The 72,089-nt window shown below is 42.7% G+C and overlaps 2 pseudogenes; both read right to left on the bottom strand.

Moving 5' to 3' along the window:
* Nucleotides 1-44,188: 44,188 nt before the first annotated feature.
* LOC115172659 (cytochrome P450 1B1 pseudogene) lies at nt 44,189-47,027 on the bottom strand (annotated as a pseudogene).
* Nucleotides 47,028-48,928: 1,901 nt separating this feature from the next.
* On the bottom strand, nt 48,929-51,912 carry LOC115172658 (cytochrome P450 1B1 pseudogene; annotated as a pseudogene).
* Nucleotides 51,913-72,089: the final 20,177 nt, after the last annotated feature.

Here is a 72,089-nt window from a genome sequence, read left to right as displayed (position 1 = left end):
TATAAAGTGTGAATGTTTATCCTGTGTTACAATTTAGTTAGCTAGTAAATAAATTATTAAACAAATTTGTATAGTACTGAATCATAAGTAAGGCTTGGGTTTTTGCAGATGCAATGTTACGACTGTTCAGAATGATGATATGATACGAGGTTATGATTAATAATTTGACTGTTTATGGATGTGATTGGTAAAGACCGTTAGAGTTTAATTCGGGAGATGGTAACTCTTTAAAGAACCACTCCCGTGGTGCCCCAAATCCTAATGAGTTAATTGTTACATGATTCATTTAATCGGGTAATAATTACACATAGTTAGTTGATTAGATAAATAACAGTCATCAGATTAATGAAAGTAAAGTCACCAGGTATAGTTTGCTTCCTGTGAAACCACTGCACGTATTCCCCTGTCCGTCACATTTATATTGACCTCTCAAGGACAGTTTGGCCACACATTAACCTTGCTAGATCAGCCATAGCCCACAGTACTAAAGCCGATGACTTGTCATATATCATACAATGCTATATTACATACTTAAACACAGCCCCCAGAGGGTTGCGTGAGGAAGGTGTGATGTCAACTTAAGGCCATGCCAAACCAAAGGAGTGCTGAGGGATATGAGCTCTAGGGCTCCATCCATGTTTGGAAATGCTGCTCATCGGAGTTGGATGCGCATCGCGCAGTGGAGCGTCAGGAGTGTTTTCTCAGCTGTTTGAGTCAGGAGGAGGATGCCGCTAGCGCTCTCTGCACTCTGAGATCTGCACGTTCTCTATAATGGGTCAGGTTTCACATGAACGCCACCAAGCCTCTCCAAACAGACAGTACTGGCGGTATACACATAGCCTGCTACAGGCACACACACACGTCCATTCACACCAACACACGTACACACCTACACACACACTAGCTTACATGCAAGCGAATCCTCTAAACCAGATCGAAGCACGTACAGTGTGCTCTGTGTGCAAACACACTGTTCTAAGCACGCTCCTCATTTTCAGTGACTTGCACAAATCAGGCACATAGAGACAGTAAAGTAGTGAAGCATGGCTCTTCAACAGATTAGGAGGTAAATTGTCTGTATGCAACCAAACATCTTTCATAGGCCTTTTACAATGATGCAACTTCATATGCCAGATTTGTAAGTGGATTTTGCCCTTCTTAATAGTAAAGTTACTCAGTCGATATAAAAGTCTATAAAGTTTACAGCCCTTAAAAAGCCAAACATTATGTTGAAGTAATGATAGATCAGTGATTGAGCTCATGGTTAGAGTCTTAGTAATGCTGATAAACTGGTTGGGTAGCAGGATGCCAGATACCAAACAGTAACAGCCATCCATCCAAAAGCCATCATGTTACTATGAAAGCATGCCACAACGGTGTGTTGTGTTGGTGTGTGTATGTATATGGGGGGGGGGGGGGGGGCAAGGACACTCCAGAGCCCATTTAAATCCCAATTTCCAACAAAAGAACAATAAACGCAACAAGTGGTCTGCTCCAGTGTGTGCATAGTAACCTATCTTGGTGTGTACACATTTCCTCTAAAACTGGCATAAATGTTCTTGGGTAAAGTAAATCTTGACCTGAGAGGGGAAAAAAGGACATAACAGCGTGTAGCTGTTGGCAGTAGCCCCTGGCAGGCCGTGATGCAGGTCGGCTTTAGTAGAAGAGAGAGAGAGGGAAGGGGCTAGCTGGGTTTATTTATACTGGCATAGAGGAGAAGTTCTACCTTGGAGGTGGTGGGCTGCGGTGGCCTATACATCCTGGCAGCCAAGCTTGCGGGGGATGCAGTGCTGTGTAGGGGGAGACCGGTGAGAGAGGAGGGAGGTGTGGTGGAGTTAGTGGGGGGTATGCTGAAGGGAAAGGGGCCTACTCTGCTGGGGAGTCAGCCAAAGTGCAGGCCTCCCTTAATGGGTTCTCCACTGCTATGTGATCCCAGCTTGGAGAATTGGAGCAAACACCCTGACTCCTGTCTTCCCTGCTCTCTCTCTGGAGCGATGGTGTGTGTGAGAGGGGGCGGCAGTCATCCTTGGCTTCTGGTGCCTCCGACGTGAGGAAAGGTGATGGTGACTAAACCACAGCCACCAGTGGCTCTTCAGTGGGATTGAAGTCACACACTTAGTATAGCATACTCACAGAACAAGTAGGGAGGGCTACTTGATCATTGGAACAATCTTCTCAGTGAGAAAACTGACCTGTGAGTCACTTTAACTGGATTTGCACCTGAGCCAGAATTGTCCTGATAAAAGACAAGCACAGTCAGTATTGGGTTAATGCTCACCATCTCTCTCATCTTTAACTCGGTCAGAGAAAAGTACTGTAGTCCTGGTGCCATATTGCTCTGCCGTGTCAGAGAAAGAACTGTTCATGCTACTTCTGGAAGTGGAAATATGGTAAAATTGTTTTATCATAAATTCCCTTTAAATGGTTTCCACTCCGGGCTGACGAGGTTCTGGACCCCCCCAAGTCACTCTCTGGTTCAGACAGAGGTAGCAGACTGAAATGCAGACAGATAAGTTGTTAACCCCTTCTCTGCCTGTCTATCCTGAGTGATTACCTAATCAAGTAAAAGTGCTGCTGAAGAGCAATGTTGTTTCCATGAGATTTTCTTGCTTTGATGTGAAATGTTGGTGCTCTTCAGCCATCAAAATGTTGATTTGATTTTGTGTCAAACACGCACGCACGCACACGCACACACACACACACACACACACACACACACACAGTACAGTCATGGCCAAAAGGTTTGACACAAATATTAATTTCCAAAGTTTGCTGCTTCAGTGTCTTTAGATATTTTTGTCAGATGTTACTATGGAATACTGAAGTATAATTACAAGCATTTCATAAGTGTCAAAGGCTTTTATTGACAATTACATGAAGTTGATGCAAACAGTTAATATTTGCAGTGTTGACCCTTCCATTTCAAGATCTCTGCAATCTGCCCTGTCATGCTGTCAATTAACTTCTGGGCCACATTCTGACTGATGGCAGCCCATTCTTGCATAATCAATGCTTGGAGTTTGTCAGAATTTGTGGGTTTTTGTTTGTCCACCCACCTCTTGAGGATTGACCACAAGTTCTCAATGGGATTAAGGTCTGGGGAGTTTCCTGGCCAAAATATCGATGTTTTGTTCCTCAAGCCACTTAGTTATCACTTTTGCCTTATGGCAAGGTGCTTCATCATGCTGGAAAAGGCATTGTTCATCACCAAACTGTTCCTGGATGGTTGGGAGAAGTTGCTCTCGGAGGATGTGTTGGTACCATTCTTTATTCATGGCTGTGTTCTTAGGCATAATTGTGGCTGAGAAGCAACCCCACACATGAATGGTCTCAGGATGCTTTACTGTTGGCATGACACAGGACTGATGGTAGAGCTCACCTTGTCTTCTCCGGACAAGCTTTTTTCCGGATGCCCCAAACAATCGGAAAGGGGATTCATTCGAGAAAATGGCTTTACCCCAGTCCTCAGCAGCCCAATCCCTGTACCTTTTGCAGAATATCAGTCTGTCCCTGATGTTTTTCCTGGAGAGAAGTGGCTTCTTTGCTGCCCTTCTTGACACCAGGCCATCCTTCAAAAGTCTTCGCCTCACTGTGCGTGCAGATGCACTCACACCTGCCTGCTGCCATTCCTGAGCAAGCTCTGTACTGGTGGTGCCCCGATCCCGCAGCTGAATCAACTTTAGGAGATGGTCCTGGCGCTTGCTGGACTTTCTTGGGCGCCCAGAAGCCTTCTTCACAACAATTGAACCGCTCTCCTTGAAGTTCTTGATGATCTGATAAATGGTTGATTTAGGTGCAATCTTACTGGCAGCAATATCCTTGCCTGTGAAGCCCTTTTTGTGCAAAGCAATGATCACGGCACATGTTTCCTTGCCGGTTAACCATGGTTGACAGAGGAAGAACAATGATTCCAAGCACCACCCTCCTTTTGAAGCTTCCAGTCTGTTATTCAAACTTAATCAGCATAACAGAGTGATCTCCAGCCTTGTTCTCGTCAGCACTCACACCTGTGTTACCGAGAGAATCACTGACATGATGTCAGCTGGTCCTTTTGTGGCAAGGCTGAAATGCAGTGAAAATGTTTTTGGGGGATTCAGTTCAGTTGCATGGCAAAGAGGTACTTTGCAATTAATTGCTATTCATCTGATCACTCTTCATAACATTCTGGAGTATATGCAAATTGCCATCATACAAACTGAGGCAGCAGACTTTGTGGAAATTTATATTTGTGTCATTCTCAAAACTTTTGGCCACGACTGTACATACATACATACATACATACATACATACATACATACATACATACATACATACATACATACAGTTGAAGTCGGAAGTTTACATACACTTAGGTTGGAGTCATTATAACTCGTTTTTCAACCACTCCACAAATATTTTGTTAAGGTTCTAGATACTGTAGCACCTTTTTTTAAGAGTGTATATTTGTCTTCCAGACATTCATCCACAGACTTTCTGTACTGTACTTGCATGTTTTGGCAGTCCTCTGCTCAGGATAGCAGGTAATTGTCTCAGTAACAATGACCAGTCACGTGTCTGATTGTAACAAGAGGCCAACGGTTTCATCTCTCCCCTGCACTGCCCCATGAACTGCACCACCCTCCCCTCCCTCACCCCACCCTCCATCCCACTTCAAGACATTTATGTTCTTGGCAATGGTCAAATTTAGCAATACATTTGTGTTCGCAGGGATTTGTGTTCGCAGGGATTCATTTTCAGTTGTTTTTACATTCTCTGTTTGTAGGTGGGTCTGATTGCTCCTGTCAGGGACTGACTCCCACCTAGTTCTATTTAAACACAACTAACCCTAAGTCTTAGTCTCTTGAACTGATCACTAAACACTGAAAAATATTATTTTTTACATTCTATTTGGGGTTCTGAACATTCAAGTGTGTTGAGTGATTTTTTTTACAGACATATACTTGGTCCATAGTCACTCCATCCCTGCGCTGTTTGTTGTGTACAGAGTCAAGCAATCTGTTTCACAGAAGAACCCATGCTGTCAAACCTCTTTCTTCTTCAAGGTTCAGTCTAGGGTTTGTTTTGCAAACACAAACTCCCTGGTGAACATTGGCTACAGGTCTGATAAAAATTTCAGCAAGTCAACACTTTGTTAATTTGGCTGGGCCGGCAGCAGCAGATTAATATTTATGTCATGTCAGCCGAAGTCAGTGCAGTGTACAGTACCTGGTGTTGAGCTTCTTTTCAGGCAGCTCTGTCCCCATTTAGGGACACACTGTGCCCCATGTTTTATTCAACACTCATTAGCTTTATGACAGTACACTGTGTGCCAGCAGGGCCCCCCGCTTAGCCTGACAACCAGGTGACATGGAAGAGGTGGGTTCAACATCAACACAAGCTGTTTGTCAGTCAGTCAGTCTGCCAGTGGGTGAATGTATATTTATGAGTGTGTAGTTGCTTACATCTCTGCTTATACTAGTGTAGTGTCTCTTTATGAGTATGTGCTACATTAGCAAGCTAGTGTAGTGTAGTGTGTTTTAGTATAGTATAGTGTAGTGTAGCATAGCGTAGTGTAGTGTAGTATAGGACAGTGTGTTTGAGTGTAGTGTAGTATAGTGTACTGTAGTATAGTATAATGTAGTGTAATATTGTGTAGTGTAGTGTTTTAGTGTACAGTAAGTAAGGTAAGCCTACGTGTGGCGGACGTTGAGGGGTGCTGCTGTAATAAAGGGTCTGAGTGAATCCAGGGGTCGCCTGGGGAGAGAGAGGGGGGCCCTCGAAGGCAGGGTCACCTGGGGACAGAGAGGCGGGCCCCCGAAGACAGGCTGAGCCGTTGCGGAGGTGCAGATGGTAAAGAAGAACAGCGCGGGATGAAAGGTGCCTACGGGAACAGCCCTGGCTAACACAGGGTTCCGGAGACACCATTTACTCAGCTTGCCGGCCTTAGGGGCCTTGGACTGCAGTTTCTCTCAATGATAAATCTGTAGGAGTCACTGTGTCATACAGGGAATGAGTGGGATGCAGAGGAGTAGTGGAAGCTGATCTGACACAGGAATGTCACGGATCCCTCTGGAACTTTCATTGCGCACACCTGGGCCGTATTCCCACTAATTGTATTTGTATATATGTGCACTTTGTTCACCATGGTGCTGTCAATTATTGTTACAATGTCTGTTGGTGAGTGTGAGTACATGTGCTGTGTGTTTTGGCTTTTGTGCCATTGTGGATTGCGCAGATGATTACGGGTCTCGTCCCATGTGTTAATCATTGTGCGCTTGTGTTATTTATTCGAGGTACTCCTCACTCTTTTGTTTTGGTTTTCAACCCTGTGATTTTGTTACGTGTTTGTTTGGTCTTCATCCCCGTGCCTTTACACGGCACGCGTAATTTGGGCTAAATAAAAAAAATCCCGAAACCATTGTCCAAACATGACAGAATAATCGACCATTAAGGGAGACAGCGGGAATGACCCGTCCGACGACGCTGTGACTTGTCCGTCCGGCGCTGCCGCAACTTCGGCTGCTGCAACTGGGCCATCTGATGTCGCCACAACGGGTCTGTCCGACGACGCCACTTCAGCAGCCACAACTGGCCTGTCCGACGCCGCCACAACCAGTCCGTCCTACGTCACTGCTACTGGTCCCTCCGACGGCACCGCAACTTCGGCAACTGGCCTGTCTGACGACGACACTACTTCGGCAGCTGCACCGTGTCCTGATCAACCTGCATTGCGGTCCGGTGATCAGATGTGTCTGTGTGAGCAGATGTGGCAGTACCCCCCCCCCCCCTATGGGTGCCACCTGGCGCCCGACCAGGCTTATCTGGCTATGATATATAGAAATCCCGTAAGAGGCACATCAGAGCAGATCCCCACCAGCTGCAATCCGTTCCATAATCAGATGGTAACGGGATTTCTATATCTCACAGCCAGATAAGCCTGGTCGGGCGCCAGGTGGCACCCGTAGGGGGGGGGGGGGTACTGTCACATCTGTTCCTGCAACGACCTCTACTGCTCATCCTGTGTCTCTTTCACCTGCCGCTTCCCCCAGTGCTCTTTCCCTCGCTCTGTGTGTGTGATTGTGTGGGCGGAGACAGGTGTGCTGGAGTCAGAGCAGATCCCCACCAGCTGCAACCCATTCCATAATCAAGACCTCTACAAGTACTCAGTCCTGCCACTTCCACACTGCCAGATTGTAATCTCTGCTCAATCAGTCTACGCTTCTAGCTATTTGTTACTATTCAGATCCTGTTACCCTGCTGTGCCTGTTTCCCTGCCTGACGCTGTTTTCCTGTCTAGGCGGGATGGTCATCGATGAGCCGAGGGGGTGGAGGAGCTGCAGCAGGAGGAGACAGGGGACTGGAGCAGACAGGTTTAATTAGGGATACGTGGAAGGTAGGATGGATCCTGAGAGAGGTTGGGAGTTTCAGGCGCCCCGCCGAGGGGTTGATGACATGGTCAATTTTTAAGGGGCCATTGAATCGGGGGGAAAGTTTATTTGATGCCACCTTCAATGGCAGGTCCTTCGATGAGAGCCATACCTTTTGCCCCGGGGTGTAGACTGGGGCTGAGGCCCGGTGACGGTTGGCTTGTGACTGAGTCCTGTCGGAGGCACAAAGAAGGACAGCCCGGGCCTTCCTCCAGGTACGGTGACAACGGCGTAGATGGTCCTGGCTTGAGGGAACCGCAACCTCTTGGGTGGGGAACAAGGGGGGTTGGTAACCCAGAGCACACTCAAAGGGTGACATACCTGACGAGGCGTTGGGGAGGGTGTTGTGGGCATATTCAACCCAGGGTAGCTGAGTGCTCCAGGACGAAGGGTTGGCATAGGTCACGTAAGATAGGGCAGTCTCCAACTCTTGGTTGGCCCATTCGGTCTGGCCGTTGGTCTGGGGGTGATATCCAGAAGAAAGACTGACATTGATACTAAGAGCTGAACAGAAGGATTTCCATACCTGGGAGGCAAACTGGGGTCCTCTGTCGGAAACAATGTCAGGGGGGGATGCCATGCAGACAAAATACATGGGATAATGGGGCGGCAGGTATCCTAGTGGTTAGAGTGTTGGACTTGTAACTGAAAGGTTGCAAAATCGATTCCCCAAGCTGACAAGGTAAAATCTGTCGTTCTGCCCCTGAAAAAGGCAGGAAACCCACTGTTCCTAGGCCGTCATTGTAAATAAGAATTTGTTCTTAACTGACTTGCCTAGTTAACCTGTCTGGGATAGGGGGCAGTATTTTCACGGCCGGATAAAAAACGTACCCGATTTAAACTGGTTACTACTCTTGCCCAGAAACCAGAAAATGCATATTATTAGTAGATTTGGATAGAAAACACTCTAAAGTTTCTAAAACTGTTTCAATGGTGTCTGTGAGTATAACAGAACTCATATGGCAGGCAAAAACCTGAGATGATTCCAAGCAGGAAGTGGCCTGTCTGTCAATTTGTAGTCCTTCTGTTGCATCTCTATCGAAATTACAGTATCTGTGCTGTTACGTGACACTTTCTAAGGCTTCCATTGGCTCTCTAAAGCCTTCAGAAACCGGATTGACGCGTCTCCTGTCTCTGGGAAGATAACAGCAGCTCAGTTTGTCAGTTTGCCTGGTGACAGAGAGACTGGAGATGCGCATTGACGAGATCTCGCCATTGTTTTCTTTCCCTCTTTGAATGAATACAACGTTGTCCGGTTGGAATATTATTGCTATTTTACGAGAAAAATAGCATAAAAATAGATTTTAAACAGCGTTTGACATGCTTCTAAGTACGGTAAAGGAACATGTTGACATTTTTTGTCACGAAATGCGCTCGCGCGTTACCCTTTGGATAGTGACCTGAACGCACGAACAAAACGGAGGTATTTGGATATAACTATGGATTATTTGGAACCAAAACAACATTTGTTGTTGAAGTAGAAGTCCTGGGAGTGCATTCTGACGAAGAACAGCAAAGGTAATCCAATTTTTCTAATAGTAATTCTGAGTTTAGTGAGCCCCGAAGTTGGCGGGTGTCTGAATAGCTAGCCTGTGATGGCTGAGCTATGTACTCAGAATATTGCAAAATGTGCTTTCGCCGAAAAGCTATTTTAAAATCTGACATAGCGATTGCATAAAGGAGTTCTGTATCTATAATTCTTAAAATAATTGTTATGTATTTTGTCAACGTTTATGATGAGTAATTTAGTAAATTCACCGGAAGTTTTCGGTGGGTATGCTAGTTCTGAACATCACATGCTAATGTAAAAAGCTGGTTTTTGATATAAATATGAACTTGATTGAACAAAACATGCATGTATTGTATAACATCATGTCCTAGGAGTGTCATCTGATGAAGATCATCAAAGGTTAGTGCTGCATTTAGCTGTGGTTTGGGTTTTTGTGACATATATGCTTGCTTTGAAAATGGCTGTGTGATTATTTTTGTCTGGGTACTCTCCTGACATAATCTAATGTTTTGCTTTCGCTGTAAAGCCTTTTTGAAATCGGACAATGTGGTTGGATTAACGAGAGTCTTATCCTTCAAATGGTGTAAAATAGTCATATGTTTGAGAAATTGAAGTTATTGCATTTAAGGTTTTTGTATTTCGCGCCACGCTCTACCATTGGATATTGGTGAGGCATTCCGCTAGCGGAACGTCTAGATGCAAGAGGTTAAATAAAGGTTAAATTAAAAAAATATCATGTCTGCAGTCTCCCTGTAGAGGGGAATGAAGTGAGCCATTTTGGAAAACCTGTCAATAATGGTGAGGATGACGGAGTTACCGTAAGATGGGGGAAGGCCAGTGATGAAGTCCAGAACTATGTGTGACCAGGGGCGACTGGGTATGGGAAGAGGGCGGAGCAGACCGTTTTGTTCCGGGCACAAACCGAACAGGCTGAGACAAACTCCCGGACATCTTTCTCCATGGTGGGCCACCAAAAGTGCTGACGCAGGAAGGCAAGGTTTCGGTTCAGACCAGGGTGACAGGTGAGGTGGTTAGAAGAACATCAGAACGAACACAATCTGGAACAAACAGAGCATTACTGGGACAGTTACCCGGATCAGGCTGGTTCTGCTGAGCCTGGCGGACATAGGACTCGATCTCCCAGGTGACGGCGGCAACGATGCCGGTGCATGGCACAATGGCTTCTGGCTCGGTACCCGTGTTGTCGGTGGTGAACTGGAGAGAGAGGGCATCAGGCTTAGTATTCCTCGAACCGGAGCAATAAGTGAGTGTGAAATTGAATCTACTGAAGAACAAGGCACAGCTGGCTTGCCGGGAGTTCAGACGTTTGGCGGTCTGGATGTAGGACAGGTTTTTATGGTCAGTCCACACGATGAAGGGGGTTACAGAGCCCTCCAGCCAGTGACGCCTTTCCTCTAGAGCCACCTTAACTGCCAGGAGTTCCCGGTTACTGATGTCAAAATACCTCTCTGCAGGTGAGCGCTTACGGGAAAAGAATGCACATGGGTGGACCTTCTGATCAGAGGGGGAACGTTGAGACAGAACGGCACCTACCCCGGTGTCAGAGGCGTCCACCTCCACGATGAACTGGAGTTCCTGGTCAGGCTGAGTAATGACCGGAGCGGAGGTGAAGCGACGCTTGAGTTCCAGGAAAGCTGCTTCTGCCTCAGGAGTACAGTGGAACGGAGTGGAGGTGGAGGTGGAGTGGTGAGAGGTGCTGCTAGATGGCTGTAGCTGCGGATGAAACATCTGTAAAAATGTGCAAACCCCAGGAAACGCTGTAGTTGCTTCAGGTTGGAGGGCGCAGGCCACTCTGTGACTGCCATGACCTTGGGTGGGTCCATACATAACTGTCCCAGTGCAATAATATAACCCAGGAAAGACACTGTGGCAGCATGGAACTCTCATTTTTCAGCTTTAACAAAAAAAAGATTATTCTCCAACAGCCGTTGAAGAACTTGGCGAACGTGTTGCTGGTGAGCCTCAGGGTCCTTGGGAAAAAATCAGGATGTCATCTAAATAGACAAAAACTAGGCATCCCATCACATCCCTCAGCACGTCATTGACTAGGTTCTGGAAAACAGCAGGGGCGTTAGTAAGACCAAAATGCCTGATCAAATACTCAGTGACACAGAGGTGTGTTGAACGCAGTCTTCAACTCGTTCCTCTCTCTTATGCGCACAAGGTGGTAGGCATTCCTGAGGTCGAGTTTGGTAAACACCGTGTCACCAGGGAGGGGGATAAAAGCAGAGCTGATGAGTGGCAAGGTGTACTTGTTCTTAACAGTGATATTATTCAGCCAACGGAAGTCTATGCACGGCCTCAGTGACCCATCCTTCTTCACAAAGAAAAACCCAGCACCCACCGGGAAGGAAGATGGCTTGATAAGTCCTGCAGCCAGAGAATCCTGGATGTAACTCTCCATAGCCTCTTGCTCGGGATGGGAGAGGTTAAACAACCGGCTACTGGGGAGAGTAGCTCCAGGCTGGAGGTCAATGGCGCAGTTGTACGGCCGATGAGGTGGCTGCGACAGGGCGTGCTGCTTGCTGAACACAGGAGCTAGATCGTGATACTCGGGAGGAACAGATGACAGGACCGGAGGTTCTGGAATGAACTGAGACACAGACAAGGCAGGGGAAGAGCAGAATGTAAACAATTAGAGTGACAACTCCAAGTGGGTTGTATAGCTTTAACCATGGATGGCCAAGAACCAGGGGAGAGTAAGGACAGTCGATTATGTGGAAACTGATCTTTTCCTGGTAATTTCAAGAGATGCAGGATGACAGGGACGGTTCTCTCACAGACACGGGCGAGGAGCTTTCTATCGAGAGTGTTGGCATCGAGGGGTGAATCGAGTGGAACAGTGTCCAGGCACAACTGGGTAACGACACCTCAGTCCAGGAAGCTCTCGTCGGCACCGAATCGATGAGAGCAGACAGAGGAAAAGCCTGGCTCTGCCACACAAGGTTGCCTTCAAGCAGGGGTCTGGGGGAAGACGGGCAGGCGGTTTGGCTCAAAAGTATATCCCCCACTACTGCCGAGCCCTCTCTTTTGCTGGACGCAGGGAACAAGTGGAGACAAAGTGACCAACCTGGCCACAGTATAGGCAGCTCCTAGCGCCAATTCGTCATTGCCTCTCCTCTGGAGAGAGATGGGCCCAGCCGAGCTGCATGGGTTCAGGATCTGGACATGCCTAGGGATGGGATGTAGTCGGAGAAGGAGGGCAAGGCACTGAAGCAGATGTTATGGGACATGCAACCATACCTACCCTCTCCCTCTGACACTCACGGAGACGGTTGTTGATGCGGATAGCGAGAGAGATGAATTCATCAAATCCATCAAGCTAATTCCTGGAAACCAACTCGTCCTTGTGGGTCTCAGTGAGTGCATTCCGGAATACTCCCTGAAGGGCCTCCTCATTCCAGCCGCTCTCAGCAGCGAGGGTGCAAAACTGACAGCAACACTATGGGGGCCTTGACGGAGGGACAGGAGCCGTTTAGCGGCATCCTTACTGCAGACCGGGTGGTCGAAGACCTTCTTCATCTCCTCCGTGAATCTGGAGTAGGAGAAGCAGATGGGGGACTGTCTCTCCCACACCGCCTTGGCCCAGGCAAGTGCTGCTCCACGGAGGCAGCCAATCAGAAAATAAATCTTGGCCTGTTCGCTAGCATAAGAGTAGGGCTGTTGCTCAAATACTAGTGAACATTGTACCAAAAAGGCTCTACAAGCTCCGAGGTTGGCATTGTAACGCTCGGGAGTCGGAACAAATGACTCCCGGAGCGGAGGAGAAGGACTAGGAACTGGTTGTGAGCTCTGAGCGAGGGGTCGGCCCTGTAAGTCAGACAGGCTCTGTGAAAACTCATTGATGTGCTCCAGAAGGGTCTCAGGGCTTGGTTATGTTGCTCGAGCAGGGCGCCTTGGCCGACGAGGTTTTGATGGAGAGTAGCAGAGTCTGCTGGGTTCATCTCTCGGGTCAGATCATACTGTTAGGCGGAGCGGAACGGGTGAACCCAAGAGCAGACTCAGACACGGAGACAGGGATGAAGAAATGTATTTCCACACACCTGGGGAAGATGGAGCGCAGGTCAGGGGAAGCTCTGTCGGGTTGCTGGAGACCAGGTTTGGAGGCTGAGGCAGGAGCGAGAGGGGTAGAGACTGGGTAAGCAGGTCCGGGGAGGAATCCAAGAGAGTAGTGGAGTGGGGAATCCAGGACAGAGACGTGGGACAGGAGACAGGGACCAGAGTCAGAGTGGACAGAACTGTAGCCGGAGAGGAAAATAGCATCAGGTAGGGAAACAGGCACAGCAGGGTAACAGGATCTGAATAGTAACAAATAGCTAGAAGTGTAGACTGACTGAGCAGAGATTACAATCTGGCAGTGTGGAAGTGGCAGGACTGAGTACTTGTAGAGGTCTTGATTATGGAATGGATTGCAGCTGGTGGGGATCTGCTCTGACTCCAGCACACCTGTCTCCGCCCACACAATCACACACACAGAGAGAGGAAAAGAGCACTGGGGGAAGCAGCAGGTCAAAGAGACACAGGATGAGCAGTAGAGGGCGTTGCAGGAGCAGATGTGACAGCGCTTGTGTTATTTATTCGAGCGACTCCTCGCTCTTTTGTTTGGGTTTGTACCCTGTGTTTTGTATAGTGTTTGTTTGTACTTCGTCCCTGTGCCTTTACACGGCACGCCGTAATTTAGGTAAGAAATAAAAAAAATATTATGCATTCCTGCGCCTGTCTCCCGAATCTTTGATACCAGCGTTACAAGGAACTTGTCATAACCTGATATCTGGCTCTGTAACTGGTCATAGAGTGATACAAACACAGGTAAAATGTTTTCCTTTTTAATAGGAAAAAATCCATTGCATAACACCTTGTGTACAGCAATGCACGCAGGTTTGCAGAAGGGACATTTTTCCAAATATTTTGGCAGGGCCCTCGTCAGCCTTGCTACTGTAAGCACAGTCAACGGTCAACATTTTCTGCAAGCTTTGCAATGCATCTGATGACAACAAACACCTATTACAGCATTACTTCTGTTTCTGAGTGATCGCATAGGTTTGCATAAGACAGTTATCCCTGTGTCAGACCTTAGCAAGAGTGCATGTGAGACAGCCAAGTGCATGCAACTCATCACGCAGCACTCCAATACCTTGACTTTGTTGTCCTTAAGCAATTTTGCCACAACTTTGGAACTATACTTGATGTCATTGTCCATTGGAAGACCCATTTGCGACCAAGCTTTAACTTCCTGACTGATGTCTTGAGATGTTGCTTTAATATATCCACATAATTTTCCTTCCTCATGATACCATCTATTTTGTTAACACCAGACCCTCCTGCAGCAAAGCACCTCCACAACATGATGCTGCCACCCCCGTGCTTCACGGTTGTGTTCTTTGGCTTGCAAGCCTCCCCCTTTTTCCTCCAAACATAACAATGGTCGTTATGGCCAAACAGTTCAATTTTTGTTTCATCAGACCAGAGGATATTTCTCCAAAAGGTACAATCTTTATCCTCATGTGCAGTTGCAAACCGTAGTCTGGCTTGTTTATGGCGGTTTTGGAGAAGTGGCTTCTTCCTTGCTGAGCGGCCTTTCAGGTTATGTCGATATAGGACTCGTTTTACTGTCGATATAGATACTTTTGTACCTGTTTCCTCCAGCATCTTCACAAGGTCCTTTGCTGTTGTTCTGGGATTGATTTGCACTTCTCCCACCAAAGTATGTTCATCTCTAGGGGACAGAACGCGTCTCTTTCCTGAGCGGTATGACGGCTCCGTGGTCCCATGGTGTTTATACTTGCGCACTATTGTTTGTATAGATGAACGTGGTACGTTCAGGCATTTAGAAATTGCTCCCAAGGATGAACCAGACTTGTGGAGGTCTACAATTGTTTTTCTGAGGTCTTGGCTGACTTCTTTTTGATTTTCCCATGATGTCAAGCAAAGAGGCACTGCGTTTGAAGGTAGGCCTTGAAATACATCCACAGGTACACATCCAATTGACTCAAATTATGTTAATTAGCCTATCAGAAGCTTCTAAAGCCATGACATCATTTTCTGGAATTTTCCAACCTGTTTAAAGGCACAATCACCTTAGTATATGTAAACGTCTGACCCACTGGAATTGTGATACAGTGAATTATAAGTGTAATAATCTGTCTGTAAACAATTGTTGGAAAAATGACTTGTGTCATGCACAAAGTAGATGTCCTAACCGACTTGCCAAAACTATAGTTTGTTAAAACCTCTTACATCTAGATGTTCCGCTAGCGGAACGTCTGTTCCAATATCCAATGATGGGCGGGGCGCGAAATACAAACTCCTCTAAAATCCGAAAACTTCCATTTTTCAAACATATGACTATTTTACAGCTATTTAAAGACAAGACTCTCCTTTATCTAACCACACTGTCCGATTTCAAAAAGGCTTTACAGCGAAAGCAAAACATTAGATTATGTCAGCAGAGTACCCAGCCAGAAATAATCAGACACCCATTTTTCAAGCTAGCATATAATGTCACAAAAAACAAAACCACAGCTAAATGCAGCACTAACCTTTGATTATCTTCATCAGATGACACACCTAGGACATTATGTTATACAATACATGCATGTCTGTTCAATCAAGTTCATATTTATATCAAAAACAGCTTTTACATTAGCATGTGACGTTCAGAACTAGCATTCCCACCGAACACTTCCGGTGAATTTACTAAATTACTCACGATAAACATTCACAAAAAGCATAACAATTATTTTAAGAATTATAGATACAGAACTCCTCTATGCACTCGATATGTCCAATTTTAAAATAGCTTTTCGGATGAAGCACATTTTGCAATATTCTAAGTACATAGCCCGGCATCACAGGGCTAGCTATTTAGACACCCAACCAGTTTAGCCTTCACCAAAATCAAATTTCCTATAAGAAAAATGGTCTTACCTTTCCTGTTCTTCGTCAGAATGCACTCCCAGGACTTCTACTTCAATAACAAATGTTGGTTTGGTCCCAAATAATCCATCGTTATGTTCCATCAACGACGTTTTGTTCGTGCGTTCTAGACACTATCCCAATGGTAAATCACGGTCGTGCGCATGGCGCAGAACGTGACAAAAAAATTCTAAATATTCCATTACCGTACTTCGAAGCATGTCAACCGCTGTTTAAAACCAATTTTTATGCAATTTATCTCGTAGAAAAGCGATAATATTCCGACCGGGAATCTGCATGTCTGTAAACTGAGGGAAAAACCGAAAGACGGGGGCGGGGCAGGTCACGAGCGTAAGCATTTCTCCACTGATAGAGCACTTAGCTTTTGCTCTCGTGTGTTTCAGCCAGGGCTTTGAATTACGTCATTCCTGTTTTTCCCGGGCTCTGAGAGCCCATTGGAGACGTGGGAAGTGTCACGTAACAGCAGAGATCCCTTGTAATAGATAGAGAGAATCAACAAGGGCAAGAAATGTTCAGACAGGGTACTTCCTGAACAGAACCTTCTCAGGTTTTTGCCTGCCATAGGAGTTCTGTTATACTCACAGACACCATTCAAACAGTTTTAGAAACTTTGGAGTGTTTTCTATCCAAAGCTAATAATTATATGCATATTCTAGTTTCTGGGCAGGACTAATAATCAGATTAAATCGGGTACGTTTTTTATCCAGCCGTGAAAATACTGCCCCCTAGCCATAAGAGGTTAACCTCTAGGGGACCCCCTTCCCGTTCTCATCCCGGTAACGGGATTGCTTGACAAGATAGCAAAAATCAAATAATTTCAATTTCTCAAACAATCAACTATTTTACACCATTTGAAAGATAAACATCTCCTTAATCCAACCACGTTGTCCGATTTCAAAAAGGCTTTACGGCGAAAGCATAAAGTTAGATTATGTTAAGAGAGTACATAGACAAAAAATTACACACAGCCATTTTCAATGCAAGGACAGGCGTCACCAAAAGCAGAAAACCAGCTAAAATTATGCACTAACCTTTGACAATCTTCATCAGATGACACTCCTAGGACATTATGTTAGACAATACATGCATTTTTTGTTCTATCAAGTTCATATTTATATCTAAAAACAGCATTTTACATCGGCGCATGATGTTCAGAAAATGTATTTCCCCCAAAACTGCCGGTGAATCATCATTACAATTTACAAAAATACTTGTCATAAACGTTGATAAAATATTAAACTGTTATTCAAAGAATTATAGATTAACATCTCCTGAATGCAACCGCATTGACAGATTTCAAAATAACTTTACTGGGAAAGCACACTTTGCAATAATCTGAGTACTGTGCTCAGAAAAATACACTACGCAATACAGATAGCCGCCATTTTGGAGTCATCTAAATGCATAAATAACATTAGAAATATTTACTTACCTTTAATAATCTTCATCAGAAGGCACTTCCAGGAATCCCAGGTCCACAACAAATGTTGTTTTGTTCAATAAAGTTCATAATTTATGTCCAAATAACTCCTTGTTGTTCGCACGTTCAGTTCAGCTACTCCGAATGTAGGAAGCGCGCGGAAAATGTGACGACGAAAAGTAAAAAAAAAAAACGATTTACGTTCATTCAAACATGTCAAACGTTGTATAGCATCAATCTTTAAGGCCTTTAGAACGTGAAGATTCAGTAATATTTCAACCGGACGGTTCCTGTGTCTTGAAAAACGTTTTGGAACAGAGGATCCTCCCTCGTGAATGCGCACCAATGAAGTGATGTCCTTCCCTGGGTGACCAACTTCCCAGCCTTCTCATTCGGTCTCTGTTCATTGTAGACACCTCAAACAACTTTCTAAAGACTGTTGACATCCTTAGTCACTGTGTGTTCCATTGGCAATGACTTGAAAATAGTACAGCCACAAGATTTTAATTTCCTGCTTGTATTTTTCCTCAGGTTTTTGCCTGCCATATGAGTTCTGTTATACTTACAGACACCATTCAAACAGTTTTAGAAACTACTAATAATCTGCATATTGTTGTTTCTGGGCCAGAGTAGTAACCTGTTCAAATTGGGTACGTTTTTCATCCGGCCGTGAAAATACTGCCCCCTAGCCCAGACAGGTTTTAAAGGGTTCTTTGGCTGTCCCCATAGGAGAGACCTTTGAAGAACCCTTTTGGTTCCAGTTACAACCCTTTTGTGTTCCATGTAGAACCCTTTCTACAGAGGGTTCTACATGGAACCGAAAAGGGTTCAACCTAGAATAAAAAAGGGTTCTCCTATGGGGACAGCCGTAGAACCCTTTTGGAACCATTTTTGTAGTGTAGACCAGGGTTGGTTGTTTCACGGGTGGGTTGTCACAGTGCTAATTACGCCCAATCTAAATGGCCCTATGTAATTTTCTCAAGGTTAAAACGTGTGAGTTCTTCGAAATAACTCATCCTCCTGGTCAATTCATGTTAGCATGACAAATCATTGAGGTGAGGGCAATTTATGTTTTTCATAGGTGGAAGTAAAAAATGTATTATTGGTATTTTTCTTGTAAATGTTTGAATTATGGGAGTATCCATGAATAAATATGTTTGTTGAAAAGAGGAAAGGGAGATGGTTGTCACATAGAATGTGGGGTTGGTTGTCACTATCAACATTGCCACTGCCAGTATTAAAATAAATCCCAAGCTATTTTGTGCTTGTGCTATAAAGAGCTTTCTTTGTTGCCTCTCTCACACACATATATTACACACGCATACACGCACAACTTTACTCAAAATGTCATATGATATTAACAAGGCATAAAATGCAGAATTTTGTTACGATTTGTTTCACTTCCTGTTACAAAAGGAATAAGCTACTAGCAAACATTGTGACCATCAACCCAATACTGTGTGACATCCAACCCCGCAATGGAGCTGGTTGTCACAAGTGGACAGAGTGTGTTTGATGGCTAATAACTCCATGTTAGAATAAGATATGAGGATAAAAAGGGTCTCCATTTCAATCTAATACCTTGGTATTTCTCCTAATATTGAAAAGTCTTGTAAGATATACTGTTTCTGAGTAAAAGGTGTGACAACCAACCCTGGTCTCCCCTACATTCTATTCTATGGTTATGCAACAAAACAACATTTCTGTAGTTTCCCTTTACTACAATTTACTGTGTTTTACTGAGTAGAAAAGCATGAGACTGCATTCACATCATTCCCACTTTCAGAAGACTGTGTGGTGAATCTCCTAACGCTAAAAAGCAACCACTTGAGGTCATTCTCTGAAAAGGTACATCTAAACTTCTCTCTCTCACAACAGTGACATGTTCCTTGGCTTCTGGCTTCACCATTGACCATACAACTATGCCGTACTTCCTGATGATTAAGGTGATTGTCCTGTCTAACGCCAAAGACACTCCAGGAGACTGACCACTGGCAGCGACTCTGCCATGTTAGTCTGAAAAGAGGTTATTTGTTAGGTGACTGGATGCATGTGATGAGGCAATGTACAGTACCTCCCTCTAATTTAGGTGTTATCTTCAACCTCACTGAGACGGATCAGAGACATTTAAAGGAGCCTAAATAAAATCTCTTACCTGTTGATGCTGCTTTTCTAACAAGGTACCATTGATATGCTGCCATGTTCCGCACGGCTGTGAGGTGTGACATATTGTAAGTCATTGTTTCCTCTCTGGATGGGATGTGTACAGAAGGACTAGCTAGCACTTACCCAGATAACAATTCTAGGGAGAGAGAATATTTTTGTAATGTTAGTAATGTTCCTCTAATGTTTGAGTGTCCAGTTTTCTGTTAGTCAGGGGAACAGTGTATCTATGTTAACAAAAACCTTCTAAGAACCTTTTTTAGCATGTTTTGGTGTTCAAGTTAGAAGAACATTCCCTTAATGTCAAGCAGAACTTATCTAGAACGTGGTTACAATGTTCTCAGAATATACAACATTAATGTTCCAGGTGCGTTTTATGGGACGTTGCAAGAACATTCATGTGTCCAGTTTTCTGAGGGGTTAGGAGAATGTTCCATCAACGTCGCATCAAACATACAGAGGACAGACATGGTTCCACGTTCTCAGAATGAAAGATATTTATGCTTTAGACACGTTTTATGGGAACGTTGCAAGAACATTTATGTGCATCAGTCGTCAGGACGTCACCTGCTGGTCCCCCCGCTCTCCCCCCAAAAAGTCATTACACATAACGCCTTGTTACTGTTGCCAAGCCCATCAATGCCCTAATTTGTGAACCACTAATCCATTCACAGCTCTTTAGGATAATCACAACCTGAAGAAGGCACAGTGATGCCAAAACATTGGTGTTTTACCCAATAAATTACTGGGACTTTATATATAGAGAGTGTGCAACTCTCTTTATTTATTTTTATAGCTTACAGTTTATTCATAGTTAGTCAGCACCTCCACACAAAATCATTTTCTCTGGGTGTGCTCTAGCTTTTTATTAGGGTAATCACATACACAGTGCTTTTCACATACAGTGTTTCCAACTTGCATATTTCACATACTGTACATTGTGCATGTTCATTTATACAGTAATTATTATTTAACATGTCCTCACGGGGGATTTGAACTCACAACCTCTTAGTACACAGCATTCAGATCTTCCTGCTACGCCAACATGTCTGTCAGTTACCAGTTATTTTGACTATTCTCTCAATAGTGATTTTATTTACTTATTTCAACAATTTAAGGGCATTCTGTATAGTTGTCTAATGTTGGTGGGGCATATTAACCTCTTTTAAGTATACTCCTGAATCACTATGACCAATACAAGTTTATTATTGTGTGTACTTCTAATAGAGCTGAGATTTACTTCAAATTGTATTCACCCTTTAGCTTACAGCTATGAAGTTGTTTCAGATCTACACAAATGCCTAGGGAAGAAGGGGTTAGGGTTCGTTCTGGACAGTGCCTAGCTAATAAGCACATGCCCTAGGGATATCCCTTATTGGGACAGTGGTTAGGGTAATTGGTCCTGGTGGCCTGGGTTTGAGACCTGGTGGAGGAGTCACCCTACTCTCATATTCTTAGCAATATATGTTAATGCAATGATTTGGCAACAGTTACAACACACCTGTCTGATCTAATTAAAATGAGTTTCTCATTGAAAGACGGGAATCAGTAGAATTCTAGATAGCTGAGCATCTCAGAGAGAACTCTCTATCGTCTTTTTGTTATCCACACCCCATATACCATGTCGAACAAATGTCTCTGATAAGCAATCACATCAGCTCTGGTCATTGCATTTATATCTGGAACATTCCTAATGTATTGCTGAAACATGGCCCAGGCGGTAGTGTTGTTAAAAGTCATTAACTTAAGCTCATTTCGTATTTTTTTCACCAAACTAAATTTACCTAAATTCAATGACATGATGACATTTTTTGTTGATTTCACGTTAGTTGAAAACTCAACCAAATGTAAATCAAAACTAGATGCGAGTGTAGTGAAATGCTTGTGTTTCTAGTTTCCCGACAGTGCAGTAATATCTAACAAGTAATCTAACAATTTCCCAACAGCTACCTAATACACACAAATCTAAAGGGGTGAATGAGAATATGTACATAGAAATATATGGATGAACAGTGTTGAGGGTCAGAGTTGCTTGCAGAGACAGGGGAGTTTACACAGGGGAGTGTACACTATTTAAAGCTAACTCAAGAGAACTGGGTATTCAACAATAATATTATATGGTAAAAGTAAGATAAAATGTTTTTTATGAAAATTGTAGGACACACAAGTACAGATAATGTGATTTACCCAAAGATGTTTGCTGACATCTTGTCTATTTCAAGTCTTCACTCATTGAATGAGACAGGTGGGTGTCCACCCCAAAGTATTGCATATCATGATGACAGAGACCTGTCTCGATTAATTAGAGAAGACTTGAATTAGACAAGATGGCACCATACACATTGTTGGATTACTTCATTGAGCGAAAAAGTTTGTATTTTAATAACGTAGCATTTTCTAAATTCAAACTGACCCCCTGCAACTGGACTTATACATTTTATGAGACTCCTGTTTCCCTGAATCGAGGATGAAGACGGCATCGCTAAGGTTGGCCAAAAATATTCTGTACCTATCCTGTTACTCCCAGTAATGGATACCAAAAATCTTTGGTTAAATCACATTATCTGGTGTAACAATCTGTAGCTAATGAAATTGCCATTCACAAAGAAACATACAGTAAGAAAATAGACTATGATCTGCGTAGTTAAGTTCGGGGCATACTTGTAAACCTGTGGGAGGAGTGATGTCATGATCAAACTGCCATTCAGCTCCTCATGAGTCATCTGCTTGAAATCCAACATAATGTCTAATCCTTAGAGAGAGATACAGTTCACGGGATACAGGTCTGCTACAATGACACACACAGGCAAATGGATTATGTTTCTGTATCTAGAATACACTCCAGGAAGAAGCCCAAGCACTATGGTATTGTCTGTAAGACAAACAAATTTAATAATTTATTGTAGTTTGAACGACAGTTGAACTGTGCCAGCATAACATCAACATTCGGGTAGACTTCTTGAACATGCATACATGTGCACAGGCACAGAGATTACAATTACAACAATATCTAACCTAATACAGACAAATATGGCATAACCCTCAAACTTTGCACAGTTACCAGACCGTACAAATGTACCTAGGTAGGTAGGCAGACAGTACAGTGCCTTCAGAAAGTATTCAGACCCCTTGACCTTTTACACAATTTGTTATCTTACATCCTTATTTTAAAATGCATTTTAAAAAAAATCCTCAGCAATCTACACACAATACCCCATAATGACAAAGTGAAAACAGGTTTTTAGAAATGTTTGCAAATGTATTAAAAATACATTTCATTTAAGTCATTTAGCAGACGCTCTTATCCAGAGCGACTTACAAATAAATGGAAGAAGTTTGGAACCACCAAGATTCTTCCTAGAACTGACCGCCCAGCCAAACTGAACAATCGGAGGAGAAGGGCCTTGGTCAGGAAGGTTATCAAGAACCTGATGGTCGCTCTGACAGAGCTCTAGAGCTCTTCTGTGGAGGACAACCGTCTCTGCAGCCCTCCACCAATCAGGCCTTCATGGTAGAGTGGCCAGACGGAAGCCACTCCTCAGTAAAAGGCACAACAGCCCTCTTGGAGTTTGCCAAAAGGCACCTAAAGACTCTCAGACCATGTGAAACAAGATTGAATGCCAAGCGCCATGTCTGGAGGAAACCTGGCACCATCCCTACGGTGGTGGCAGTGGCTGGGATTGGGAGACTAGTCAGGATCGACGCAAAGATGAACGGAGCAGAGAGATCCTTGATGAAAAACCTGCTCCAGAGCGCTCAAGACCACAGACTGGGGGCGAAGGTTCACCTTCCAACAGGACAACGACTCCAAGCACACAGCCAAGACAACGCAGGAGTGGCTTCAGGACAAGTCTCTGAAGGTCCTTGAGTGGCCCAGCCAGAGCCTGCACTTGAACCCGATCAAACATCTCTGGAGAGACCTGAACACAGCTGTGCAGCAACACTCCCCATCCAAGCTGACAGAGCTTGAGAGGATCTGCAGAGATGAATGGGAGAAACTCCCCAAATACAGGTGTGCCAAGCTTTTAGTGTTATACCCACGAAGACTTGATGCTGTAATCGCTGCCAATGGTGCTTCAACAAAGTACTGAGTAAAGGGACTGAATACTTATGGAAATGTGATATTTCAGTTTTTTATATTTAATACATTTGCACACATTTCTTAAAACATGTTTTTGCTTTGCCATTATGGGGTATTGTGTGTAGATTGATAAAGAATTTAATTAATTTTAATTTTAGAATAAGGCTATAATGTAACAACATTTCAAACAAGTCAAGGGGTCTGAATACTTTCCAAATGCACTGTGTGGTTGAATGTAGCTATGTAGCTAATAGTACATCAAAAACTCCTCCATTTCATCTGGTCAGTTCTTTCAAGGCCTTTATTGTAGCTCAGTTGGTAGAGCATGGTGTTTGCAACGCCAGGGTTGTGGGTTCGATTCCCACAGGGGCCAGCACATAAAAAAAAATGTATGAAATGAAATGTATGCATTCACTACTGTAAGTCGCTCTGGATAAGAGCGTCTGCTAAGTGACTAAAATGTAAATGTAAGGATTGTGTTGTTAGTGTCTGTCTCCTTGTGTGGTGTTCGGGTCTGTGGGACCCATATTCAATGATTACTAAAAGACACAATTAATAATTTTTTCAGCCTGAGACTCATTGGATTTGGCTCATTTTCTGTGAAGAACATGTAAAATAACATATTTTCATTGAGTGCGCACTGTGCACCCCCCTACACATTTATATTACATATGTGGTGTTTGGGTCCACTGGACCCGAGGGTAATAAAAGTGTTGAAAAGTGTGTGTGTAGGTGAAAACAAGTAAAAATTTTACAAAAAGGTTTGCTGTGTGCCTTCACTCTGTCTTCCTCCTCCCTGGACCTGCTGTTTCAACATAGCACCAAGAACCTGTCTGTTTCCCTACCCGTCTGCCTGTCTCCTGCTTTTCTCACACTCTTTACCCTTTGTAGTGTGTGAAACTACACAATGTCTTGCAGGAACCTGCACAATGTTATTACAATACCTTATTTCAATACATTATTTCGAAACATTGAAAAAATTCTGTATTTTCTCACACTCTACTCCAGCCAGGTGAAAATTGGGGGAGGGACAAAACAAATAAAATTGCTTTGCATGTGTGGCTCCTTACCACAATCAATCAGTATGGCAAAAATAATTTCTGCTCAGAGGGTCTAAGAAATCATTTTTGCAGAGAGATAAGCTAGTGTGGAAGGAGCATCTTCTACTTCGGAAGATTAAGAATTTTCCGAATATGACGATCATGTCTCTGTTAATTCGGAGTCTGACAGTGAGTTGGACGAAGAGGATGAGAATGACCATCAGCCAGCCCATCAGCAACCAGCTCATCAACAGCCTGCAGGAGAAGAAATATGGATGTCAAAAATTGTCTACTTGAATCGTCTTCTTGTCCAAGGAATGAGCCACCATGGCTGCCAATGTGATAAGGATGCAACCAGGGACGACGCGGATGGTGATTACTCATGTGCAGGACATAAAGTCTTCTTTTTAAATGTTCATCCCAGACACCATCCAGAAAATCATTCTGGACTGCACTAATTTGGAGAGAAGGTGTGTTTTTGGGGAGAGATGGAAGGAGATGGAACTCATTTACATGCATACTTTGGGGTTCTTATCCTTGCTGGTGTGTTCAGATCCAATGGGGAATTCACAGAATCCCAGTGGGATGCAGAAACTGGTAGAGAACTTTTTCGTGCAACAATGTCTCTGGAAAACTTTAACATTAACTCCAGGATTATCCTCTTTGAACGACAGGAAGACACAGTAATCAAATCAAATCACATTTTATTGGTCACATACACATGGTTAGCAGATGTTAATGCGAGTGATACATATGCACAAGTGCATCAACTGCAAGAAATACATTTGCAACACACACACACACAGTAAAACTCTGTCCCTTATGTGGTGTGTAGATCGGCCTTAATTTGTGTTCAATGGGGTTCATTTATCATTTCCATAAAATACTGTATGCAAAATTTGTCCTTCCAATTTGTTCAGTTCGAAGCAATAAACATCAATAGTGATGAAAATCTTGTTTCATTTATATTTCTTCAAGTAAATATTATTCTTCCCACCCATGTCTTGATTACATTTTATAAAAAATAAACAAATAGTGCTTTTACTGATAAATGTGATCTGGCAGAGGTAAATGGTAAATATTAACCATGTATGCTGTCCAGATTGCTTGTAATTGATATAAGTCAACAACTAAGTCTTAAATATTAAGTATTTTTACGTAAACTATTATGGCTGTATTTAAAAACCCAATAATGTTATGGGTTCATAAGACCCGCAAACATTGGGTGAATAACAAAACCATGAACACCACACAATGGTTAAAAAAAGGCCCCGCCTTGGGGGAGGGACAGGTGACAGTGCACAAAGCACCGCCCAACATATGTTGTAGTCTATCAGAGACTGGAAAAAATGTGTCTGTTTGTATATTTAGCGCTGAATCCACCAATAGGAATATCGCTGAAAGACGTCCAATGGCTCTATTGAACAAGGATAAGCATATCTACATGCACAAAACATACAGTTCAATCAGTATAGCATAGAGCTTTCTAGAAAAACCACAAAGCAGGAATACATTTATTTTAAGATCTTGTCCCCCCCCCATCAATACACCGGAAGCCGTCAATGGTGTATCATTCAGCACACGAAGCCCTGACTTGCCTTCCTCCTGGGCAATTATGTGTGAAACACATTTTACTGTCCAAGAAATGTCTGGGACATGATGAAAACAAACCCAGATTCCCCCAGGGTGAAATTCCCCTTTAAGACAAAAACTAGTAGGGTGGTTGGTCGGGGTGGATGGTGTTATAGATATATAACACGAACGTCTAGCAACCCAAAGATTGAGTGTTTGAATCTCATCACAGACAAATGTGCAACTACTTACTACTTTTAAGATACTTTGCATGTTAGCTAACCCTTCCCCTAACCCTAACCTTAACCCTTTAACATGACTCCTAACCTTAACCACTAACCCTAGCCCTAGCCTAGCTAACGTTAGCATTAGCCACCTAGTCACCTAGCTAATGTTGGAATTCGTAACATATCATACATTTAGCAAATTCGTAACATGTTGTAAAAATTGCAATTTGTAACAAATTGTACGAATTGTCATTTTGTAACATGTCATACGAAATGGATGGTGGACATCCACAAATGAATACATACCATACCAAACATAACATAACATAACATATCATACTAATTGGAGTGTCCCGGATTTACATTTACTATGTTACCTCTACCCCTGCTTAGATATGCAGAAAAATATACATATTTTTTTTACATAGAATTAAGCATAATGATAATGGCTCTAACTTGCATGAAAAAGCTGTTTCAGGTGTTTAAAAAATGCTAAAATCTCCAACTTCCGGACCACCCCCCAACCATCCTTATGTATTTTGTGCCCCCTCAGATTTTTGGGGTGCATGACGCCCCTGGCTGTGTTGTTACCCCGCTTAACCTTTTCCTTGTGGAAATGCTCCCATTATTTTGAGCTAATCGACAAGAAAGAGAGCAACAATTTAGTCAAATCGAGAGCTTGGAACTATAAGGTTCTATTTGCATTTTTGTCAAAATGTTGTTATTGACATAGCCTTATTCTGTTCAATGTTCTCTACCTATATTGTACTCTAAATATTCCAATTCGTGTTGTTAAGTTCAAAAGAATTCTAGATACAATTAAACAATTCAAACCAATGAGGTTTCAGAACTTTAAAGTAAATTATCTCAGAATCATCTTTTTGCAGACAGAACCTTATAGTCCAAGCTCTCAAAGTGCAAAGTCTGCAAAGGCAGTAATGTTCTCTTTGCCCAGAAGCACCTAATGAAACTTGAAAAAGCATCTAGAATATGAATATCTTATGTTCTGAGAACATGGCAACCATGTTCTGTGTATGTTTGGTGGGAACTTTATGGAATATTCTCCTAACCCACAGAACTGGACACATGAATGTTCTTGTAAAGTTCTCATTTAACATGTCTAGCGCATTAATATTGTATATTCTGAAAACACGGCAACCATGTTCTGTGTATGTTTGGTGCGCAGGAGGTTGGTGGCACCTTAATTAGGGAGGATGGGCTCAGGGTAATGGCTGGAGCAGCATACCACCCTGCTTCACACTGCTGTCCTGCTTCTGAAGCTAAGCAGGGTTGGTCCTGAATGGGTAGACCAGATGCTGCTGGAAGTGGTGTTGGAGGGCCAGTAGGAGGCACCCTTTCCGCTGGTCAAAAAACCCCAAAAACAATACTCCAGAGCAGTGATTGGGGACATTTCTCTTTGTAGGGTGCTATCTTTTGAATGGGATGTTAAAAAGGTTTCCTGACTCTATGTTGTCACTAAAGATCACATTTATTGTAAGATTAGTGTTGTTAACCCCGGTGTCCTGGCTAAATTCCCAACCTGGCCCTCATACCATCACAGTCACCTAATCATCCCCAGCTTAAAACTGGCTCATTCATCTCCTCTCCCCTGTAACTATTCCCCAGGTTGTTGTTGTAAAAAAATGGTGATGTGGTATCAAAAACAGTTTCCATGTGTTTGATGCCATTCCATTTGCTCTGTTCCGGACATTATTATGAGCTGTCCTCTCCTCAGCAACTTCCTGTGATTTGGTGGAATGTTGACAAAATATCCTCCTAACCAACAGAAAACTGAACACAAATGTTTTTGCCATGTTCCTATGAAATGTGTCAAGAACATTAATATCTTATGTTCTGAGAACACGGCAACCATGTTCTGTGTGTGTTTGGTAGGACATTGATGGAATATTCTCCTAACCAACATAAAACTGGACACATGAATGTTCTTGCAACATTCTCATTTAATGTGTCTAGTACATTCATATCTTAAGTTCTGAGAACATTGCAACCATGTTCTTTGTAAGTTTGGTGGGACAATTAGGGAATATTATCCTACCCAATAGAAAACTGTTCCCATGAAACGTGTCTAGGACATTCATATCTTAAGTTCTGAGAACATGGTAACCACGTTCTGGGTAAATTCTATTTGACATTAAGGGAATTGATTCTTGGAAACATTCCTTACACATCACAGGAGCATTCCTATGAAAATGTTAGTCAATGAACTAATGAGACTCTTAAGGGAACGTTCTCTAAAGTTTTGGGTAAATTTGTTGTTAGCTGGGAAGCATCTCTCAATGCCCCTCAGTTGTAGGCCACAATCAATCAGCAGAACTGTGGACCAGGGCTTTGCGGCCTGGTTTAGTAGGACACGCTCAGTTGGGAAAAGTGCATAATGCTAACAAGCTAATGATGGTTTTCTCTTTAATTCCAGGAACATCCTTAATCTGCCTGTGTTTATATTGTTGTTATGATTTTCCATGCAAGCCGAGGAGTTAAGCCCATGCTTCTACCAGACGCAGAGGCTTTACATCACCATAGTAACAGGCTAGTTTGCTCAATGGGCCTAATTATATGAATAGCTGCCGTGCGTGCATCTACGCTAAACATAGTGTGTCTCTTGCCAAGAGCGCATGGCTGGGCAAGGTCTGCCACAGCATGTGCCATCTCCTTTTCTGTTTTTCTCTCTTCCCATAGCACCAAGGGCCGGGCTGGAAGTTTAGGGAGGGTTCAATGTTATGGAGTAGGCTGATGATAGTTATTTTCAATCCACACAAATGGGGTTCATTAGGCTACAGTATGTCACATGTTACATTATATTATTCCCAAGCAGCTGTGCTGATGATGAATCTCCTCCTCCATTTGTGACTGTCACTGTCTTGTCAAGGGCAACGCAGTATCAGCTATCGACAGATTGAGCTATAGCTCCTAAAAACTAAACAATATGCTTCTGTATCCCTTTAGTTGTGTTTTTGCAGTAAAAGACAATCCTTTAATTCGATTTGAAGATCTGTACGTTTGATATCTGAGAAGCTATTGTTTTTTCCCCTCTGATATCTTACCCATATGTGGGATAGCACACTCTCTTGTGCTTCCAACCTTCTCTTGTTACTTGAAAAAATATACACAGCAATAATACAATTTATTTCCCCATTAAAAAACATAACAGATCTGTCTGCTTCTCAAAGACAGTTCCATTTCGGGTGCTTAAGAGTGGTGCCAGCGGATTGTTTTGTCTGAGCAGTTACGTCCTGTGAGACTGCTTGACGCTTCTATATCTGACACTACACACGTTTTATAGTCTCCTGGGGCCGCCTGACTTACAGCATGAATTACCCAGCTCTCCCTCTTCCTGAGAAGTTACATGGGGACACACATCCATCATGACACAACACAGTCCACAAAACAACAGTTAAAATACATATTTTCTAAACTTGGCAATGCACTCTTTACTTCCTCCAGTTTATTGAGTTTTATCCCTACTGTACAACTTTTTGAAACTATGATTTATTTGTCATTAGAGTTAATTTGCACAAGATCATGACAACAACATGGTCATTCCTATAAAAGAGTCAGTGGTTGGCCATCTGGGTAGTGATGATCTCGTGTGAATGGTCCCTCTATGGTGTGCTGGCCTAACCTTCACAGCTGCCCACGCCACACGTCATCGTCTGCCTACCGGGGAAATGCACTGGGGAGGGTCTATGTAGTAAATCCTGACAGAACTTCTGCCTTTTCTTTTGACAGACCTCTATGATGTAAAGAATGTCTGCAATAGTCTGGAGGAAGCATTAGAAGCCCCAAAAAACTGCAGGACTGAAGGTCCAATGGTTCTGGGGTAACAATTGAGACACGCACATGGGAGAAGTCTGGACTTTGTCAAATCAGAGACTAGACTGTTACCTCAGCTCTCACAGTCAATGCTTCACCTAGAAACCCCTGTATGTGGGGTATGTGTGTGCATGTGTGTTTATCTTGAATATTTTGTTATAACATTTTGTTAATTTTAATAAATTATGCTTTCCAACAATTCCTGAAGTTCATATAAAAATTTGACCAAACCATGTGCTTGCAGTTTGTTGCATGTGCATTTCACCTATGCAGATGTATTCATATTTTGTTTCCTGAAAATAATTTTTTGTTATGTGAAGGAAATTTGGAAATTGGAATTAAGTCCCCAAAACTACTTATAATTACACAACAATGACCTACAACAATGACCTTTACTGATGAAGGTCAGGTCACATAATATGGAATTAATATTTATTAATTTATTTTTGTTATTATTGTGGCCCTTTCCGCTCATAGCCCCTGTCATCCCATATACTGGTAAGTGCCGAAATTGGAACGCAGTGACTGGTCAGTAACCATAGAAATAGAATGATTTCTATGACAGTAACATGGTATACATGACATCGGAGTTCAGGTTTTCCGTTTCACAGCGTTGTATCGGATTTGACAGTCAGCGTTGTATCGGATTTGACAGTCAGCGTTGTATCGGATTTGACAGTCAGCGTTGTATCGGTTTTGACAGTCAGTGTTGTATCGGATTTGACAGTCAGCGTTGTATCAGATTTGACAGTCAGCGTTGTATCGGATTTGACAGTCAGCGTTGTATCGGATTTGACAGTCAGCGTTGTATCGGTTTTGACAGTCAGCGTTGTATCGGTTTTGACAGTCAGCGTTGTATCGGTTTTAACAGTCAGCGTTGTATCGGATTTGACAGTCAGCGTTGTATCGGTTTTGACAGTCAGCGTTGTATCGGTTTTGACAGTCAGCGTTGTATCGGATTTGACAGTCAGCGTTGTATCGGTTTTGACTAGCAGACGTTATAAACTTGAGCACCGGGTGCGACAAGAAGATACCCCCATCCCTCCCTCTAATTTAGCTACTTTTGCGCATTTGTTGTTGTTTGAGTGAGGTAAATGCTGTAAATAGGCATCTGAAAGATGAGATGTTGAGGATTGTAATAAATGCCACTTTGATGTCATACAAGCAAACCACACACTGAGTCCAAATGTGCACTTCACATTTCCATATTTGAAAATTCTTGTCATTTACACTATCAACATTTATGATTGCTATGTTTAATCCACAGTTACAAGAATGACATGCGTTATACCCTGCGTTGTCCTGAATAGAGTGAGAATATGTTAATTGTATTGTGAAGAAAATTTGTTGCGGAACACGTACTTGAATGCAAGCTCCTGACTCCATCATGACTCCACATCATGACACCATCATCTTACAATCTGTTAGGCTTTCAAAAGGCACTTTAGACAAAAACTGTAAGATCGCATTTTATAACTTAGCTAGCCATGTTGGCAATAGAATAAGCTTTCAAATTATGCCCACCTGAACTAGATTACGATTTACATTTTGGATTGCGTATACAAGAGCAGATATTGTGTGATGGTGGGGACGCAGGGCTGTGTTCCTAAGAAAAACCCACAAGTGTGCTTGCTCCAGTTCATCAATGGCAAAGCTAGGAGAGCTCAAAAGAGCACTTAATAGTTGAAGGCTCTTTCCTTGAGTCATAAAAGTGCATTACTTAGGAACTGTGCACAGTTTGGAGAGGTGTGTCGGCACTTGAAGAGACCAGTTAGACATCTCACTCAAACCCCTTGTAATATTCTATTCTTATCTCGCACCTATTCCAAAATGTCAATGAATATTATTATTAGGTACTAAATGTATCCAGAGTATTTTCAGATTTTGTTGTTGACAAATGCTGTGAAAAGTACAGTAAATGTAAAATGCACATAAAATCAACAGTGTAATGTTTGGATTCAATCTTGTGTAAGGTGAACTATTTTGTTCTCACTTTTGGCCTGATAATTTCCCCATAATCTCCAAATTGTTCTCTATCATTATTGCTACCATGGTCATGCATATATGTTTTACATTTCTTCTGTTTGAAACATTTCAATTAGCCAATTTCCACGAGCGTAAGGGGTTAACCTTTATTTTAACTGGGAAATCCCATTGAGACCAAGGCCTCTTTTGCAAGGGAGCCCTGCATGTTTGTTTCAACTAAATATTATTCAGTAACTGGTTTCACAGCCTTTCTTTAGTTTACACAACTTTTCGGTCAAAGTATTACGTTAATATAACCTTTTTAGCTGGCCCAAAATTAGCTCCAACGTGAGAAAACATAGGCTAAAATTCAGTCAACATAGAATGATACGTTCGATCAAATTGTCTCATTCAGTATGTTCATTCAATACAAATTATTACTTGGGCATCTTACCTTAAATAAAAAGGCTTTTGACATAGTTACACACACACACACACACACACACACACACACACACACACACACACACACACACACACACACACACACACACACACACACAGTCCTTTTAACATACTGTACCAGTCAAAAGTTTGCACACACCTACTCATTCAAGGGTTTTCTTTATTTGTACTATTTTCTACATTATATAATAATAGTGAAGACATCAAAACTATGAAATAACACATATGGAATCATGTAGTAACCAAACAAGTGTTAAACAAAACTAAATATATTTTAGATTTTAGAATCTTCAAAGTAGCCACTCTTTGCCTTGATGACAGCTTTGCACACTCTTGGCATTCTCTCAACCAGCTTCATGAGGTAGTCACCAGTTTCATCATATCACTCAAATGTTTTTTTCAACTGCACTTGAAGAAACTTTAGAAGTTCTTGAAATTTCCCGCATTGACTGACATTCATGTCTTAAAGTAATTATGGACTGTCATTTCTCTTTGCTTATTTGAGCTGTTCTTGCCATAATATGGACTTGGTCTTTTACCAAATATGTCACTGATTCCCCCGGTACTGCTGCTCGTCACTGAACTGGATCATTACCACCAACCCCAGACTGTCTTGTCTCATTACGCACACCTGGTTCCCATTCCCCCTGATTAGTATGTGTATATATGTGCCCTCTGTTCCCCATTGTCCTTGTTGATTATTGTTCCATGTCCATTGGTCTTGTGAGTACCTGTGGTCTGTTGTATCGGCTTTCGTGTTACTGTGTTAGTGTGCACTTGTTATTACTGGTCTCGTCCCGTGTATTGTTATTATGGGTCTCGTCCCGTGTATTTATTAGAGGTTTACACCTCTCTCTTTATTTTGGTTACAGCCCTGTATATATATATGTGTTTGTTTTGTGCTTCGTCCCCATCATGTTCATGACGTAGTCTATTTTGGGTAGAGAAATAAAACTCCTATTTCGTATTAATGCGCCTATCTCCTGTCATTATACAACTTCACAGAATAATCAACCCATCTAATGGAGACAGCGGGAAAGGTCGAGCTGGCGACCATCGTAGGGACTGTCCGGCATCATGAGGACTGTCTCTCCAGACTCTACAGTGCCATGGGCAGTGTATCGGCAACCATCCTGCGTTTGGAGGGGAATGTGCAGTCCCTCCAGTCTCCAGCACCGGTTCTGGCACCAGTCCCCACACCACCACTACCTGCCTCCGTCCCATCTGAGCCGGTCCGTGGAATATCCCTGTCCCACCCGGAGCACTTTGACGGTGAGCCAGCGAGATGCAAGGGATTCCTCTGCAATGCAACCTGTACCTCGCTCGCTACGCCGAGGCTGTCTCTGGGAGAGACAGGGTTGCCACCGTCATCTCGGCACTGACCAGACGGGCCCTGGACTGGGGTGCCGCGGTCTGGGAAAAAGGTGGACCCGAGGGCGAGTCCTACAAGCACTTCACCCTACTCTTCCACTTGGTGTTTGATCATCCTGTGGAAGGCCGAGAGGGGGGTGAGCGCCTACTCCAAGTACGCCAGGGATCTAGGACCACCTCTGAGTTCGCCCTGGAGTTCCAGACCATCGTAGCCTCCACCGGATGGAACGTGTCGGCTTTGGTCACCGTTTTCCACAGTTGACTGCGAGAGGAGGTACAAATGTAGTTAGCCTGCCGTGATGACAACCTGTCACTCGACCAGCTCATCAGCATGGCGATTCGGTTGGACATCCTCCTGTGGTCCCGATGAAGACCTGCCGGAATCCAGAGCCCATGGCTCCATCTGCTCTGTGACCATAGCCGATGGAGGTGGGCTCTGCATGTTTACATGAAGCAATGCGTCGGAGAAGGAGGAATCTGGGCCTCTGCACCTATTGTGGAGGAAGGGGACATTTCTCTCCGACCTTCCCTCTATCCACTAATAGGCAAGGAGGTGACAAGCCAGGGAATTCCCCTACTTCAACCCAGGGAGGATGCAAGATCTCCTCTCCTTTTCTGTCAACTCAACCAGTGTGTTTTCCCATTAAATTCCCTGAATATCCTAGCCCCTCACTCCCGTTAGCTCTGATTGATTCCGGAGCTGCCGGGAATCACTCCATTGTTTTAGGTCTCCCCTGGTTGAGTTGGCATAACCCTGTTATTTCCAAGTCCGGTAGGAGACTTCTGAGTTGGTCGCAGGAGTGTCAGGGGAGGTGTCTCGCGGTATCTGTCAACACCACTACGGTGGAAAGTCCGGACCACACCCCTCAAGTGGATTTCCTGGATGAATGTCAGGATCTGCCCCGGGTTTTCTCTAAGACCCAGGCTACACGCCTGCCTCCTCATCGCCCCTGGGACTGGTCCATTGACCTGCTGTCTGACGCAGCCTTCCCGAGAGGACATGTCTAACCCCTTTCCAATGTGGAAACCGAGGCCATGGAGAACTACATGCAGGAGAGCCTCCAGCAGTGTTTTATCTTCCCCTCTACTTCACCAGCCTCCTCAAGCTTATTTTTTGTTAGAAGAAAGATGTGGGCCTGCGCCCCTGCATTGATTATCGAACACTGAATAAAGCCACCGTTAAGTTCAGCTATCCTTTACCCCTCATCCCAACCATCATCGAACAAATGCACAGGGCGTAGTACGTCCCGAAACTGGACTTGAGGAGCGCCGACAATCTGGTGCACATTCGTGCAGGCGACGAATGGAAAACTGCCTTTTCCACGACCACGGGCCTGTCTAATGCTCCTTCAGTCTTCCAGGCTTTTATTAACTAAGTGTTTTTGGACATGCTTGGACGGGGCGTTGTTGTTTATATAGACAACATTTTGGTCTATTCTGCTGACCAAGCCCAGCATGTCTCATTGCTCAGGTCTGTGCTGGAAAGACTGTTGGAGAATCATCTATATGTTAAACAAGAAAAATATTTGTTTTTCAGCAGTCCGTGTCCTTTTTGGGATACCTCATATCCACAGAGGGAGTGGAGATGGAGGAGCAACGCGTCAGTGCAGTCAGGTCATGGCCCATCCCCAAAGCAGTCCAGTGATTCCTGGGGTTCGCCAACTATTTCCGGAGGTTCATCCGGGCCTTCAGCACGTGGTCGTGCCTCTTACCTCCCTGCTGAGAGGAGATCCCCAGCGGCTTTGTTGGATGGTGAAGGCGGGGAGGGCATTCGAGATGCTGATGGCACACTTCACCACTGCTCCCATGCTGGCACATCCCAACCCCTCACTCCCCTTCATCGTCGAGGTGGATGCCTCCGAAGTAGGAGTCAGGGCAGTGCTGTCCCAGTGCACCGGAACCCCTCCAAAGCTGTGGCCCTGCGCCTTCTACTCCAAGCAGCTGAGCTCCGCCCATAGGAACTGCGACGTAGGTGACCGGGAACTCTTGACGGTCAAGAAGGCTCTGAAGGTGTGGAGGCACTGGTTTGGGTGGTTCAAACATCCTTTCCTGGTGTGGACGAACCACTGCAACCTGGAGTACATCAGGGCAGCGAAGAGGCTAAACCCAAGACAGGCCAGATGGGCTCTATTCTTAGCCAGGTTCCAATTCACGCTTTCCTATAGGCCAGGCTCAAAGAACGTGAAGGCGGACGCCCTGTCTTGCCTCTATGATGCAGAGGAGAGGCAGGGAGAGGAGAGCCCATCATCCCTCCATTCCGTATCATCGTGGTGTGGGACATGGATACCGACATACGGCAGGCCCTGCTTATGGAACCCACATCTGCACAATGCCCGGAGAACCGCACTTACGTGCCCACGGGTGTGCGGGACCACTGCCTTACCTGGGCGCACATGGCACCTGTGTTGGGGTCATCCTGGGATAGGCCGTACCATCGCCTACCTGACTGAGAAGTACTGGTGGCCCACCTTGGCTAGGGACATCCGGGTGTATGTCTTTTCCTGCTCCATCTGTGCCCAGTCTAAGACACCCAGACACCTCCCTTGTGGAAAGCTCCTTCCCCTGCCGGTTCCACAATGTCCCTGGTCTCACCTCTCTGTGGACTTTGTCACTGACCTACATAAGGGCATTACAATGGCATTACCCGTATGGTTGATGAGGATCTCCATATTGCAAAAGTACGGTCCATTACTAGACGTCCGCAAGTGTTTTTAAAATAGGCCAACGGACTCAGGTCATGCCCCAGGGCCAGATCTTCTGGGAAGCCATCAAATAAAGTATCTCAGACATTTGGTTTCCGTTATATACATTTTAAAATTTTTGGTCTTTTTTCCGCTGTTCCGGAAAATTCCATCAAAATGGCTGCTTAATGCAAATGGACAAAACATCAACAAAGTGACATGGCCATTTCTCCTAAATGGAAAAGACTTCGAAGACAAAACTAGGTGAGCACAGGTTTGGCCAAATGGCCTTTTAGCCCAACAAGATGCCGTCGAGGCCTCAACGCTTTTTGAGTTAAGGCCCATTTTCTGGGATTAAGGTCAAAAACGGTAATAGAGCGCTAATTTGACCGCTTCACGTCAAAGAACATGAACCTACGGTGTAAGGACTAAAAGATCCAGCCATTTATTGATGGTAATTTACGAGAAATAATTCAATGTCCGTTCGTTGATGGTTAAAGAAATGTGTTATTTAAAAAAAAAAAAGATCCAGTTGCAGCGTGTTCAGACAAATCCGTTAAGGCGGGTTTCAGAGCTCTACGTGATTTCCGTGATTTTCTATGATTTTCTGAACTCACACACACACACAGTCAATGGGGAGTGACACAGTGTGAGGCTTACAGACACAAAAAGCCTGCAATAGGTACCTGCGTTCGAACTATCAAAGAACCGTCAGATCTAGAGCTCTGAAACTTTATGTACTGTACATGTTCTAGAGCTTAAGTCAATAATGCACAGTGAGTTATGTGGCTCTAGAAGGTTCTCAGGCCGAGAAACAGCCTCATCCATTTGCAATGACTTCAATTCATTTGATCATCGCGCAAATGACAACATTTAGAAAAGCGCCAGAATCACAAGACTAGGTGCATTGAAACTGCCTCGACCCATAGAGACAGACCCTAAAGTTTCTGTACGATAGCTCATTCAATGACCCCGTAGCAATGCCCGGAAAAAGAGAATTTTCAGCACTAATTAATGTCGCTGCTCGGGCTCCGAATGACCTATTAAGCCGAAACTCAGGATTTGGGGTCGCCTCAGCTAGGACTACACATAATGTAGTCCTAACCCGCAGCTAGAACATAACTACGTGTTTTACGTTTTTTTTATGGTTTAAACAGAAGGCGCTGTGAATTTTGGGCCGGCTCTGAAATACAGTTGAAGTCGGAAGATTACATACACCTTAGCCAAAGACATTTAAACTCCGTTTTTCACAATTCCTAACATTTAATCCTAGTAAATATTCCCTGTCTTATGTTAGGTTAGGGAGGGGTGCGTCACTTGAGTAGGTTGAGCCACTGACGTGGTCTTCCTGTCTGGGTTGGCGCCCCCCCCTTGGGTTGTGCCGTGGCGGAGATCTTTGTGGGCTATACTCGGCCTTGTCTTCGGACGGTAAGTTGGTGGTTGTAGATATCCCTCTAGTGGTGTGGGGGCTTTGGCAAAGTGGGTGGGGTTATATCCTGCCTGTTTGGCCCTGTCCGGGGGTATCATCGGATGGGGCCACAGTGTCTTCTGATCCCTCCTGTCTCAGCCTCCAGTATTTATGCTGCAATAGTTTATGTGTCGGGGGGCTAGGGTCAGTCTGTTACATCTGGAGTATTCTCTTGTCTTATCCGGTGTCCTGTGTGAATGTAAATATGCTCTCTCTAATTCTCTCTTTCTCTCTTTCTTTCTCTCGGAGGACCTGAGCCCTAGGACCATGCCTCAGGACTACCTGGCATGATGACTCCTTGCTGTCCCCAGTCCACCTGGCCATGCTGCTGCTCCAGTTTCAACTGTTCTGCCTGCGGCTACGGAACCCTGACCTGTTCACCGGACGTGCTTGTTGCACCCTCGACAATTACTATGATTATTATTATTTGACCATGCTGGTCATTTACGAACATTTTAACATCTTGACCATGTTCTGTTATAATATCCACCCGGCACAGCCAGAAGAGGACTGGCCACCCCTCATAGCCTGGTTCCTCTCTAGGTTTCTTCCTAGGTTTTTGGCCTTTCTCAGGAGTTTTTCCTAGGGAGTTTTTCCCAGCCACCGTGCTTCTTTCACATGCATTGCTTGCTGTTTGGGGTTTTAGGCTGGGTTTCTGTACAGCACTTTGAGATTTCAGCTGATGTACGAAGGGCTATATAAATAAATTTGATTTGATTTGATTTAGGATCACCACTTTATGTTGAGAATGTGAAATGTCAGAATAATAGTAGAGAGAATGATTTATTTCAGCTTTTATTTCTTTCATCACATTCCCAGTGGGTCAGAAGTTTACATACACTCAATTAGTATTTGGTAGCATTGCCTTCAAATTGTTTAACTTGGGTCAAACATTTCGGGTAGCCTTCCACAAGCTTCTCACAATAAGTTGGGTGAATTTTGGCCCATTCCTCCTGACAGAGCTGGTGTAACTGAGTCAGGTTTGTAGGCCTCCTTGCTCGCACACGCTTTTTCAGTTCTGCCCACAAATTTTCTATAGGATTGAGGTCAGGGCTTTGTGATGGCCACTCCATACCTTGACTTTGTTGTCCTTAAGCCATTTTGCCACAACTTTGGAAGTATGCTTGAGGTCATTGTCCATTTGGAAGACCCATTTGCGACCAAGCTTTAACCTCTTATGGCTAGGGGGCAGTATTTTCACGGCTGGATAAAAAACGTACCCGATTTAATCTGATTATTAGTCCTGCCCAGAAACTAGAATATGCATATAATTATTAGCTTTGGAGAGAAAACACTCCACAGTTTCTGAAACTGTTTGAATGGTGTCTGTGAGTATAACAGAACTCCTATGGCAGGCAAAAACCTGAGATGCTTCTGTTCAGGAAGTACCCTGTTTGAACATTTCTTGCCCTTGTTGATTCTCTCTATCTATTACAAGGGATCTCTGCTGTTACGTGACACTTCCCACGTCTCCAATGAAGTCTCAGAGCCCGGGAAAAACAGGAATGACGTAATTCAAAGCCCTGGCTGAAACAAGGGAGAGCAAAAGCTAAGTGGTCACTCAGTGGACTAAGCCTTACGCTCGCGACCCGCCCCGCCCCCGGCTTTCGGTTTTTCCCTCAGTATACAGACAGGCAGATTCCCGGTCGGAATATTATCGCTTTTCTACGAGATAAATTGCATAAAAATTGGTTTTAAACAGCGGTTGACACGCTTCGAAGTACGGTAATGGAATATTTAGAAATTTTTTGTCAAATTCTGCGTCATGCTCGTGGCCGAGATTTAGCGTTGGGATAGTGTCTAGAACGCACGAACAAAACGTCTTGATGGAACATAACGATGGATTATTTGGGACCAAACCTACATTTGTTATTGAAGTAGAAGTCCTGGCAGTGTAGTCTGACGAAGAACAAGCAAGGTAAGAACATTTTTCTTATAGGAAATGTGATTTTGGTGAAGGCTAAACTGGTTGGGTGTCTAAATAGCTAGCCCGTGATGGCTGGGCTATGTACTTAGATTATTGCAAAATGTGCTTCATCCGAAAAGCTATTTTAAAATTGGACATATCGAGTGCATAGAGGAGTTCTGTATCTATAATTCTTAAAATAATTGTTATGCTTTTTGTGAACGTTTATCGTGAGTAATTTAGTAAAATCACCCGAAGTGTTCTGTGGTAATGCTAGTTCTGAACGTCACATGCTAATGTAAAAAGCTGGTTTTTGATATAAATATGAACTTGATTGAACAGACATGCATGTATTGTATAACATAATGTCCTAGGTGTGTCATCTGATGAAGATCATAAAAGGTTAGTGCTGCATTTAGCTATGGTTTGGGTTTATGTGACATGATATGCTAGCTTGAAAAATGGGTGTCTGATTATTTCTGGCTGGGTACTCTGCTGACATAATCTAATGTTTTGCTTTCGCTGTAAAGCCTTTTTGAAATCGGACAGTGTGGTTAGATAAAGGAGAGTCTTGTCTTTAAATAGCTGTAAAATAGTCATATGTTTGAAAAATTGAAGTTTTCGGATTTTAGAGGAGTTTGTATTTCGCGCCCCGCCCATCATTGGATATTGGAGCAGACGTTCCGCTAGCGGAACGTGTAGATGTATTCAGTTCCTGACTGATGTCATGAGATGCTGCTTTAATAGATCCACAATTTTCCTACCTCATGATGCCATCTATTTTGTGAAGTGCTCCAGTCCCTCCTGCAGCAAAGCACCCCCACAACATGATGCTGCTCGGTTGGGATGGTGTTCTTTGGCTTGCAGGCCTTCCTCTTTTTCCTCCAAACATAACGATGGTCATTATGGCCAAACAGTTCCATTTTTGTTTCATCAGACCAGAGAACATTTCTCCAAAAAGTATGATATTTGTCCCCATGTGCAGTTGCAAACCGTAGCCTGGCTTTTTTATGGTGGTTTTGGAACAGTGGCTTCTTCCTTGCTGAGCGGCTTTTCGGGTTATGTCGATATAGGACTAATTTTACTGTGGATATAGATACTTTTGTACCTGTTTCCTCCAGCATCTTCACAATATCCTCTGCTGTTGTTCTGGGATTGATTATTTGTACAGATGAACGTGGTACCTTCAGGCCTTTGGAAATTGCTCCTAAGGATGAACCAGACTTATGGAGGTCTACATTTTTTCTGAGGTCTTGGCTGATTTCTTTAGATTTTCCCATGATGTCAAGCAAAGAGGCACTGAGTTTGAAGGTAGGCCTTGAAATACATCCACAGGTACACCTTCAATTGACTCAAATTATGTCAATTAGTCTATCAGAAGCTTCTAAAGCCATGACATAATTTTCTGGAATTTTCCAAGCTGTTTAAAGGCACAGTCAACTTAGTGTATGTAAACTTCTGACCCACTGGAATTGTGATAGTGAATTATAAGTGTAATAATCTGTCTGTAAACAATTGTTGGAAAAATGACTTGTGTCATGCACAAAGTAGATGTCCTAACCAACTTGCCAAAACTTTAGTTGGTTCCCAAGAAATTTGTTGAGTGGTTGAAAAACAAGTTATAATGACTCCAACCTAAGTGTATGTAAACTTCCGACTTCAACTGTAGCTCCAGAGTTCCTCTGTGGAGATGGGAGAACCTTCCAGAAGGACAACCATCTCTGCAGCATTCCACCAATCAGGCCTTTATGGTAGAGTGGCCAGATGGAAGCCACTCCAACCTAAGTGTATGTAAACTTCCAACTTCAACTGTATGTAATAGTTGGCCTCTAAACGTGTTGGACAAAGTGGGTTTGGTGTCAGTATGTATCAGTTTGGTGTCAGAATGATATCTTCTTTTCTGACTGACGTTGACTTGATGGCTAACTTGTGTCCGTTTGCAATAATTTTAAACAGTGATGAACCATCACCAAATTGACAGACTGAAATCAACACCACTGAGCGATGGAGAGGAACCACTGTCACTGCCCAGCCATCCCGAGTTCAATGGGCTAGTCAATTGGGCATTTCTGCAGTATATTAGAGCATGTCAAATTCGTGATGGTAAATGCCCATTGTAAGACATTGCAAATAGACAGTACATTTCCCATGTTTTTAATGAGGGATTTACCATCACCAAATGGACATGCTGAAATCAATACCAACGAGCGATGGAGAGGAACCACTATCAATGACCGGCCATCCCGAGCTCAAAGGGCCAGTTAATTGGGCATTTCTGCAGTATATTAGAGCATGTCAAAATCGTGATGGTAAATGCCCATTGTAAGACATTGCAAATAGACAGTACATTTCCCATGTTTTTAATGAGGGATTTACCATCACCAAATGGACATGCTGAAATCAATGCCAACGAGCGATGGAGAGGAACCACTATCAATGACCGGCCATCCCGAGCTCAAAGGGCCAGTTAATTGGGCATTTCTGCAGTATATTAGAGCATGTCAAAATCGTGATGGTAAATGCCCGTTGTAAGACATTGCAAATAGACTTCCGTGCACCTGGTTACCTGAACGGTTTACTAGTAGCACATTTTTTAAATAGATGTACGTCTATAGATGAACGGTTTACATATTTTTTGTCAAGTTTGACATTTTAAAGTGGAAATTACAAACTTTAGAAGCCTTTTTAAACCTTGAATACACAAATCTGCATTTCCTGCTGTGGAGGAAAATTCTCAGCAACAAAATAGTGATCAAATTAAGATCCTACATCTGTAACAACTTGTATGTGAAATGTAGATGTATATTTATGTCTATCAGTATTTTGTAGCTGTAAGGAGGTGAGAAGAATCACTATGGCCTACAGAGTTGCAGTAGTAGTTACGGAGAAGAAATAGAAGATGTCCAAGGGTTGTCTAATTCTCATATATACTCTAAATATTTTCCTAGAGTAATTTCCTGTGTAAATGTGACATATCTGTCTTATCTCAGAGCAAATATACTGTGTTCCTATCCTTGTCTTTCAAGAAATGTTCTATGTTTTAAATCCACTTTTATATATAGAATACATTTGAGATTGCAGAGCGACATATACAGTATAGCTACATTCAAAGTTATCTTTCGGATGGCATTGAGATGGATGGCAGATGCAGTAGATGGCACTCTCTTGAACTACCAGCTCTGACAGTCTCACATCAGAATTAGACGTTCATCCATGTTTCTCAAACGTCAAATTTCGAAATTGTTCCAAATGTCAAATTTCTAAGTGTATAAGGTCAAGTTTAGGCATTAACTACGAATTTATAAAGTAAAGGTTAAGATCAGGCATAAACTAAAAGTTCTTAAGGTTAAGCATTAACTCTGAATGGTTAAGGTAAGGGTTAAGGTTTGTGATAGGCTTAAAACTAATGTATCAAAAACAAATTTCTATCACTGGATTCGAACATGCAATCTTTTGATTCAGCCAGAGGCAGATGCTTATACTCATCTGCAATCCCTGCCCACAACACCCTAGCACAGGGCTGCCCAACCCTCTTCCTGGAGATCTATCGTCCTGTGGGTTTTCAGTCCAACCCTAATTTAACACACCTGAATCTACTAATTAGCTGCTCAACAAGACCTTAACTAGCTGAATCTGATATGCTAAATTAGGGTTGGACTGAAAACCTACATGACAGTAGATCTCCAGGAAAAGGGTTGGGCAGCCCTGCCCTAGCAAAACCGCACTCACTTTTCCCCCTAGTGGCCGGTTTCCACGTCATTTCTTGACGTCCTCAGACAGGGACGGACGTCGAATACTGACTTGTATTATGGGTGACCTGGCTGCTCCTGAATCAGAGTGCGTGGGTTAAATAGGGATTACAGCCCAAGTACAGAGTGCCCTGGGTGAAATATTGATGAGTGGGGCCTGTGGCTGGGGCTGTGACTGCATGTGCCCTACCAGACCCAGGGTGTTGGGGTCTGGAGGCAGAGCATGTGTGCTGCTAACACCCAAGGTCTGCATCAATCTTTCATGGCAACACACAGACTCGACATCATGATCTATTATTACCTCTTTGACCTCCCTGCATTGTCTTGTTCATAGCATTTGTGCTCTCCTAAGACTGAGATACGCCACAGACAGGGCTGAGAAGGAGCATAGGATTTATTGCATGGAGCTCAGGCACTATGAATATCACTACATGTTTATGACCCAACCAGAACATAATACATCATAATACAATGGAATTATGTAAGTGCACCAAAACTTCTGAAAATCTATAATTGTTATTACAGTATGTACTTATGCAGATACAAACACAATGAATACATATCTGAATGGGTCAGAGGATGTATAATTCTTCAGATATCTCAACATGGGCAACACAACACATGATTTCTCCACATCACTGCAACAACAAAGTACTTACAGTAAAATCGATTCATGACCACCAGTTTATATGCCAATTTGGGGTGGCCAAACTAAATACCCTCAGATATAACAAAATATTATTACAAACTGTGACTTTGGGCTGTCACATCATAGTAATTTCAATTCTTACATAACACTTGTGTAGCAATCTGCACACATATCTCTAGGTTATTTTTGTATTAATTTGTCTTGTAAATTAAATTCTACTGTGACATAATACTTTGATGGCGTGAAATTGTCCATAAAACTCAAATATCATGTGTTTCCAATTTCTATGAGAATTTAGGAGGGATATTTTGTAACATGAATTGCTACAATATCTATTTTCCTAAATCTGGAGGGATAACATATCTTGATTCCAAATGTCAGGAATTTCCCATAGATAGCTTGTACAATAAAATTATAGAAATACAAACATGATTCAGTTATCTTTCACAAAAACTGATTTATACAATCAACAATCAGATTAGCTAATGATAATAATAATAGTAAAGTATTAATATAAGTCTTATGGTTGGTACCTACAGTATTAAAGCATAAACATTCACTGTTGTGTACATACCTTTAATATTACATTGGATTACTGCACTCCATTAATGGGTGTTCTGTTTGAAAACACAAAGAACAAGATTTTATGCCCCAGTAAGTAATTCTCCTCTGAGCTTGGCAGAGATCTTGTAGTTCAAGGGCTTCAGTGTTAACCCATAGGAGCAGTCTAAGGAGAGGTCCTGACTTGGATTATTTTCAAATGTGCACTGGTGAATCAAAATAGCAGAAAATAAAAAGACCTCCACTTTGGCTATCTGGTCACCGATACATCGCCTCTTTCCTGCTGAGAATATCATCACACTGCTGGTCAGATCCTTGTCAAGGGCACCATTTTCATCTAGAAACCGTGAAGGGTCAAAGAGATGTGGGTCCTTCCACTGTAAAGGGTCGTGGTTGACAGACCACTGGTTGATGAAGACCACTGTGTCTTTGGGGATGTGGAAGCTTTCGATGGTGACATCTGAGGTGGTGGAGTGGGGGATGGTGAGGGGTACAAAGCTGGTGTAGCGCATGGTCTCATAGATAACGGCATCTAGGTAAGCCAGGCTGGCTTTGTCCTCAATACAGGGCAGCCTGTCACGGCCTACCACTTTGTCAATCTGCTCCTGCAGCTTGGTTTGGATGTTGGGGTATTTCACCAATAAAAGGAGCATCCAATGAAGGCAAGTGGACACAGTATCCAGTCCTGCACCAATCAGATCAGACACTGTCCCTTCTGTGTGGGCCTCCGTCAACCCGTTATCACTGTCCGCCTTGTCAATGACCCCAATAATGGCATCACTCATGTCCCGGGTCACTTCAGGGTCAAATGTCTCCCTGTGCTCCACAACCTTGTCTCTCACAAAGGTGAAAAACTCTTTATTGAGGTCTTTGAAGTTCTGGTAGACCCTGCGGACAGGATTTGGGAAATACTGAAGCCAGGGCATGACATCCACCAAGCTGCCAGCCCCCACCGTCTCTCCAAACTTGTCCACGCTGCCCAGAAGGGTTCTAAACTCAATGTCATCATGTCCATAACGTTTTCCAAAGCATAGGGCACAGATTACATTAGCAGCAGCTACTGTCAGTTCATGAGCAGGGTTGAAAAACTGTCCCTTGAGTTTGAGGAAAGCTTCAATGAGCTCAGTGGCCTCTGCCACAATGTGCTGCTCAAATGCTTTTTTGGTCTGGCTGTTGGCAGAGGAGAAAGCTCTAATGGTGGACTGAGCGATCTTCCGGTGGGTCCTCCACTGTTTGCTGTAGTTAGTGAATGTCATGCTGTTACCACCAGACACTGACTGAAAAGACACAAAGTTAGGTCTGCCTGCAAACTCTGTGCTGTGTTGAACCAAGGCTTCTCGTATTGATGCGTCTCCATTAAGCACCACTATGTTGTTGCAGCCCAGTCTTATTTGATACACGTTGCCGTACTTCTTTGCCAGCTTGGAGAAGGTGATATGAGGCATCTGCCCCAGCTGCATGGCATTGCCCACCACCGGCCAGGCAAAAGGTCCTGGCAGCCTTCTCTTGAGTCTGAGATTCCTGACCCACAGACAGGCTTCCAGACAGAAGAAGAAAACCAAGGAGGCAACCAGCGCTGGTTGGACCTGTCCACTCCACTCCCTGATGATGCTGCTGCTGCCCTTCACCTCAAACTCTGTGTCCAGCAGTGCCATGGTTCTAAGATGTTCTATTTCTGTTGTCCAATTCTTCAAATTTTGAGAGATTACACTTTTTCTTTGTTGAACGTTATTCCTGGTAACCTTATAATTTAAATGGATCCTCCTCTCACCTCAATTCCAAAAAATTTAAAAATAAGTAGTCTTTTTTTAAGTATGGTCAGTCCTACATTATGATCTGAAAATGTAGAAAATGAATCGAGACAATGAAGAAGGTTTTTAGCACCTCTTACACACTACAGTCTTTGTCTCTGTCTCCTCCTCCGTGCTGGCTTGTGAACAGGCTCGATCAGGTTGAGTGGTTAGCAGTGGTGTAGTTGGTGTCCGTCTTCAGATGACCACATTAGAGGAATGAAGATTTCAGCTTTGACACTCCCTTATATATCTTCTTAGTGGGAGTGGTCAGGGACTCAGGTTTTTTATTATCTCTCCCCTCCCATTGTGACCACAGAGCAGGCATTAAAACTCCTATTCATTTCTTTTAGCACCGTGTCGCTCATTCCAGCTAAGTGTCAGTTCTTTCTTATACCTAAATCTCAACCCCACGGTAAGACAACGAGGAAAGCAACAGCCAGTCAGGCCTGCCAGCCAAGGGCTAAAACAGAAAGAGTTTAGATTTAGCGGGCCAGAGGACCTGAAAGATTGGGCTGCACTACCTTTAAACACAATACAGGTACCACAGGGGATAATTTTAGATGGTTTCTATAAATGGTGTAGTAGTTAGGGTTCCAGATTTCAGTTACAAAGACCACCTCAGCTAAACTCACCGTAACTAAACTCACGGGACACTGATTGGTCCGGTTATATTCTGGATTGTGGAAATCGCTTACCTCTCTAAGGCGGCAGGTAACTTTGAGGTTAAGCATGATGGCAAGTAACCAAAAGATCGCTGGTTTTAATCCCTGAGCTGATTAGGTGAAGTATCTATTGATGTGCCATTGAGCAAGGCACATAACCCTAATTGTGCTGGATAAAACCGTCTGCTAAATGACTAGAATGTATGTAGGATTTTTTCCTGACTGAAATACAGCAAAATAAAATAAATAAATAAAGCAAAAGTCTCAGTGAAGTACCCAGGCTAAGGGAGGACTGCTTGTAACTTTAAAATATTCAGTTGAGCTTTCTTCTGTGGATTGTAAACTAATGTATGCATTTGTAATGACATAATTTTTTTATCTGTTATTTTCAGCCCATGTTCTGTTAACCTCTACGGTTAAACTCTAAACACCACTAGGAATAGAATCCAAGATATGACTATGAAAGCTCTGGGTTTTGCATCTGGACACAGAACAGAGACAAACAATACACTTGTATATGTTTTATAAAAGTATACATTTACAAGAGCTTTTGTTAGCATAAGGGTCATTTTATACATATAAATGAGATAATATAACTCTTAGGCTTGAGGCTTTAACGAAATAGTTAAAAAGTGATTTCAAAACAGGGACCTCTGACAATTACACTAGTAATAAGGCTATGGAGAGAAACAAATAACTTTTAGAAAGTAGACCTACTGAGGTTTCAATGCTATACAGCAGGAATTCAACTACTATGGAATTCTGTGCTCTGATGGTAATGCTTGCTGCAAGGAGAGATTCCTCAGTTATATGATGTATTGTTGCCAAACCAGATCACAATTCAAATACATTTGATGTGTTTTAACAGTTTTGATGAGATCAAACATCCAGGACTGGTGTAGATTAGCTGTAAAACATAATGAATGTAACCAGTGATAAACACTTGTTTACAGTTTTATTATAATTGATTAAGTATTGTATTATACAATGTACCTTAGAGTGTGAATCGCCATAATAATTGTTACTTTGTAATATGTTATGCACCACCTCATATTCATTCTGCTGTACATGGAGTGTGTTACTACAAAGAACAACACATGGAGAGGAGAATGCAATCCTTCCGGTGATGAGGTGCTTAATGAGTTAATCAATGACAAACGAGAGAGAAGCAGAATCAGTCACTATCAGCCCCTGATTGATTTAAACGTGGCTTTATTCATTCCAGATGTAGCTTATTTTTCAATCATATAAAACAAACAAACAAACAAAACAACATATTTTCAATCATGAATCCTTGCCTGGACATTCAACGCATGCTGTAGTTGAGTTTCTTGGTTTGAGAGAGGCAGATATTCTGAACAATATTTAATACATTTCTGAATACATGTTCTTTGACAAAGGTGACATTACATCTATAGACTTCAGAGCCTTGAGGTGTAAACATACATGCATTTTTTTTTAAATACATCAAAAGTCCATTGATTTGTGTAGTAATATTGTATTTAGTGACAGTTGGTTTAGATATGAAGGGAGGGGCTGTGTAGCTGGAGTGCCTGTTCAGTAAAGTAGATTTCTGAGAAGATCAATGTGGTCAGTGTTTGGAATTGGTCCTCTCCCACCTGTTCATCAGCGTTATCAGTACCACACTTCTAGACTCCAGTAGAAACCCACCTCTCCATTGAAACACTAAATATTGTTGGAGACACTGAGCGTGAAGTTGCACAGAGGCAACAGTCTTGTTAACGCTGAATTGTCTTCACACGGTAGGCTATGGAAAATACGTATCTTGATTTTCCTTTAGCAGTTCGTCAGCATCTGTCAACAGTATTCAATGTGCTCATATGCATGGTGTACAGTAGATAGTGGATTTGATTATAATACTTAACAAATATTGTTCATACCTGAAATATATATACTTTTTTTTAAATGTAAAAGCTTTATGTGAAAAAGATAAATACATTGAAACATCACCATTGTCATGAGAGAAATCCACAAAGTCCTCAAAGCAACCAACTGTGGTCCTTCAGGTGTGACTACAACATTCACAAACACTCACAGGCATATTACACTGTGACATAACCTTCCATTGACTGTTGAGGAATATTCTAGTTTCCTGCACATATTTTCATATGTTAACATGCTGAATACTGTATATGAAGTACGCTCAAAACTCAAAATGTATATAAAACAAAAGTATACTTCCTTAAAGAATATGATCAAGTACATAGTTTGAGAACCTGTTCAACTTCATTGACCCCATGACCCATCCCCTGGCCCTAACACAGGAGATATAGCTACACCTAGCAAACCTTCCATCACTGTAATCATACTTTCAATCCTGTATCAACAACAATGCAAACATATTAAATTGTGATCAGATATTAATTAAATATTAAATATGAATTATTACACTCAACAACAACATTCAGTGCATGTTTACTAATACTCACTGTATAATATCATTGCTTGGCAAACTTGTAGTTTTTGCTGGCCTTGAGTCACAATATTGGGATGAGGTTTTATGCAGGTGACACAAGACCGAGCACCTTCCCCCTGAGCTTGGTTGTGATGGTGTAGTGCAGGGGCTTCAGTGCGAGCCCATAGGAACAATCAAGGGTCAGGGCCTCTGAGGGGTTGCTCTCAAAGGTACACTGGTGAAGCAAGATGGCTGTAAATAAAAAGATTTCCACTTTGGCAATCTGGTCGCCAATACATCGCCTCTTACCAGTGGAGAAGATCATGACGCTGTTAGTTAGGTCCTTGTCAAGGGCACCATTTTCATCTAGAAACCGTGAAGGGTCAAAGAGATGTGGGTCCTTCCACTGTAAAGGGTCGTGGTTGACAGACCACTGGTTGATGAAGACCACTGTGTCTTTGGGGATGTGGAAGCCTTCGATGGTGACATCTGAGGTGGTGGAGTGGGGGATGGTGAGGGGTACAAAGCTGGTGTAGCGCATGGTCTCATAGATAACGGCATCTAGGTAAGCCAGGCTGGCTTTGTCCTCAATACAGGGCAGCCTGTCACGGCCTACCACTTTGTCAATCTGCTCCTGCAGCTTGGTTTGGATGATGGGGTATTTGATCAAAAGCAGAAGAATCCATTGTAAAACGGTTGACATTGTGTCTTGGCCGGCTCCAATAAGGTCTGTGACTGTTCCTTCTGTGAAGTCTTTGGTCAGTCCACTATCCTTTCCGTGCTCAATCACATTAATGATAGCATCACTCATGTCCCGGGTCACATCAGGGTTGAAGGTTTCTCTGTGCTGCACCACCTTGTCTCTCACAAAGGCAAAAAACTCTTCATTTATGTGTTTGAAATTCTGGTAGACGCTGCGGACAGGATTTGGGAAATTCTGAAGCCAGGGCATGACATCCACCAAGCTGCCAGCCCCCACCGTCTCTCCAAACTTGTCCATTCTGCCTAGTAGAGTTCTAAACTCAATATCATCATGGCCATAACGTTTTCCAAAGCACAGGGCACAGATTACATTTGCAGCAGCTACTGTAAATTCATGAGCGGGATTAAAATATTGTCCATCTGCACTCATTCTCAGAAATACCTGCACAAGATCCATAGATTCTCCTAAAACGTGCTGCTCAAATGCTTTCTTGGTCTGGCTGTTTGCTGAGGAGAAAGCTCTAATGGTAGATTGTGCAATTCTCCGGTGCATTTTCCACTGTTTGCTGTAGTTAGTGAATGTCATGCTCCTGCCTCCTGAAATCATCCGAAAAGACACAAAGTCAGGTCTGCCTGCAAACTCTGTGCTGTGCTGAACCAAAGCTTCTCGTATTGCTGTTTCTCCATTAAGCACCACTATGTTGTTGCAGCCCAGTCTTATCTGATACACGTTGCCGTACTTCTTTGCCAGCTTGGAGAAGGTGATATGAGGCATCTGCCCCAGCTGCATGGCATTGCCCACCACCGGCCAGGCAAAAGGTCCTGGCAGCCTTCTCTTGAGTCTGAGATTCCTGACCCACAGACAGGCTTCCAGACAGAAGAGGAAAACCAAGGAGGCAACCAGCGCTGGTTGGACCTGTCCACTCCACTCCCTGATGATGCTGCTGCTGCCCTTCACCTCAAACTCTGTGTCCAACAGTGCCATGGTTCTGGATGATTTATTACCTATTCCTGGAGACAGATATTGTAAATGGAAAAAAACACTACAAAAAAGCTCCACTTTTTTCAACACTGTCAGTTTTAGTCCAGCTCACTTTTCAAAAGTGATTTTGTGATGTTCAATTTCAATGAATCCATCTAATATAAAACTAGTTCAGTTAGTTTAAGTCCAAAGTATCCTGCTGAGACCATGATGACAGTCTCAATACTTCTTGGGAAATTATCTCAGATTAAGCTTGGTGAGTTATGGTGAAGTTGTTCTCTAGTCACACTTTTCAGCAAGATGTAAGACTTTACTGACTAGTTTTGCTTCAGCAGGGTGTCTTATATGTTTGCAGTCGGTGGGCAGGGCTCAGCATTATTTCCATTATTTCTGCTGTTGGACCTCGACGCGCGCCGCCCACTGGGAAACAGAGCGCGCAAGAGCAACCGTTGTCCCCGGAGGTGAGCTCCAGTAACTAGTGACAAGTTTAGGAGGAAAGTGACGATTATTTTACAAACTCGAATAGTGACAGACGATCCCATTTTAAATTGTTATACTTTATTATACTTAGAAAACTCAAGGGCGCAGTTTGGTACAGAAAAGCGTATCGCATACGGTTTGTTTCTCGTATAGTCGATAACGTATGGTTGGCTTTTGTGCGCGTCTGCATGGACATTCTATTCTCTCCATAATTAGCCTAACTTAAATTCTGTTTAGTCTCTCTCATAAAAATATGAATGTTCTCATGGTGCCATGTAGCCTAATACATGTATTTAAAAAGCATGGGTTTTCAGTAAGTTTTACTACTTTTCAGGTACTGTGCAACGCGTTGTTGCATATTGCGTTCTTTTAGTGCTGCATATAGCCAGTTGTATATCTTTGTGATAGTATTTTCAATCACTCAACTATGTCGCGGTTCAAATCGAACTCTGAAGGGTAGTGAAAGTTGCGTACGAGCCTACCCAAGTCCGAAGGCTTTCCATAATATTGCGCAGAAAATGAAAAAATAATATTTGTAATAATACAATTATGTTAGATCTTCCATCATTGTCTGAATTTCCTTTCTTGAATAGCCTAAATTACATTTATCTTATTGAACTAGGGATAGGTACCTATCAGAAGTGGTTAAATGAAATGAACCCTCATCGTGATAAGGTCTTGGGTGGCTCTTACACACCTGTCTAGTGATATAAAATGAAAATGACCCATAGTTTACATGGATGCAACTAAAATAATTATCCACGTGTGGATTGAAATATTGTCTATAGACTATATATAGACTGTTTATTTTGCCATTGTGAAGAACTACCTGCCTGTGCAAAACTATCAGGTTATTTAAAAATGATAAATACAATGTTGCATTTGCAATACAGGTAAATAAAATAACTTGCCTTACATAAGTATGCTTATACAAACACCTCTAAACATAAAGGACGAAATCTTAGCATAGAAAATCCATGAAAAATTCATATTCATATTTTCAGCAGGTCTCATGCTACAGCATTTCTTCAAGCATTTACAAAGCTTAAAAGTGCCTGTAGTTTTGCGTGAGAGCCATGTTTCAGATATGTGCCAGCAACCTGGTCTCAGAGCCTTTCGTATTATTCTGTACATAATCCGAGACACTCCATTTAGTATGGTATGTTATGTTTCGTATATTTGCATAGGACAGATGGTTACTTAAGGCAAAAACCAAAAGGTTGAGAGTTCGAATCGCATCACGGACAACTTTAGCATTTTAGATAATTAGCAACTTTTCAACTACTTACTATTTTTTAGCTACTTTGCAACAAAATCCCCTGCCCCTAACCTTAACCCTTTTAGCTAACCCTTCCCCTGCCCCTAACCTTAACCCTTTTAGCTAACCCTTCCCCTAACCCTAACCTTAACCCTTTTAGCTAACCCTTCCCCTGCCCCTAACCTTAACCCTTTTAGCTAACCCTTCCCCTGCCCCTAACCTTAACCCTTTTAGCTAACCCTTCCCCTAACCCTAACCTTAAGCCTTTTAGCTAACCCTTCCCCTAACCCTAACCTTAACCCTTTTAGCTAACCCTTCCCCTAACCCTAACCTTAAGCCTTTTAGCTAACCCATACCCTAAACCTAAAGTCTAGCAACCCCAAAGTTTGCGAGTTTGAATTTAATCACAGACTTTAGCATTTTAGCTAATTAGCAACTTTTCAACTACTTACAACTTTTTAGCTACTTTGCAACTACTTCCCCTTCTCCTAACCTCAACCTTAACACTTTTAGCTAACCCTCCCCCTAACCCTACCTTAACTCCTACTCTTAACCCTAACCTTAACCCTAACCCTGGGCTCCCGAGTGGCGCTGCGGTCTAAGGCACGACATGTCAGTGCAAGTGGCATCACCACAGTCTCTGATTCAAATCCAGGCTGTATCAGATCCAGCTGTGATTGGGAGTCCCATAGGGTGGCGCACAATTGGTCCGGGGTAGGCCGTCATTGTAAATAAGAATTTGTTCTTAACTGGCTCGCCTAGTTAAATAATTTATTGTATAAACTTAACCACTAGCCTAGCTAATGTTAACCAGCTAGCTAATGTTAGCCACCTAGCTAGAATTTGTAACATATCATATGTTTTGCAAATTTGTAACATACAGGGTCAAGAAAAAGTATGTGAACCCTTTGGAATTACCTGGATTTCTGCATCAATTGGTCATAAAATTTGATCTGATCTTCATCTAAGTCACAACAATAGACAAACACAGTCTGCTTAAATTAATAACACACTAACAATTATATGTTTTCATGTCTTTATTGAACACACCATGTAAACATTCACAGTGCAGGGTGGGAAAAGTATGTGAACTTTTGGATTTAATAACTGGTTGACTCTATTTTGGCAGCAATAAACTCAAATAAAAATTTTCTGTAGTTGCGGATCAGACCTGCACAACGGTCAGGAGGAATTTTGGACCATTCATCTTTACAAAACTGTTTCAGTTCAGCAATATTCTTAGGATGTCTGGTGTGAACCGCTCTCGAGGTCATGCCACAGAATTTTAAATCGGGTTGAGGTCAGGACTCTGAATGGGTGTATTTTCTTCTGTTGAAGCCATTCTGTTGATTTACTTCTGTGTTTTGGGTTGTTGACCTGTTGCATCATCCAACTTCGATGATAGCAAGTTGTCCAGGCCCCGAGGCAGCAAAGCAGCCCCAAACCATGATGCACCCACCATCATACTTTACAGTTGGGATGAGGTTTTGATGTTGGTGTGCTGTGCCTTTTTTCTCCACACATAGTGTTGTGTGTTCCTTCCAAACAACTCAACTTTATTTTCATCTGTCCACAGAACATTTTGCTAGAAGCGCTGTGGAACATCCAAGGGACTATATTGCGAACTTCAGACGTGCAGCAATGTTTTTTTTGAACAGCAGTGGCTTCTGTGGTGTCCTCTCATGAACATCATTCTTGTTTAGTGTTTTCCGTATCGTAGACTCGTCACCAGAGATGTTAGCATGTTCCAGAGATTTCTGTAAGTCTTTAGCTGATACTCCAGGATTCCTCTTAATAACCTCAATGAGCATTCTGCACGTGCTCTTGCAGTCATCTTTGCAGGACAGCCACTCCTAGGGAGAGTAGCAACAGTGCTGAGCTTTCTCCATTTATAGACAATTTGTCTTACCGTGGACAGATGAACATTAAGGCTTTTAGAGGTACTTATGTAACCCTTTCCAGCTTTATGCAAGTCAACAATTCTTAATCTTACGTCTTCTGAAATCTCTTTTGTTCGAGGTATGGTTCTTATCAGGCAATGCTTCTTGTGAATAGAAAACTCAAATTTTGTGAGTGTTTTTTATAGGGCAGGACAGCTCTAACCAACATCTCCAATCTCGTCTCATTGATTGGACTCCAGGTTAGCGACTCCTGACTCCAATTAGCTTTTGGAAAACTCATTATCCTAGGGGCTAAAACTTTTTCCAACCTACACTGTGAATATTTAAATTATCTATTCAATACAGACAAGAAATATACAATAATTTGTATTTTATTAGTTTAAGCACACTGTGTTTGTCTATTGTTGTGACTTAGATGAAGATCAGATCAAATTTTATGACTAATTTATGCAGAAATCCAGGTAATTCCAAAGGGTTCTGTCACGAATGCTAGGAGTGGTGGTAGGAGTCAGGCGCAGAGAGCAGAGGTAAGGAAAAATTCGATTTATTTTCTCTGGTACGACATGGTCGACGCCAACACAACAGGCGTGTGAACAAAATTACCAACCCATACACAACGGGCACACAGTCCGGAAAGAAAATAATCCAAGCAGATCGCCAGCACATCAAACAAGCACACTGACGATAAAATAATCCCGCACAAACCTGGGCGGGCTAAACAGGCTTAAATAACCACAAATCAACACACACAAATAAGGAACAGGTGCAAACAATAAGACATACCAACAGAAAAGGAAAAAGGGATCAGCGGCGGCTAGTAGGCCGGCGACGACGACCGCCGAGCGCCGCCCGAGCAGGCAGGGGAGCCACCTGGGTGGGATTCGTGACAGGTTCACATACTTTTTTCTTGCCAATGTATAATACGAATTGTAATTAGTACCATATCATAGGAAATGGGTGATGAACAACCACAACTGAATACATACCATACGAAACTTAACATATCGTGCTAAATGGAGTGTCTTGGATTTACGTACAGAATAATACGAAATGCTCTGAGACCAGGTTAGAGCCATTCAATGGCAGCTTTCTTTATTTAATATCACAATACACCTCAGGTGCCCTCTGGGTGCTCTCGGAAGTGGCTCTTGAGTGCCAAAAAGTTAGGAGGAAACTTTTCAGGAGATGAAAAGGGTTGAATGACATTCTCCCTCAAAAGGTGCAGGTGGAATGGTGACACTCTAAAGATGTTGGTTTTGGTACCTGAAATACAGTACATCATGCTTTCATGCCTGGTAGCATGCATCATGGTTAACCTGAGCCTTGTCCTTGGCATGCATTACAAAGTACAGTTTATTCTTAATTGAAATCAAAGTTGAATTTTAGTTCCCGAGGCAAAACTTTCCCCCCCTCAGTGTCAAAGAAGACATTTGTGTTTCTAGTTTTCTCACCAACTGTGAAGTTTATTTTTGCAGGGAGGTAATGACCCTAATTGAAGGCACTAACATTTTTGAAATGTGAGGCAGTAAGTTAGGGGGACAGAGACTTCAGTAATACTCCAGCATAGTCACTCATTATTGGGGCATGAGGAAATGGGAAAGGGGGGATGGGGAATTCTCGCTATGGGTGTTACAGATTTTTTTCCCCCATGATTTGGTCTAGATTATTGAAATCATTGCATAGCCTATTTTCATAGCTGAGGTTAAATAATAGTGATTAAATACATGCTCCGGTACTTTGGCAACTACTAAGTATCTTTAAACCTCCCACTTTGGGCTGGATGTGTCATACATGCATAATCTATTACCTCAAGTAGCCAGTTTGAAAGCTACTGTTTTCTGGAAGCTGTGTGATGGCATTTCCCATACATTTACCGTCACGTGGGCCAGCCCCCTAGTAATTCAAGTTTCAGCCAATGAGCTTCAGCCCCTCGCCATTTGAGTGACAGCCAGCAAGACGCACACACAGTAGAGCAAGAGAGACAGCAATGACGTGATGCACATATCTGCACATTTGTGATGTAGTACGCAATATCCTGGGAGCCCTTTTGGCTCCTGAGCACTACTGGCTAAAAAGTATACAAAAGTACCGGAGAATATCTTTAAGATATCAATCTGCCAAGCCTTTCTTAAAACCTGTTAGGGATAGGGGGCAGTATTTTCACGTTTGGATGAAAAGCATGCCCAGAGTAAACTGCCTGCTACTCAGGCCCAGAGTAAAATATTTGCATATTATATATTTGGATAGAAAAGAATCTGAAGTTTCTAAAACTGTTTGAATGATGTCTGTGAGTATAACAGAACACATATGGCAGGCAAAAACCTGAGAAAAATCCAACCAGGAACTGGGAAATCTGAGGGTTGTAGTTATTAAGTGATTGCCTATCCAAACTACAGTGTCTGTGGGGTCATTTTGCACTTCCTAAGGCTTCCACTAGATGTCAACAGTCTTTAGAACCTTGTTTCATGCTTCTATTGTTACTGGGGAGAGAATAAGAGACCATTCAATCAGTGGACTGCCTGAGGACAATGAGTTGTTTACTGCGCGGGCACGCAGGCGCGCCGTTCCTTCATTTTCCTCTGTAATGAATACGCTATTGTCCGGTTGGAATATTATCAAATATTTATGTTAAAAGGATTGATTGTAAACATCGTTTGACATGTTTCGACAAACGGTAATGGAACATTTTGACTTTGTCTCTGGTTTTGCACTCGCGCATTTTGCCTTTGGATAGTGATCTGAACGTGCGAACAAAAGGAGGTATTTGTACATAAATATAGAGTTTATCAAACAAAACAAACATTTCTTGTGGAAGTGGGAGTCCTGGGAGTGCATTCCGACGAAGATCAGCAAAGGTAAGTGAAGATTTATAATACTATTTCTGAGTTTTGTTGACTCCAGAACTTGGCGGGTAACTGTATAGCTTGCTTTGATGGCTGAGCTCTGTACTCGGAATATTGAACAATGTGCTTTCGCCGTAAAGCTTTTTTGAAATTTGACACAGCGGTTGCATTAAGGAGAAGTGTATCTATAATTCTTTCAATAACTGTTGTAAAGTTTATCAACGTTTATGATGAGTATTTTTGTAAAATGAGGTGCTCATTCACCGGGAGTTTTGGAGGCAATACATTTTCTGAACATCACGCGCCAATGTAAAATGGGGTTTTTGGATATAAATATGAACTTTATCGAACAAAACATACATGTATTGTGTAACATTGAGTCCTGGGAGTGTCATCTGATGAAGATCGTCAAAGGTTAGTGATTAATGTTAGCTGTATTTCTAGTTTTTGTGATGCCTCTCCTTGCTTGGAAAATGGCTGTGTGGTTTTTCTTGTCAAGTTGATGTCCTAACATAATCTAATGTTATGCTTTCGCCGTAAAGCCTTTTTGAAATTGGACAATGTGGTTGTATTAACGAGAAGTTTATCTTTAAAATGGTGTAAAATAGTTGATTGTTTGAGAAAATTGATTATGAGATTTTTGTTGTTTTGTATTTCGCGCCCTGCTATTCCATTGGCTGTTGGCTAGGGGTCCCGCTGGCGGAACGGGGTTCCGCTGGCGGAACGTCTGTCCATAACTTAAGTTGATTCAAATATGATTTGAGCTGAGTATTTATTAAAAACTGTAGAGTCCTCATTACATGCAGGGTTGGGTAGGTTACTTTCTAAATGTTACTAGTTGCCTGTCCAGAATTGTAATCAGTAACGTAACTTTTGGATTACCCAAGCTCAGTAACATAATCTGATTACTTTCCCCTTAAGAGGCATTAGAAGAAGACGAAAAGGATCCATCAAACACATTTGGTGTGTCATCATAGTGGTCTCTGACTTGTAGACAGACTCGCTAAGGTGGAACAAACTTAAACTTGCACCTTTTTTCAATGGTGAGATGAATGTCATTGAGAAAACATGCTGAAAGATTATACATTTTTTCACAAACATCCTTTCTGAATTGAGCAATATTTACATTAAATATTGACATAAGCCAAAAGATGTATTATTATTCTAAGGTATGACTGAAGTACAGTAATGTTGAAGGTGGGAAGAAAGGATGCTTTCAACATAAAAAATGTTAAACTCCAAAAATAACAACAGAAAAGGTTGTAAGGGTGAAAAAACCTTTGTGTTTATTTTTAAAATGTCTTGTTCCTCTGAGACTTGAAATGGAATACAGGTAAAATCATGCAATGTAGAGCATAGCTCAAACGTCAGATGGAACATTAAACATGCTCTGTATGTGTGCTTTACTACTAGGTTTAATTGGCTGTTTCTTCTAATTGGTTCAGAGAAATGTGAAAAGACATCTTTATTCCATAGTTTGGCTACAATTGAAGCCACAATCTGTAATATTATACCTTCAATGAGGTAAAGTTTTGTTTGACCCTCTGTACTTAAACATTTAATTGGTCTCACTTTTCTGTTTTTGATAGTTATCCAACTTCATAACTATGTCTAGAAGCTGTTCACTTCCCTCTCCCTGTTTTGTCTGCAGAAATGTGATGTTCCTGAAAACACAAAAGCATCCAACATGATTCCTCGGTTAACCAGACACAGCAATGTCAAATCAAATCAAATTGTATTGGTTACATACACATATTTAGCAGATGTTATTACGGGTGTAGGGAAATGCTTGTGTTCCTAGCTCCAACAGTGTAGTAGTATCTAACAGTTCACAACAATACATACTAATCTAAAAGTAAAATAATGGAATTAAGAAACATATAAATATTAGATGGAGCAATGTCGGAGTGGCATTGACTAAACTACAGTAGAACAGATACAGTATATACATATGAGATTAGTAAAGTAGTATGTAAACATTATTTAAACATTATTAAAGTGACTAGTGTTCCATTATTAAAGTGGCCAGTGATTCCAAGTCTATGTATATAGGGCAGCAGCCTCTAAGGTGCAGGGTTACGTAATCGGGTGGAAGCCGGCTAGTGATGGCTATTTAACAGTCTGATGACCTTGAGATAGAAGCTGTTTTTCAGTCTCTCAGTCCCAGCTTTGATGCACCTGCACCGACCTCACCTTGTGAATGATAGCTGGGTGAACAGGCTGTGGCTCGGGTGGTTGATGTCCTTGCTGATCTTTTTGGCCTTCCTGTGACATCGGGTGCTGTAGGTGTCTCAGAACAGAAGACACAGCTTCACTTGGATGACTATTTCTCGCTTGTCTCATTGTTCTCTCGCTGTAGGGTAATTCTTCTGTGTGCGTAACACTACACCACAACTGCCCTCCTCCTCCTCCTGCTCTCCTTCATACACGTGGCCACTCGCATCCCCATCACCTCTAATTAGAGCCAGGTTTACGGCAGGCGGGGGCTCATGTGTGCTTTTTGCGTGTGGCTGCCGTGTTTGCCTGTGATTATCTCCTGTAACCTGGCTGTAAAAGTTTGTCCCTGACCCCAAGCTGACTCTGCTGGGTTGGGGAGAAGAGTGGTGGGAAGGGACTGGGGATGGGAAGGGGCTTGGAGGGCTTCATGTTGCATATAATGCTCTGGCGGGTGGCTCATGGAGACAGGACCCACGGTAGACCAGGCTGCCCCAGCATTGTTTACTAGTCTAATTTCCACTTCTCAGTGAGCTACTGTCACGCATAGCACCGACAGGCAGGAAGGAGGGGGGCAGAGAGGAGAGGAAAGCCAGGGGTCCAACAGGCAGTTGCTGAGCCGGTGGGACTTGGGAAAGGGGAAGAGCAAAGGGGAATGCAGGAATTTCAGTGTAGATTAGGCTTTAGAAAGAACAGGGTTGAGCCAATATCGAAAACAAGACTGCCAAAAAAACCCAGACAAACCAGTAAACAGACCAACCAAAACATCCCCTGGGCCTTGGCCATCCCAGCCAGCCAAGGAGGTAACCACCGGACATTGCTAGTTTGAGATGCTGAAGTTTGAGATGACTGCATTTTTTCAGGGCTGGCCATGTACGGTATGAGGTCACAAAGACAGACACTCCTCACTAGGCACACACTGGTTGAATCAACATTGTTTCCATATCATTTCAATGAAATTACATTGATCCAATGTGGAATAGATGTTGAATTGGTATCTGTGCCCAGTGGCTCACATTTCAAACATGGCCACCGTCTTGACTGCAGTATAAAAGGAGGACTTAAAAAGGAACATTTGGGCATCATTCACTTTAGTGGAATGATAACATCCTGACACAGTAGTTGGGAAAAAGTAGAGCTGCCACGTAATGTGCACAAAGATAAACAACACTTGTTGTAAATCTTGAAGTGTATAAATAGCCTAGCTCTTGGCCTCTGCAATGACGCCACCTTTTCACGCAAAACTAAGTGTCATGGAATTACTGAAACCTTTTCACATGTTGAGGACATTTTCCCTGCATTCAAGGCCTGTATATCCTCGTAGCATGCATGCCATAAAGAGTGTTGCAATCTATTCATAATTCAAGACAAAGAGTGACATAAATTACTAATGATTAACAAAGAGAATAATATACATAAAAATGAGTGTGGCCATGAATATGGTATGAGTTTACAAATTGCTTGTCATGCAGAATGTTCACCCCATGCACTTCGCTCAGTGATCTGAGTGGCATGATCATAACAGCCTGGTTCTGTTTAAAAATATATATTTACATTTTTTTAGGTGGTAGATCAGCTTTAATATTACAGATATATTGTGGCTTCTATGAATGTAATTGTCTGCATAATTTCCAATCGCCCATATATATACATACATACATGTATTATAATATTATTTTAAGTGAAAAGTTTGCACACACCTACTCATTCCAGGGTTTTTCTTTATTTTTTACTATTTTCTACATTGTAGAATAATAGTGAAGACAAAAAATTATGAAATAACACATATGGAATCACGTAGTAACCAAAAAAGTGTTAAACAAATCAAAATATATTTTATATTTGAGATTCTTCAAAGTAGCCACCCTTTGCCTTGATGACAGCTTTGCAAACTCTTGGCATTCTCTCAACCAGCTTAATGTGGTAGTCACCTGGAATGCATTTCAATTAACAGGTGTGCCTTGTAAACGTTAATTTGTGGAATTTCTTTAATTTCTTAATGCGTTTGAGACATTCAGTTGTGTTGTGACAAGGTAGGGGTGGTATACAGAAGATAGCCCTATTTGGTCAAATACAAAGTCCATATTATGGCAAGAACAGCACAAATAAGCAAAGAGAAACAACAGTCCATCATGACTTTAAGACATGATGGTCAGATGAAACTGGCTCTATGATTAAACTTGCTCTCATGAGGACCGCCACAGGAAAGGAAGACCCAGAGTTACCTCTGTTGCAGAGGATAAGTTCATTAGAGTTACTAACCTCAGAAATTGCAACCCAAATAAATGCCTCACAGAGTTCAAGTAACAGACACATCTCAACATCAATTGTTCAGAGGAGACTGTGTGAATCAGGCCTTCATGGTCGAATTGCTGCAAGGAAGCTACTACTAAAGGACACCAATAAGAAGAGACTTGCTTGGGCCAAGAAACACGAGCAATGGACATTAGACCGGTGGAAATCTGTCCTTTGGTCTGATGAGTCCAAATTTGAGATTTTTGGTTCCAACCGCCGTGTCTTTGTGAGACGCAGAGTAAGTGAACTGATGATCTTCGCATGTGTGGTTCCCACCGTGAAGAATGGAGGAGGAGGTGTGATGGTGTGGGGGTGCTTTGCTGGTGACACTGTCTGTGATTTATTTAGAATTCAAGGCACACTTAACCAGCATGGCTACCACAGTATTCTGCAGTGATATGCCATCCCATCTGGTTTGCGCTTTGTTGGACTATCATTTGTTTTTCAACAGGACAATGACCCAACACATCTCTAGGCTGTGTAAGGGCTATTTGACCAAGAAGGAGAGTGATGGAGTGCTGCATCAGATGACTTGGCCTCCGCAATCACCCTACCTCAACTCAATTGAGATGGTTTGGGATCATTCGGACTGCAGACTGAAGGAAAAGCAGCCAACAAGTGCTCAGCATATGTGGGAACTCCTATAAGACTGTTGGAAAAGCATTCCAGGTGGACCTGGTTGAGAGAATGCCAAGTGTGCAAAGCTGTCATCAAGGCAAAGGGTGGATACTTTAAAGAATCTCAAATATAAAATATCTTTTGATATGTTTATCACTTTTTTGGTTACCAAATGATTCCATATGTGTTCTTTCATAGTTGTTATGTCTTCACTATTATTCTACAATGTAGAAAATAGTAAAAATAAAGAAAAACACTTGAATGAGTAGGTGTGTCCAAAATTTTTGACTGGTACTGTATATATATTTTTGAATACATATTTTCCTTTATTGTTTTCCCCTAAAGCTACCCCACCTCCCCTAATTGGAGTAAAATAATGGATAACAACACTTACACTTACACTTCCAGCTTATACATAATATTTACATTTTACAGACACAATGTATTTTACAATAGTTATCTTTTGTTTGTTTTTAGTCCCATCCTTCAGCTACCCTCAACCCCTCCAATCAATCTCTGAAGTCCATTCGGTTTTGTTTCTATTTGCCATATATTTTTTAACTGTGCTGTGATGTTTGACAAAAGTTCTGAACCGTTCTAGTCTCATAGTTTTTACAGATTGTAAATTAAAGATAAGAAAAAAAAACCTAAAGAAATCAGCCAAGACCTCAGAGAAAAAATGGTAGACCTCCACAAGTCTTGTTCATCCTTGGGAGCAATTTCCAAAGGCCTGAAGGTACCACGTTCATCTGTACAAACAATAGTACGCAAGTATAAACACCATGGGACCACGCACCCGTCATGCCACTCAGAAAGGAGACGCATTGTGTCTCCTAGAGATTAATGTACTTTGGCGCGAAAAGTGCAAATCAATCTCAAAACAACAGCAAAGGACGTTGTGAAGATGCTGTATGAAACAGGTACAAAAGTATCTATATCCACAGTAAAACGAGTCCTATATCGACATAACCTGAAAGGCCGCTCAGCAAGGAAGAAGCCACTGCTTCAAAACCACCATAAAAAAGCCAGACTACGGTTTGCAACTGCACATGGGGACAAAGATCGTACTTTTTGGAGAAATGTCCTCTGGTCTGATGAAACAAAAGTAGAACTGTTTGGCCATAATGACCATCGTTATGTTTGGAGGAATAACCGGGAGGCTTGCAAGCCGAAGAACACCACTATTGTGAAGCATGGGGGTGCAGCATCCTGTTGTGGGGGTGCTTTACTGCAGGAGGGACTGGTGCAGGAGGAGGAAAATTAGGTGGATATATTGAAGCAACATCTCAAGACATCAGTCAGGAAGTTAAAGCTTGGTCACAAATGGGTCTTCCAAATGGACAATGACCACAAGCATACTTCCAAAGTTGTTGCAAAATGACCTAAGGACAACAAAGTCCAGGTGTTGGAGTGGCCATCACAAATCCCTGACCTCAATCCTAGAAAATTTGTGGGCAGAACTGAAAAAGCGTGTGCGAGCAAGGAGGCCTACAAACCTGACTCAGTTACACCAGTTCTGTCAGGAGGAATGGGCCAAAATTCACCCAACTTATTGTGTGAAGCTTGTGGAAGGCTACTCAAAACATTTGACCCAAGTTAAACAATTTAAAGACAATGCTACCAAATACCAATTGAGTGTATGTAAACTTCTCACCCACTGGGAATGTGATGAAAGAAATAAAAGCTGAAATAATTCTCTCTACTATTATTCTGACATTTCACATTCTTAATAACGTGGTGATCCTAACTCACCTAAGACAGGGAATTTTTACTAGGATTAAATGTCAGGAATTGTGAAAAACTGAGTTTAAATGTAGTTGGCTAAGGTGTATGTAAACTTCCGACTTCAACTATATATGCCAATTATTTGATGGTCCTACCGCATTCTGTCCCCTATCAACACTTTTTAAACTTTTGGTGCCAGCGAGAATGACATAAGAAAGGAGACAAGACGACTAGCTTGATTGAGCCTCTGCCATGTTTATCTCACTTGATCAGGATATTTAAGTCTCCATATATCCATTAGTTCCAATATATCCACGATATTCGTGATTTCCTTAAGTGCATGAGGGTGATAGTTTGTAGTGTGATTTCCTTTATGGTCCATTGAGGTATTTAAAACCGTACTATAATCTCACACCATAATAAAAGAGTATTGTATTGCTTATAGGCTTGATATATTAGCCTGGCTGTGTTTCAAAGATCCAATAGGCTTCACTCCACTACAGACAGGTCCCTCTTGATAGAGGTTCAGTCAGTGGCCCAACTGGAGAGAGGGGGGCATAAATGATTGACTCACTTCAATTCCTTGTTTGTGTACTCACCAAAATGCGCTGTGCCAAGCCTCCATGGCTTCACTCACTCTGAACTTTGTCTGATACCACACATTTCATGGGCTGAGTGACTTACATCCCCCAATCAACCAATGAAACAGCAGAGGATTGGGACTCCCAATCACGGCCGGTTGTGATTCAGTCTGGAATTGAACCAGGGTCTGTAGTGATGCCTCTAGCACTGCGATGCAGTGCCTTAGACTGCTGCACCACCCAGGAGCCCTTATTTACCAATAGGTGCCCTTATTTGTGGGGCATTGGAAAATCTCCACAATCTTTGTGGTTGTATCTGTGTTTAAAATTCATTGCTTGACTGAGGGACCTTACAGATAATTGTATATGTGTGGTCCAAAAATAATTTTAAACACTATTATTGCACACAGAGTGAGTCCATGCATCTTATTATGTGACTTGTTAAGCACATTTTTATGCCTGGACTTATTTAGACTTGTCATAACAAAGGGGTTGAATACTTATTGACTCAAGATAGTTCAGATTTTCAATTTTTATTAATTATTATATTTTTTTTTTAAACCATAATTCCACTTTAACATTATGGGGTATTGTTTGTACTTTCCAAATGCACTGTATGTCCAATGTTGACCTCTTAAACTGAGGTGAGGTGAGGACATACTGCTCTGGTGAGCAGGGGCGCAACTTTCACTGGGGATGGACATATCTCCCCCACATTCTGAAATGTCATTTTTGTCCCCCCCAGTTTTATCATTGGAATGTGATACAAATCAAGGTAAAGGTGTGCTTTAGGACCATGCGGACGCCACCGAGCGGTCGGGTAAGCTGTTTGGAGTGTTAATCCGACTGGATAAAAGAAAATGTATAATAATAATAATTATGTCCCCCCACTTCTAAAACCAATGTTGTGACCCTGCTGGTGAGACTCATTTATGTTAATACAGAAATATTAACACTAGCAATAACTTCTGGACACAGGATGTTTTCTACTGGACTCTTTGTTCAAAGACAGCCATTGAAAAGCATAACAATTCAATCTTATTTGAAGTGTTTTTTCATGATACACAAAAAAAGAATGTTCACAAGCTAAATGCTTTTATTGATTTGGAATGGACAAAAGGGGGAGGGATATAAGCTACATTTATAAAACAGCATCATGTATTTACATTAACCTAAACACAATTGGGTTAAGTTATTTTTAATGTTTCATGAACCTCAATGATTTGTTTTACTTATGCCTGATTACTTATGCCTGATAGTACTTTTCATGTCATCTTAAATGCTTTCTTTCTGATGCATAGGACTAAAATGTTTATTTTTCCTCATTAGAGTATTGCAAGATTATTGTTATTTTCCTCTTGGCACTCTTTGTTATGTCTAGGCCCTGATTAGCAAGCATTCCCATCCTGTGCGCGCGGTTATTGTTGAAGGGCCAAATTACCTGTAGTTATGCTACTTCGGCCGCCGAATTGCAGCTGATACTATTTTAGTGCGCTCTGTAGGCCTACGTGCCTCTCGCAGCCTCTGTTTGCATAACCTGTTGAACTAGAGACAAGTCAAGTCTAAATGACTAAATCAAAGCTGGAACAGAAAGCAATTACATCAAACTCTTCCTGAGGAAATGATAGGGTTTGCTCACCTCGGATGCAGATTTTTTGTCACGGAATGCCCTTGCGTGTAGAGGATTGATGGTTGTGAATCCACTGACAGTCGGGTTGCGGTCAATAACCTCAAAGATATGTAAATAACGACATTACGAGAAACAATTGACTAGGTCTACTGTTCTGTGTGAAAAGAGCACATTGTAGGCCAAGTTTGATTATTTGTCTTATTACACATGTTCAATATTTATTCGTTTCTCATTTGCGTTATAAGAGTGTAAAAAAACATGTTATAAGGATGTAATAACACAATATTTAGTGATAATATGTCCGTGATAGGCCTAGTTTGGAGGATAATAAACTTGCCTAAATATGCACAGAATTGATTTCTATAGGCTACTGTATTATCACTGAAAGCTTACATCCAACTTTAAACAGCAAAAGTGTCGCATGTAGTCATGTCCTCACCCTTCACGACGGTCTGCGTGACATATTTTTACTTTAGGTGGCGCTGATTCGAAGCCATGTATTATGTACAGTTATTTGTTTTTCTCCTTTGAGTTTTTGCGTGCTAAGGAACGGAGCAGAGATGAGCTTGCGTGCCATGCCGGCCTAGCGTGCGCGGAGCTTGGTCACTGAGCCCCAGACTCCCCAGGGAGCAGGGGGTGGAGATTCTACTAAGAGATTAAAATGAGCCGGAGAAGGGAAAAAGTACAAGTAGAAATGCCTTCCAGATGACCCCAATTTTGTTAGCTCATCTGTGGCTGTCTGACGGACCCATATTAGTTTAATTACGCATTCCTCACCCTGGGTGCCTGATGCGTAATGATGACCCCACTAGTGCTCCAGATAACGAATGTTCATTGCCAGGTTTTCTTTGAATTACCCCGACTGCGCAACTCACTGGTCAGATCCCGTTTTCAGATACCCGAATTAGATATTTGTGAGAATATTTCCATATCATAATTTAGTTATTCAAATAGCTTCCTGTACCTTAGTGACTAGTCATGCTCTTCTCAAGAACATGAGCTTAAAGCAATAGAACATAGGATCATTTTCTTCCCAAAATGGTTTAAATGTTCTCTTCTTTCCTCCCTAAATAATCTGAGTTTATAATTTACTGGATTGCTAATTATCACTGTCATCAATTATTTGGGATGAGCAGCCAACAAAATCAATGTACTGTATGTTTAATTTTGATCTCATTTTGGAATGTCACAGTTTATACTTGTCCACTCCATTTAATTTGTTTAATTACAAAATGTTTCCAAAAACTGTAGATGGAATGTGCTGTGGCTTTGCAGCAAATTGTCTATTGTGTAATTAAGGGGTCATTTGGAAAAAATTAAGAGGAAATTAAGAGCCAGGGCCAAGGCCCAGTTCTTGTATTTACTGGGAAAGCTACAACACTCCCTTCATGATCCTGTATTATTATCTCTATCTTGTCATTCAGCAAGTCTTCAGCATTCTAGAAACCATATCACTCTATAGCTTTACATTTGTACATTTTACCAGGAGCTGTATGGAAAAGTTTTAATGATTGACACCTTCATAAATTGTACGTTCCCCAGCAAGAAATAAAAAATTGTCTCTCAAGCAGAAGGGGGAACTAACAAAGAGTCATTGACAACAAACAAAACTAAACAGGTGGTGTTCTAGGAGATGTTCTGAAAGACAATCATGGGGGCGTCCACTGAAAGTTGACTAGCAACAACAAACAACTGGGACCTAAAAGACACCTGCCATGAGCGGCCACTAAATTTGCCCAAGAAGAGGCAAACAAAATTAAAACCCACACCAAACTTAAAGAAAACCAAAATGTGGAGCAAAACTGAAACAAGGAATATCGGATAAAGGACTGCGTCTTAGAAATCAAATAGGGAGCGACAACTAAAGGTGTTAGCCCTCCACATCTCTCAAGATCACTGCTGCACTGGGCCAGCAGCTCTTAAATATCAGCACAGGTGAAACCCCTTCTGACTAACAAGATGACAAGCCAGCACAGGTGTAACACATATTGACTGACAGCGGCGTGTATTCATGTATGCCAAGGGAAGCCAGATTTCCCCAAATACACTAAATGGCCAAAAGTATGTGGACACCTGCTCATCGAACATCTTATTCCAAAATCCAAAAGCATTAATATGGAGTTGGTCCGTCCCCCCGTCCCCCCGTCCCCCATCCCCCCCATGATGTCAAGCAAAGAGGCACTGAGTTTGAAGGTAGGCCTTGAAATACATCCAAAGGTACACCTACAATTGACTCAAATGATGCCAATTAGCCTATCAGAAGCTTCTAAAGCCATGACATCATTTTTTGAATTTTCCAAGCTGTTTAAAGGCACAGTCAACTTAGTGTATGTAAACTTCTGACCCACTGGAATTGTGATACAGTGAATTATAAGTGAAATAATCTGTCTGTAAACAATTGTTGGAAAAATGACTTGTGTCATGCACAAAGTAGATGTCCTAACCGACTTGCCAAAACTATAGTTTGTTAAACAAGAAATGTGTGGAGTGGTTGAAAAACAAGTTTTAATGACTCCAACCTAAGTCTATGTAAACTTCCGACTTCAACTGTATACCCGTTGTTGACAGGTGTATAGAATTGAGCACACTGCCATGCAATCTCCACACATAAACATTTGCAGTGGAATGGCCTTTCTGAAGAGCACAGTGACTTTCAAAGTTGCCACATTCATAGGATGCCACCTTTCCAACAAGTCAGTTCGTCAAATTTCTGCCCTGCTAGAGCTGTCCCGGTCAACTGTAGGTGCTGTTATTGTGAAGTGGAAATGTTCAGCAGCAACAACGGCTCAGTCGCGAAGTGGTAGGCCACACAAGCTCATAGAACGGGACCGCCAAGTGCTGAAGCGCGTAACGCGTAACAATTCTCTGTCATTGGTTGCAACACTCACTACCGAGTTCCAAACTGCCTCTGGAAGCAACGTCAGCACAAGAACTGTTTGTCGGGAGCTTCGTAAAATGGGTTTCCATGGCAGAACAGTTGCACACAAGCCTAAGATCACCATGCGCAATGCCAAGCGTCGGCTGGAGTGGTGTAAAATTCGCCATCGTGGACTCTGGAGCAGTGGAAATGCATTCTCTGGAGTGATGAATCCCGCTTCACCATCTGGCAGTCTGACAAAGAAATCTGGGTTTGGCAGATGCCAGGAGAATGCTACCTGCCCCAATGCATAGTGCCAACTGTAAAGTTTGGTGGAGGAGGAATAAAAATGTGTCTTTTCCTTATTGACACTCCTGCGTATCCCGTGGTGCTGGGTCTACCTTGGTTAATGTGTCATAACCCCACTTTTTCTTGGCCACAGAGGGCTCTCACGGGGTGTATCCCCTGTCACAAGCGGAGACGTTGGCTATGGAGACATATGTCTCCGAATCCCTGCACCAGGGGTACATTCGGTCCTTAATTTCGGTCCTCCAACTATCCTCAAGTTTCTTTTTTGTGAAGAAGAAGGATGGAGGTCTGCGCCCGTGCATTGATTATCGAGGTCTCAATAAGATCACGGTGGGGTACAGTTACCCGCTACCTCTGATCGCCATGGCGATTGAGTCAATGCACGGGGCGCGCTTTTTCACCAAACTGGATCTCAGGAGTGCGTATAACCTGGTGCGTATCCGAAAGGGAGACGAGTGGAAGACAGCATTTAGTACCACCTCAGGGCATTATGAGTACCTCGTCATGCCGTACGGGTTGAAGAATGCTCCACCAGTCTTTCAATCTTTTGTCGACGAGATTTTCAGGGACCTGCACGGGCAGGGTGTAGTGGTGTATATCGATGACATTCTGATATACTCTGCTACACGCGCTGAGCATGTGTCCCTGGTGTGCAGAGTGCTTGGTCGTCTGTTGGAGCATGACCTGTATGTCAAGGCTGAGAAATGCCTGTTCTTTCAACAGTCCGTCTCCTTCTTAAGGTATTGCCTATCCACGTCAGGAGTGGAGATGGAAAGTGACCGCATTGCAGCCGTGCGTAATTGGCCGACTCCCACCACGGTGAAGGAGGTGCAGCGATTTTTAAGGTTTGCCAATTACTACCGGAGGTTTATCCGGGGTTTTGGTCAGGTAGCTGCTCCCATTACCTCACTGCTGAAGGGGGGTCTGGTGGGCTTGCAGTGGTCAGCTGGGGCGGACAGGGCTTTTAGGAAACTGAAGGCTCTGTTTACCTCGGTTCCTGTTTTGGCTCATCCGGATCCCTCTTTGCAATTCATAGTCGAGGTGGATGCGTCTGAGGCTGGGATAGAAGCTGTGCTCTCTCAGCACTCGGGTAAGCCACCTAAGCTCCGCCCCTGTGCCTTCTTCTCTAAGAAGCTCAGCCAGGCGGAGCGAAACTATGATGTGGGGGACCGGGAGCTGTTGGCTGTCGTCAAGGCTTTGAAGGTGTGGAGACATTGGCTTGAGGGGGCTAAACACCCTTTTCTCATCTGGACTGACCACCACAATCTGGAGTACATCCGGGAGGCGAGGAGACTGAATCCTCGCCAGGCAAGGTGGGCCATGTTTTTCACCCATTTTGTGTTTACCCTCTCTTAGAGACCAGGCTCCCAGAACGTTAAGGCAGACACACTGTCCCGGCTGTATGACACAGAGGAGCGGTCCATGGATCCTACTCCCATAATCCCATCCTCTTGTTTGGTGGCACCGGTAGTGTGGGAGCTGGACGCGGACATTGAGCGGGCGTCACGTGCAGAGCCCGTTCCCCCTCAGTGTCCAGCTGGGCGTCTGTACGTTCCGTCTGCTGTCCGCGACCGATTGATCTACTGGGCTCACACGTCACCCTCCTCTGGTCATCCAGGGATCGGTCGGACGATGCGCTGTCTTAGTGGGAAATACTGGTGGCCCACTTTAGCTAAGGACGTGAGGGTTTATGTTTCCTCCTGCTCAGTGTGCGCCTAGTGAAAGGCTCCTAGACACCTACCCATTCCACCAACGGCCGTGGTCGCACTTGTCGGTGGATTTCCAAACCGATCTTCCACCT

The sequence above is a fragment of the Salmo trutta genome, chromosome 33 (assembly GCF_901001165.1).
Source record: "Salmo trutta chromosome 33, fSalTru1.1, whole genome shotgun sequence".
In the NCBI taxonomy this organism is placed as follows: domain Eukaryota; kingdom Metazoa; phylum Chordata; class Actinopteri; order Salmoniformes; family Salmonidae; genus Salmo; species Salmo trutta.
Note: the sequence above shows the minus strand (reverse complement) of the source record. Positions and strands in the feature narration are given on the sequence as shown.